The following is a 72,089-nucleotide window of genomic DNA, read 5'->3' on the forward strand; positions in this document are numbered from 1 at the left end:
TGGGCTATGGGTTAGAGGTAGAAGGATCCAGATAAAAACTCCCAGAAGGCTCTAAACAGACTGAAAAAGCAACAGGAAGACATTTCCAAAGCCCCACACTGATAGTATTTACCTTAACACCGAAAACCACTTCCATGAGTCATGTTGTAATTTGAAGGACTCTCAAACTCCCTTTCTGTTTTCAAATGCCCTGCTCAACTCTTTTTACTCTTAACTGCTACCAGTAGGTTAATTTGGGAAGTAGACATGATCAGAACTCTCTTAGCCTAATTAGACACATATGCTAATATAAAGAGTCCTGCTCTGAGCCCACCTAAACAGGATGATTTGTATAACTGGGGGAATAATAGAAAATTAAATTTTAAAACATTGTCAAGGGGCCTAGAGACCCGAGTCAGTAGCTAAGAACACTTGTTGCTCTTACAAAGGACCCAAGTAGGTCCTCAGCACTGACACGGGATCCTTCAACAGTTTGCCATTCCTGTTTCAGGAAATCCAGCTCCCTCTTCTGGCTTCCATAAACATCAGGCACATATATATTGAGCTTATACAAAAGCAGGCATAATATTCACACACGTAAAAATAAACATATCTTTAAAAATAAAAATCTAAAAATTGTTTTTCACATGACCTTTAGTGTTAGTTGTTCCTCCCCATATTCCTCCTTTACCCTACCCTCCCATCCCCTCCCAATTTAATTCTCCAACTCTAGTTTTCCTTTACCTCTCCATAATACTATATTTCTCCTTCCTTAGGAGATCTTCATGTTCTCTCTGGTCCCTTACTAATTATATACCTCATGGTTATTCAGATTATAGCACACAAATCAAAACCAAAGAAGCTAACATCCACAGAAAAGATAAAGCATTTGATTGATATTTGTCTCCTTGGGTCTAGGTTACCTCACTCAAGATGATTGTTTCTAACTCCATCCACATACCTGCAATTTTCATAATTTCATTTTTAAGCACCAGACAATGCTCCATTGCATAAATGTGCCATATTTTCATTATCCACACACCAGCTGATGGACATCTAAGCTATGCCAAATTTCTTGCTATTATGAGTAGAGCAGCAGTGAACATGGGTGAACAAGTATCTCTGTAGGAAGATGTAGAGTGGGCATTTGATCAAGAGTGGTATTGTTGGATCTTGCAGTAGATTTCTTCTCAACTTCCTGAGTTGAGAACACTGATTTTCATAGTGGCTGTACAATTTGTCACTCCTACTAGCAATGAATAATTGTTTCCCTTCCCAACAACCTTGCCAGCATATGTTGTCATTCATTTTGATGATCATAGCCACTCAGACTAGGGTAAAATGAAATCTCAGAGTAGTTTTAATTTTCTTTTCCTAATGGCTAAAGGCCATGAACATTTAAGTGTTACCTAGTTATTTGTGTTCCCTCTTTTGAGAATTTTCTATTTAGATCCATACACCATTCTTACATTGGATTATTTGTTTTCCAGAAGTTTAGAGGTTTTCTTTTTTGCTTCTTTATATATTCTAGACACTAACCCTCTATTAGACATATAAAATTTAGTAAGGATCTCTTCCAAGTCTGTAACCTGATGCATTGTCTGATGATGTTATCTGTTACCATAGAGAAACTTCTCAGCGTTATGGGGTCCCATTAATTAATTGTTGTTTTTAGTGCCTGCTCTATCAGTGTCCTGTTCAAAGTCTTTCCTTATGTCTGAGAGTTCAAGTTTATTCCCCACTGTCTCTTATAGCACATTAAAGTATCTGGCCTAATGTCGAGGTCCTTGATCCATCTGAAGTTGAGTTGTGAACAAAATACTAGCCATCAAACTTTTCAGTGTTTTGTTGGTCATTCCTGAAGCTCAGCCTCAGCAAGGGAGATAAAGGAGAGGTGGGAGAAAAGTTACCTTCTACTATTCAGAACTTACTGGGAATAATGTCACAACTGAAGAGAAATTTACAGAAAAACCAGGGAGGTGAGGTGTGAGCATGGATATTTTTGAGTTTCATACTGTATACAGGTATGAAATTCTCAAGAATAAAAACAATATTAAAGAAAAGACCACCAAAGATAAAGGAAAGAAGCCTAGCTGCCTGAGAGACACACAATAGGATGCAACTGAATGAGGAAAGACTGATTCTAAGCAAGGAGGCCCCAGGCCATGAGACACAAGGCTTACTGAATGCAGAACAAGAACAATATCAGATAAACTCAAACAGCAATCAGCTTGTGGCTATTTCCAACACTCAAGAAAGACACTGACTTTTTGAATTCCAAAGCAAGCAATGTGCAAGCATAGAGGAAAGAACCAAATTAAATACATAGCCCTTCATATTTATGCTAGAAAAGTGTGAAACATTAGTGCATTGATAGCAATATTTTCTGGAAAGAACGAGTATGTTTGACTATGAAATTATTATTTTTTTTAGAGTTTGTGTGTGGCATATTAACTATGTGAAACTTAGAAACATACTAAAAATACAGAATATTTTGAGACTATCTTCTTAACACACTTACCACTTTGATAAGGCAAAACCATGTTTCTTCACACTTAAAATGAGCCAATTTAACCTCAAAAGCCCATTAACCAATATCTGGCTGGCTAATTAGCATTGATATGGAAGAAGATAATAACATAACAATAGGGTTTTTCTTTAAAATACAATAATATTTGCTAAATGTTAGGTAGAAGCTATCACTATAATTTTGCACACACAGCCTACTTAATCATTACCGTTGCTCTTGAAGTGTTGTTTGGTCATTCTCAAGATGAGGAGGTTGGGATCCTGGAAGGTAAGTAGGTAAACAGCTTCTTTCCTCACAGCTAGGACAAGAGGAAATGATGCCATCTTTTGAGGTACACCCAGCCATGTAGAGACTGGAGTATAAGACAGGGAATCTGAGATTGCTTGTTGAGTACAGAAAAATAACTTGTCACAAAATACTAAAAAGATCCAAGAATGCCAGGGAATAGAAAGTTAAGAAAATACCTTCTTTTTTTCTTAGAAAGGGGGATTTTGTGAATTTGTTCTCTGACAGTGGGAATATTCATAAAGGGAGAAAAGGTGTAGAAATGCCAGACCCATAGAAACCTGGGAGAGACAATATGAGAAAGAATGAGTTAAATCAACAATGTCTTTGTGATGCCCTCAGCTACAGCAAGTTATGGGAGATCCTACATTCATTGCAGGAGAGTCTCCAGAATGATCTGTAGCCTGAATAGCCACAATATATGTATTTAAAGGCATGGTGGCCTGAGTATGTAAGAACTCTAACTAAGAGCTCCAGTTTCAGTTAACAGTAGGACCCAACACAGCTGCCCCATGTGGGTGGGGCTACTCCTGGGCAGGTAGTCCTGGGGTTCTCTAAGAAGCCTGCTGAGTAAGCCAGGGGTAGCAAACTGCAGTCTTTCATGGCCTCTGCTTCAGGCCCTGCCCTGACTCCCCTGGATGATATCCCACAAGCTGTAACATTAATAAACCTTCTCTCCCCCCTCAAAAAAAAGCTCCAGTTTCTGTTCTTAAGTTTATCACTTCATCAGATTGACTGTGGCAGGAATACTGAACAGACAAATTCCAGGGACATGGGTCCACTGTGTGGGACAGCTTTGACACAAGGACCATCCAAGTGCTCCAGTGCATGGTGGCTCACAGTCTCTCTTTTTTTTCTTACTCCTTCCTGCACTGCAAATCAGACCTGTATCACTGCGGTGTACCTCATTGCCTTCTCCCTGCTACTTTTCAACTGTTGTCCCTCCTGAAATTCTTGAATTTGCCAGCAGTAGCTCAGAGGACCCACAGCTATTTCACTAACGACCTCCAAATGTGTAAGGATGTTTGCTCACTAAGCACATGCTAACACTATTACTGAACCGATTATCAATCTTCTCATTTGTATTCCTATCTCAAGCTCCTTCACTTCTTTTTAAAGGACCTGGCTCCACATGTCCAGCATTTGTCATCCAGATTATTGATGAAAATAAATAATCCTTCACTCTCCCAATACGTTTCCTTCTTTCTGTCTCATGAATGCTCTACATAGTGGCTGGATTGTGTGTTCTGAGTATGTATCTTTAATCAAACAATACTCCCTAAATCTAGAAATGAGTGGATATGGTAGATTAGATAGGACCATTAGGCAATGTTATCCCATCTCCTCAACCTTGGCACTTTCCTTTCTAAACATTCTCCTTCCTCTGATCCTGATTGAAATCTCAGGCAAGTTCTAGAGTGCTCTGCACACTCTAGAAGATGTTTGTTTGTTGGTTGGTTATGATTCTGTAACTTGGCATGTGAAAACCTTGGTCTTTACAATAGTGCACTGTCCAGTTGTACTGTATCTGGACTACGTTCCTATTATCCTAGCATGGCTACTCCCATCTGGAAGTCCTCAGCAGAGAAGTTACATCCTTCTCTGGGTCTTCACCCCAGGCTTCTCTACTAAACTTCAAGTCTTACTATGGAGTCTTCAACAGGAATGACTCTTTTCTACTTTTGCTCTGACTTTTACTAATGGTAAATCTGTAATTATTTCTGTAAATTCTTGTCATGCTTAATGTTTTCTTCTTCCACTGTATCATAATCTTCATGGGAGCAGAGGCTTGGGTTTCATAATCTCATGCCTGGTTCCCTCATAGTAACTAAATATTCACTTTGATTATTGAATATAAACAATGTATTGATGGATATAAAAATAAAATAGCTATCATGGAAGTTTAAGAGATGTAAGGAGTCAGTAAAACAAAAATTGTTTGGATCACATGTTTGAGTTCTTATGATGCTGAGACGAGGGATGGGTATTCAAATGTTACTTTTCTCCAGAGAGCACAGATTTGGAGCCAGGGTCTGGCAAAGCAGGGATTGATGCTGAATCTGTAATATTTGAGACATGCCCATTTTTCAGTTCTTGATTTTGAAAATAAACCTCCTCTATAGAAAAAAAAAAAACAGAGAAAGGGGTAGTTTTTTTGTACTCTTTCTGGGAAATGGAAAATAAAGACTGGGCCATAGCTCAAATACTAAAGATCTTGCAGCACAAGAATGAGTTTGATATTCAAATACCCATCTGCAGAGCCAGGTATGATGGTGTGTAATCGCAGTCACAGTGTTGGGGAGTCAGAGATAGTCGGATCCCTGGGGCTTGTTGGCAAGCTTCAGGCCAAATGAGAAATCTCAAAACACAAAGTGGACAAATTCTTAGGGCAACACCTAGTAATGACCTGAGGCCTGCACACATACTCACATAGATACACTGCATACACCTGCTTGCCACTACCCCCAAGATACATAAAAAGGGAGATTAGGTTCCAGAATGCAAATCTGGAATGAATATTTCCACTAGGTTAAGTGAAGTTCTTAGTAGGAAGTTCCAGAGAGAACTACTTCCTTTGCCTGGGCTGAGAACATGAGGGTGCTTTAGGGGAAACTGTGGCTCTTCCTTGGATACTTTATTCTGAAATGACAGGTTAACTTTCTTAAATACTGTGTGTGTCTGGATCTGTAGCCACAGTTGACAAATATTAAATTGTTAGACTTTTATACTCAGTTTCCAGCATTGCTTTTATGCTTACTTTGCCCCAGGGTCTGCATAGCTCTGACATCTTGGGTCCTGACACCCGGGCCAAGGGGCACACCTGGAACTTGAACTGAACTAAAATAAGCAAATAAAATCTAAAAAAGCTCCCAAAGCTAGCATTCCAGGCAGCCTTATGATTTTTCTCTCTTGAACAACAGAATGCCCTTTCCTCCAGTCCTAGCAACAGACTTCCAGGCCACACTTTACAAGGAGGTCAGGGTCCATGCCAACAAATGACTACAACCTCACAAATGACCTGGCTTCTTGCCAGATGTATAAATTACAGCCTATCATTTTATGTGGAAGGAGCAAAGAAGATGAGAGCCCAGAGAATGAACAAACACTGGAGCCTTGTGCCATACTTGATGTCAACAGGAAATGCTGAGATCGCATCTCAGATGTCAAAGTTGGCCTCAGCCACCTTCAATAAGAACAAGTGGTTAAAATTGTTCCTGAATTCTACACTTGAACTTTTAAAATCCAGAGAGGAAGTGCAGCAGGGATCAGCAGAAGACTTCAAAGCAGAACTAGGTGCTAATCTATGGCACAACACCGAGGTTTGTGCAAGTGACAACAGATAATGACCATTCTGATTGGTAGGGCAGCTCTGAAGTCTCATGCCAAGCTCAAGGCTCCTTTCCAGGACTTGGCATGAAAAAGACAGAATAGTAATAATGGAAATTGCAGAGGACTATGGCAAGGATCACAATATACCCGACAAGAATGATTGGAGAAGATGATCTACAAAAAATAAGTACTGAACTAGAAGCTGTTGAAATTCTTTTACAAACCCTGCATGCTTGTGTTTAGTTTTATAATAAGTAACAATTGCCTAGCAGGAGACAGGCAAGTCAACATCCATCACTATACATCTGCTTTTGAAACAACTTTGTTAAGGAAAATAAAACCCTTGAGGCTGAATGTGAATAGCTTCTCTGGGCTCAAGCAGTTTTGCATCCAGAAAATAAAAATCATTTTTATTTTATTTATTTTCTTTATATTGTGGTTTAAAATTACAGCATAATTGATATGAACTTATTTTTTTATTATATCAATTTATTGTTTAATTTATGACTGTGCAATTTGTGTCAAATGATTGTCAAATGACAATCAATTCCTAAGATTACTTAAGATATTTTAACATTTTTATTATTTTTTTATTAGTACAAGTTAGGGAACAAGCTTGTTTCACATGTAAGTCCCTTCTCCCTCTCCTTCCCCTCACCCCCATCCCTCCTCCCCTACCCCCAACCTACCCCCCACCAGTTCCACCCACCACTCCCCAGGGAGGGTAGGGTCCTCAACAGGGGCTCTGCAAAGTCCACCAAATATTCCTGTGCTGGGCCTGGGCCCTTCCCGATGTGTCCAGGGCCAGAGTGTATCCCTTCATGTGGGATGGGCTCTCAAAGTCCCTTCTTACACCAGGGAAAAATACTAATCCACTACCAGAGGCTCCCTGCAGTACAGAGGCCTCCTTATTGACATTCATGTTCAGGGGTCTGGATCAGTCTTGTACTGGGCCTCCCAGACAGCATCTGGGGTCACTGGATGAGGGCTCTAGGATGGCATAAAGAGTAGTCATCAATTTCATTTTAGGGGAAGGGCTTTTCAGTTATCCTCTCCGCCATTGCCTGGATTGTCAGATCGTGTCATCCTTGTAGGTCTCTGGAGATCTCCCTAGTTCCAGATCTCTTCTCGGACCTATAGTGGCTCCCTCTAATATGGTATCTCTCATCCTGCTCTCTCTCCTCTATGAACATTATGCCAGTAGCACAGACATTGAGGTCTACAATTAATAAATGGGACCTCCTGAAACTGAGAAGCTTCTGCAAGGCAAGGGACACAGTCAGTAAGACAAAACAACCACCCACAGAATGGGAAAAGATCTTCACCTTTCCAACATCTGACAGAGGAATGATTTCCAAAATATATAAGGAGCTCAAGAAGCTAGCCACCCAAACACCAAACAATGAAATTAAAAAGTGGGGTGCAGAACTAAATAGAGAATTCTCAATCGAGGAATCTGAAATGGCTGAAAGACACTTCAGAAAGTGCTCAAAATCATTGGCCATCAGAGAAATGCAACTCAAAACAACTCTGAGATACCACCTCACACCTGTCAGAATGGCTAAAATCAAAAATACCCATGACAATCTATGCTGGAGAGGATATGGAGAAAAAGGAATACTCTTCCATTGCTGGTGTGAGTGTGAACTTGTAAGACCACTCTGGAAATCAGTATGGTGGTTGCTCAGAAAAATGGGAATCAGTCTACCTCAAGATCCAGCCATTCCTCTCTTGGGTATATACCCAAATAGTGCATGTTCATACAATAAGGACATATGTTCAACCATGTTCATAGCAGCATTGTTTGTAATAGCCAGAACCTGGAAGCAACCTAGATGCCCCTCAACTGAAGAATGGATTGAGAAAATGTGGTACATTTATACAATGGAGTACTACTCAGCAGAAAAAAGCAATGGAATCTTGAAATTCGCAGGCAAATGGATGGAACTAGAAGAAACCATCCTGAGTGAGGTAACCCAGTCACAAAAAGACAAACATGGTATGTACTCACTCATATATGAATTTTAGACATAGAGCAAAGGATTACAGGCCTATAATCATCTTCACCAAAGAAACTAGGAAACATGAAGGACTCTAAGGGATAAATGGACCCCAGGAATGGGAAGTGGCATGAAGTCCTGAGATAATTGGGAGCATAAGGGTAGGGGAGAGGGAGCTGCCACAATAAGAGCACAAGAAGAGGAGTAGAGGAGAGGAAATGGAGGAGCAGAAATATGCCATTATTCTTTTATGGCCAATTTCCCAGTCAAATAGAGTAACTAGAGGATGTCCATTACCATGGCTAATATCATGTCTTATTCCATTTCTTATATTTCATTTAGGCTCAGAGAAGTTAGACAGCTTCATGCAAAGGATAATACAGCTGAATAGAAAGAATTTGGTGTTTGTACCAGCTCCCAATCTACAAGATACTTCCTCATCTGTCACCTTAGGTAAAAACAATGTCACCTCAGTTTTGGGTTAGTTATCTGTTGAGTAATGACATCAGATTAGAGAAAGACCAAGGACTTTTCAAGATCTAAATATCTGAAGTTGATTCCAGACTGACATTTGAAACACAGAGATGCCCTTAGGATACTGTAAGCAGAAGTTAAGACCTCATGTTATGAATTATCAGAATGCCATTGAACTGTGGAGGGTGAAGACTAGACACACAAGGCAAGGAGGGGAATAAGAACTCTATTGGGAATTGGACTAGAGGCCATTTATGTTAGATTTTGACAAGGACTAAATGCATTCTGTTGTATCTAGAAATTTTGAGTTAACCTTAATCTAAGAGTTACATATTAATTTTTTTAAAACTTTGAGTCAATAAAATGCCCCCACAGACTTGCTTGTAAGCCAATGTTGTGCAGGTTTTTTTTTCAGGTTTTCTCTTCCCAGCTGACCCTAGCTTGTGCCAAGTTAACGAAGTCTAGAGAGCAGACAGACAAAGAACAAATTGAATAAGGTGTGGTATAAAAATTCACTAATATTCCAAGAATCCCAGTTAAATATTCAGCTCATTGACCATTACAGACATGGATATTGTAGTATTCAATGAGTAACTTTGTCATATAGCACACATGTCTTCCAGGGTCATAATACTCCCAAGGATTTAGCATCCCTCTGGTCCTTGTAGCTTATTTCATCTGTGATCCCATTGTCATTCCATAGGTGCATCTGCATGCATGTATTTTTGATATATTTTAAAATATACAGAACACACAGAATTTTAGCATCATGCTGTCTACACAATGAAACCTCTTCATAGAGGATGGTCAGGATAACAAAGAAAGGCCACCATCTTACGATAAGTAGTGGGACTCTGAAGGTAATCTTCAAGTACTCGAAGGTCCACTATTGACCATCCCAAGTAAATGCAAATTGGACTTGATATGCAACAGCTAAAGGAATTAAAAGCAACAAAACACCTACATATTATCAAGGTCTAATTGATCATGGGAAAGCCCTGTCATCTGTATCAACTGTTTGGCTTCTTCATCATGGAGGACCTCCATGGGATGGGGCTCCCATACAGTTCCCCAATCCATATGGATTTTTCTAAGCTAGCTCAGGCTATTCCTGCTTGGTTACACCCCACCCAGATTTTGGTAGACTCTGCTTGAATTGCAGCTCTGGTCAGTCATATTATCTCCCTTTTTCTCCCCAACACTCCTCTCCTCTCCTGTACCCCCTTCCTTCCTGGTATCTCTGTCATGTGTTGTTTCAGTGTAAGCCCAAGGCTAGAACAAATTCCACCTTCAGTGTGGCTTTCTTCAAGAAACAAATGCACACTGTTTGCTCTGGATGAGTCATTGCCCATCAATAGTTGAAACTTAAGAGATTTTAACCTGAACTATTTTATTTCCATGTCCACCCACTACTTCCCATTGCCCCTGGTGCTTTTGAGACTTGTCATAAAAGAACTTGGCTCAGAATCTGCTAAAGCCTAAGGAATCTGTACCTTAGTAGCAGACTGGTGAGTTCATAGCTTGGTAGGAGGCCTCCAGTCCATGAATTGCCTCACTTGCAGGCAACTTTGATCATCCTGTCAGAGAATTAGCTTGGGTGGTTTCCTCCATAACAGTAGTTTTTGTGAAGACCACTTGTTCCTTTCATAATTTCTGTTCCTTCTTTTAATCCTTGGTGAAACAACTGGTTAGGCTTCAAAATCCTTCTCGTAACTCATAAAAAATGTTGTGTTCTGTTTTGATTTTACCAGTTTTTTTCTAGGAGCTCAAAGAGCTCAAGTCTTGCCACAAGTCTTGTTTTTTAGTAAAGGTATAGAATTCAGGAGTTGTTTTTCTTCTCCTAAACTTAGTACCTTAAAATTTTAATTTATATTCTGGTCTCTGTCATTTATATCCTCAAAAGCCTCTTTGGAAGTATGGGAAGTATTTACATGGCAGGGGTGGAGGGTTGTGTGTTCTCTACATTATGAGTAGCCAGGTTGATAAGCCCCTAGGGTTTAAAAACATCCTTGCTTGGCCATACCTTGGAAAACTTTCTGAATTTTGTGAGTGAATCTGCTCTGTGGGAACCCTCTTTGCTTCAGCAAACAGCTAGAACATTGCAGCATGGTTGCTTTGTTCTTCCCTCCCTACTCTCTACAGAGTATAACTGCTTCCTCCTATCCCTCACAGCTGGCTATTCCAGAGCTCAGTGCTCTCATCTTCTTTGGCTTTTTCTCCAGCCCCAGGACACTGACTTTCAAAAGATGAAGAATACAACCTGTTCCCTTCTCATCATCATCTCCCTTCTTCAACTGATGGCCCCAGTGAATATGGAGGAGACCTTAGACTCTGTCATGAAGAAGCTCAAGGAAGCTCTTAGTCGTCTAGGTAACTGATGGGGTGGGGGAACACTATGCTTAATCAATGTTTAATCTCCTATTCCTAAATTATAATTACATCTCGACTCCATTCAAAGACGCAGACTTTATTTAATCAACCACTCTTCAGGACTTCCTTTATCCTTTTTTGAACTCTTAGTTAAATACTCCATTTTCTTTGATAGTCAATAGGCCTAAGAGGGTGGCACCTGTAATTTATGAACACATTTTGAAAAGGAGTAATATAAAACTTTAAGTTAGTCCATTTTAATTTTCATTGCCATTGTATGTGGTAAGTGCAAGTATTATTTTGACTTCACATATGAAGACATTAAGTCTTAAAAACTTAAGTCATTAGCCTCCTCATAGAAACAGCGATATCTCCAAGATATAGGATGACTAAGAAAGGGAGTGTGAGAAAAAGAGATTATGGAAATACCCCTATTCTCTTACCTGCAGAGCATCCTCCCTCCCCTGTGACTAAGAGTCTCTCCTGCACTAGTATTAAAGCCTCGGGTACACTGGCTTCCTGTCCACCTGGTGAGTAACTCATAAGGGGAATTTGTGAGTAAGAAGCACTGTGATTCTGCGCCCGACCCCCAATGCTCTAATACCTCTATCTTCCAATACACCAGACTTTGACTGCCATAGATCACAACCATAGACCCAGGTACATAGATATCCCTTCCTGATTTTCAGTTACCTTAAGGATGCTACTGAAGGACTCTGGGTTTCTGTTTGTTGTCACTTCTTCCTTCATTCCCACATATGACAGTCTACTTGGACTTCAATTGTGTGGTCATGAATATGGGCTTCTTATCTTTTCATTCCTGCCCCCTTGTATTTGGAGAAGAAGAACCAGCACAAAAGCGTATTTACCACCAATTGAAAGACAGTGAATTTCCGAGTGTTTTCATTTAAATGATGTTTTTCATGAAGATAGCTCCTTAAATTGATTAAGTTCTATGCTCCCACAAAACCTAGATATATGCATGAGCTTCCTAGTGAGAAGAGTTAGGGATGCTCTATCTTTTATGGTCCTAGGTCTCTGATATCTTTATCTCACACAACCATGCAGGGATGATTGCTACTGGTTGTTCTTGTGGCTTTGCTTGTGGATCTTGGAATGTCCAGAATGAAAACATTTGCTACTGCCTGTGCCCAATCATAGACTGGACTGTTGCCCGCTGCTGCCAGCTGAGGAAATGAGGAAGCTGAGAATCAAGTTTTGGAATGATTATTCTAACGAAGCTGTGATCCCACCCAGGATATCTGACACACTGTCCTTGTGATGAATTCATATTACACAGTAATTCTGCTTTTTTAAGCAATAAAGACAGATTTGCACTCATCTATGTTTATATCTTCAATGTAATTAGCCCTAGCTTGTGGTGCCTGTTGCAAGAAAACATTTTTAGTATCTCAATGGTTACATCTCACTGTATTTGAGATAGGTGATCAAGAAAAATATAAAAGAATGGGAACATCCACTTCTTCTATTACCCCATTTAATAAAAAGTATAAGTTTATCGGATGGCATGAAATACAGAGTAGTGGAATAGCATGCTTTCATGGTATTATACACTTGGAGCAGTGAGATCTGGAAGACTGCAAAGTGTGGGGAGACGGGGGAAATTTAAAAGAACGATGCTCTAACTTTTCAGCCTGTGTGTGTCCTCCTTCAAATTCAACTTCCTGTGATGGCTTTAAGGTGACTTCTTTCCTAATCATATATCTCACATATGTCAAAAGAACACCACAGTCCTCACCTGTCACCGAGAATTACAAAACTGCATCTTACTGGGACATTAGAAATTTACGGAATTCCAAAGCAAAAAAAAAAAAAAATTAAAATAGTGATAACAACACTGAGAAAGTAGGCAAGTGATTTGTGTATTAAGTGTTCTGTAAAGTTGGAGGGTTCCAATTTTGAGCGTATACAGGAAGATATAATTCATTTGTCAACTTCAGACTACCAAAATAACTTGAAGTAATAAATAGTAGTGTAATTATTGATAACTTAAAAAGAATTAAAATAAATTAACTACAACAATAAAAATGTCTCTTTTCATTGTCTTAATTATAGAAGTAGGTTTCCCAAAGCTAAAAATCATGAAGAACTTACTTGTCATATCTAAAACTCATATAAAACAGCCAGAAATGCCACTGTATCCTAGTAACTAAAGTGTTAATGAAGCAGAGATGGGCATATTCCTTGGATTTATTGCCTAGCTAGAGTAACTGAATTGGCAAGTTTCAAGCAAAGGGAGAGAACAAGGTGGATAGAATCTGAGGACAATTTTAAGAATTGACTTCCAGTCTGTCAACATTTGTACAGGTATACCCACAGACAGACAGACAGACAGACAGACAGACAGACAGACAGGCAGGCAGGCAGACAGGCAGGCAGGCAGGCAGGCAGGCACGCACGCACGCACGCACACACACACACACACACACACACACACACACACACACAGAAGAACAGGGAGGGAGAGAGCAAGGAAGGGATGGAGAAAGAGAGAGAGAGAGACAGAGACAGAGACAGAGACAGAGACAGAGAGAGATGAAGATTATCGGCCAGAATGCCAGAATGCAAATGTAAAATGAGCATTTTTCTTCAGGTAAGTTAAGTTCTTGGAGAGGAGCTCCAGATGGAACAGTTTCCCTTGAATGAACTAATAACACAGGGGCGTGATTTATGGATATTTATGTTTTATATTGTGATATTAATACTAATATGATATCTCAGGGATAAATAATGAAGGAACAGATAGAGGTGAATAATGATGTGTTTGTATATCAAGTTGACATGGGACAATTGTCCTGGTTGGGGTTTTGTCAACTGATACAAGCTAGAGATATACTTTGGAGGAGCTGTGCCTCTCCCTTTGAATGGGGATACCTTACCACTTAAATTTACCTTACTTAAGCTCTGTGAAGGCCAAACTCTCAGGCCACATTTGCATTGACATTAGAACTGTTTTTTCTACCCCAGGATCTGCTCAGTTCCTAATTTCTTGTATTGAACTCCTGGTCAAGTGGCAGGTTTAGAACTTGACATGAAATTAAAAAAATAAACAAAAATCTTTCCAAAAGCTGGCGTTGTCCTCACCCAGCGGTTTTTCTATATTTTGAACAACTTGCTCCAGCCCTCACATCATAGCACGAGGCTTCCAGACCATACTTCACAAAGTGTCAGGCTCCATGTCAGCCAACAGTGCCATCCCCATAAACGATCTGGTCCTTTCTAGGTTTGCTTAGATATAACCTATCCATTATTGATGAAATAGTGGGGTGAATGAGAACTGAGAAAGTGAACAAAAATTGTAGCTGCTGGGAATAGGGAATGGAAACATAAGGAGCCTTGTGCCAAACTTGATTTCAACAGGGCATGCTGGGACCACATCCCAGAAGTCTCAGTTCACATCAGGCAGCTTCAGTGTGAAATGGTTGTTCGAGGTGTCCTTTATTTTATACCTGAAATCCAAACCTCAGAGCGAAAGAAAAAGAAAAGAAAAGCAGAAGTCTTGAGAGTAGTACAAGCTCCTAGACACCAATTGTCTGGGCACAATACCCAAGCTGGTGCAAGTCAAAGTGGACAATGGCCATTCTGTTAAATAACACTGCCTTCAAGCTTCATGCTCAGCTCTTTACTAGGGTTTCGACATGGGAAAGACAGAATAATAATGATGGAGTCCAGCTGTAGAGGAATATGTCAGTGTGTGTAGCACCCAGGATGAGTATGTTTTGAGATGTACACTAAAAACAAAAGCATTGTCAAAATTCATTTTCTTAAGTCTGTAGGTTCCTGTGTAGATATAATAATACCAATTACTTAGCAGAAAAGGATGTCACCATCCATCACCACACACCTGCTGTAGAAACAACCCTGTTTAGGAGAAAACAACCTAAGAAGCTGAGTGTGAACAGCCTTTATGGTCTTGTGCAGTCTTGAATCTGAAAATGACACCACTTTGTTGTTTTATTTTTACAAAACAAAAAATTTGCATAAATTTTGTTTCTTGAAAATCATCCATTTTCATGCATCAGAGAAAAACAAACTCAGGAAAGGTATTATGAAGTAAATCTATCAAAACACCACATTGATTCCTTCAGTGTGGCTCCACATACTAATTAAGTGGCCAGCCAAGCACACGACTATTCAACAGTATACAGCAAATTCTTTTACTGGGTCCATTTGTGCTGATGTTCTAATCATTTGTTCTCCATTATTTTCTCAAATTTGTTCTTCTAGAAAGACATTTCTATCATTCAGAAGTAATTATGTATTTGAAATATACGTATCCTATTTGTATTTTCTTATAATTCCAGAGAGCAAATTTTTTGTTTCATACTCTATATGACTTTCCCCTTTTATGGTCAATGCTCAAAGGAAATGAGAAACGTTCTAACTGAAATGGATAAAGCACATTTTGAAAGCCACTTTCTTGTATTTCATTCAGGCCCAGAGAAGTTAGACAGCTTCATATAAAGGAGAATGCAGGGGAATGGAAAGACCTTGATTCTAGTACCAGTTCCCGATCTACAAGATGCTCATCTGTCACTTTAGGTAAGCACAATGTTCACCTCAGTCTTGTGTTATCTTTTGAGTGATGTCATCAAATTAGATCAGGTCTAAGGAAATTTCAAGCTCTAATGCTCTGTTATTGATGCCAGGCTGACTTTTGAAACACAAAGATGCCTTAGGATACTGCAAACAGAAGTTAATGCCCATTCTTGTGGGAGTTTGGAATGTCATGATGGCAGTAGAAGCATGAAAGCTGAAGGCTGGACTCCTGAGTAAGGAGGGGAGAACAGGCTTTACTTGGAATTGGATTAGAGGTTATTTATATTATATTATATTATATTATATTATATTATATTATATATATGAGTTCTCGGTTCATTCCTCCTATGTCCAGGAAATTGAGTGACCATTAATTCAATGTGTATGCATTAAGTTGTTTGAAACTTCCAATCTGTCATAATGTTGAGGCTATGGCAAGGTTATTACTTGCTGTTCTTTGTCATATTTATAGTGATAGTATGAAGAACATATTAAATGTGTTTTATAATTTCTCTTTCTTTTATGTGTGTTACATTTCATATATTTAATTGAGAGTTGGTACCCCAAATTGTCTGAGACCTTAGCAAACCTGCAGCTATAATTTCCAACAGGCTGCACAGTCAGGATCCAGGCCACCCTGAGTCAGTAGTATCCCCACCTTGGCCCTAGTTACAAGAAAAACCTCAAACATCCCCTCGTGGGAAAAGGGCCAGTTAGAGACAAGACTTACAAATTGTAGATGCCCTTCTACTGAGATAAGATAAAAACTAAGTAGCTGTGTAATGCCACCAGAATGTTGTAACTTCCTTCAACCCCCAAATAGCCAATTAACTCAGATCAGATACCTCTAACCTGAGTTTAGCTAATCCCAAGCCTGAAACCATGCAGCTCTGAATTTTCCTGACCCCTTTGCCTTCCTCTGTAAAAGCTTCTACCTGATGTCCCTCAGGGTCTTTCCTGCTCTTCTGCAGCATCAGACTGACTGAGAGGCCTTAGTTAACTCTTAAGACTCTTTGCTTTTGCCCTGGATCTGGTCTTTCGCAGTCTCTTAAGGGTCAGGGCTTTGGGTGCAACATAATACCTATGCTCTTATACATATCCAAGTTGTATTTGCTCATGCATTATGGACAATCTGTATGGTTAAGTATTGGGCCACTAAGTCACAGCAACAATCGCTTTTTCTCAGGGGCTTCACAAGGAAGCATGAGTTTCTGTGATACAACATTCATTAAAAAAGGAATCTTTTTCTCTAAGCACCAGTATTTAAAAGACAGTTTGAGAGATGTACGACATCCTTTGGACAAAAGAATAGCAACAGCTTCCTTATTAGGGCCTATGATCTTCCCAACTGCAGGTTTTTGTCCTGACTTACAGGGAAAGATATAGAAGATATGAACTCTCCCCTATGGTATTGACTGAACCCACCATAGTGAGCCACTATTGCTCAAGCAACAACCTGACTCACATTTAGCACTGTAGCAAGTAGGATTCATAACCAGATGGGACTATTCATGACAACTTTTCCCCAGTGCCTAGTAGTAGGGGGAGATCTTCCATCTCAACCTAAACTTTATTTCTTTATGCCCTGTAACCAGAACTTGTGGAGTCTTCAGCAAAGGCTAGTATCATCTTGTTCTTCCTTGAAAAAAACAGCAATGGCGATACTCTTTGTGGTGATGGGAGCTCAGAGGCCTCAATGGCCAATAACTTATAGGCATGTTTCTCGTAGTTGGAATATTTAATAACATATGGAAATGTCCTTTTGACCCAATATATGACACCTTTCATCTATTGCTTTAATAAGCTATATATGTTTTTAAAATTAACCCATGCCCAACAGGGTTGTAAGGCAGGTGGAAGTGCTGTTTTCTTGGTTTTCTCAGTCAATTTCTGTATACCATTGTTTATGAAATGATGACAACAGCCAATGTTTTGTGGTTGTTTATACGTGTAAATGAGCTAAATAAGAACTTTGATTATGGATTCATGTGTAACTCACTTGAATGGAAATATTTATATTATGGCTGTAGCAGTGCCGACATAGGCGATGGTATATTTGATTTCCTTGCTAGAAGACATAGGCCTTACAGAATGTATCTGCCACTTCCTCATGAGACAAATCAGCTTATGTGTGTGTCCCATACACTACTGCCACTCCCACTGGGGTAATAAGATACACAGCTGTTTGTCATGCCTTATGAGGTTGTTAGTTTATTCAAAAGCTACTTGATTCTTTTCAGACCAATCCAAAATAACACCCATCTGTATTCCAAATTAGACAAAGGATGGGATACTTGGGAAAAATGGAAATCTTCCAATATTCCAGGTGCTCCTATGGCTCCTTTAAATTTACAGGCACAGGATACTGCAGGAATTTAAAAAAATAACTTGTTCAGGTATCATGCATGTCTAACAGAACCATAATATTCCCAAGAATTTTATAGCTGTGTCTGGCCCTTGTACCTTGTATGGATTCATCTTTTACTCTTGTTTTCATATAGGTACATGAAACATCTTAGATATTATTTAATCTGAAAAACTCTCAGAGATTAGCAACTACTTTTTTAAATAGAGAGTTGTTACCAGGACACAGCAAGGACCCAGGAAAACATCCCATGGCAAAGATTTTAACTGTTAAGGTAACCTTGGGGACTATAACTGTCTGCTGTTGACCTTTCCAGGTAAATGTAAGTTGTTTATGATGTCCAGGAATTGCTAAAAAAAATTCATTAGCAAGATGTAATACAGCCTGCAAAGAACCCAGTACTCAATAGAATTGACTTCCTTCCACTGAGGAAACTCAAAGAGACCTCCAGGCATTTCCCCATCTCCAAAGGCTTGATGGGGACATTTCAAATTAGTTGAGCCCATGGACAAGTGGGAACAGAACTCCACATGCTTGGCTGTAACACACCCAGGGTCTGGTAGACTACTGACCTGACCTATATCTCTGGCAATTTCCATCATCTGTCCTTTGGACATTCCTGGTATAGGTGAGAGTCCCTAATTAGCTGGATAGTTCTATTACCAGCACACCTCATTGTACAAAATTCTCTAGGGGAATTATTGCCCACCCCTAGGACAAGCTTGTTGGTTCTTTTTACTTGTTCTATCCTCAGATTAATCCACCTATTTCCCCAAGTGCTTTGGGGGAATGCTCATGAATGAATGTAATTTTGGTTTAAAACCCACCCAAATCTAAGTAACTGTGCTTAATAACAGACTCACAAATCTATAATTTGGCAGGAGGCCTCCAGTTGCCATCTACAATCATCAATCATGGGCATCCTTGGCCACCCACTCAGAGAAGCAGATACAGTGGTTTCCATACAATGGCATACACCTTCCCCTGCAGGGTTGTGTTGGGGAGGACTTGTACTCCTCCTTCCCAGTTTTCACTACTTTTAACCTTTGCTTGGGCTTTAAAGTCTTTCAAAAAGCCACAAGCACAACATTTGGCCTATTATCAGTTTTCCCCTAGGGATTTATGATTTTTGGGGGGTGACCTGAACAGACTCATCATTTGCTTTTTACTTTCATCTCCTCCTGAACGGTTTAAACCATGTTTATAAACCCAGTTTGTTTGTAGGTCTTGAATCATGTAGGTCTGATAGAGCCTTTCCAAATTCTCATGGATCCCATCCCCACAAGGGATATATACAATGTAATTAATGCCCTGTAATTGTCTTCTGGTTCTTTACAAAGCAAATTTCTTTTGAGTTTAGTGGTTTTTAATTCTCCAGTGAACATAGTCCTATTTTTCCTGGTGAACTAAGAATGACCATCACTTATATAGCCCTTAATGTGTTTATTTATTTAACTAATTTTTCTTTACTACCTTTTACTACTTTTCCTATAGATTCAAGAATTTGAATACCATTATCGTTACCACAAACCTAACTTATACTTTCTCTCTCTTCCATTTCTGCCAGCTGTAAGAACTGGGCAAGGTCATCCAGCAGCTGGTGGAAGTAGAAGCAGACACCCACATCTAAATTTTGAACTGAACTGGAATCCAGTTGCAGAGAAGGAGGAGTGATGAGCAAAGGGGTCCAGACCTGGCTGGTGAAACCCACAGAAACTGCTGACATGGACAAAGGAGAGCTCTTGGTCCCCAGACTGATAGCTGGGAAACCAACATGGGACTGATCCACACCCCATGAATGTGAGTGTCAGTGTGGAGACCTTGGAAATTTATGGGACCTCTTGTAGTGGATCAGTACTTATCCCTAGCATAAGAATGGACTTTGGGAGCCCATCCCACATGGAGGGATACTCCCTGAGCCTCCCTGAGACACAAGGGGTTGGCCTTGGCCCTAACCCTACAGAGTAAGTCAGACTTTGAAGACACCCCCCTATGGAAGGCCTCACCCTCCCTTGGGAGTAGAAAGGGTATGGAATAGGTAGGGTGTTAGCTGGGGGGCAGGGGAGGAGGGGAGGGAAAGGGACCTGGGATTGACATGTAAAATAATTTTCTTTCTTATTAAAATAAAAATGAACCAATGAAAAAAAAAAGAACTGGGTAAGCCGATTTCTCCATGTCATTCTCTTGTACCCCCAAATTTACACCCAAACCAGAGGCTAATACAGAACATAATAGCCATATATTACTTTCCCTGTGTAATTTTTCGTTTACACAAGAAAATTCCCACTGACTAGCCATCTTGATAGTAGATTACACAAAGCAGTGGTTAGGCCACCTCACTACAGCTTGTCAATACTCTTTGCTTACTTGTTACTCTCAAGGACCATAAAATTTACTACAAATCTTTAGCCTACCTCATAGCACCTCTGAATTCACACAGTAGACCCCACTTATTGAACAGGCATATTACTCTATAATACTTAGAGGAAAACAGTTCCACTTGGATTTCTCCTATAGACACCTTACCCAGACTTTCCCTCTGGGAAGAAAACTCAGCCGTGATTGCATGTTTTATCACCCACAGCAAAGCCCCTTCCAACTGCTGATGAAGCAAGAGGTATGCTTACACCATGTGGGAAAAGATCTCAGCACTCACTGTAGAGACACACCGCCACTCTCTCCTGACAGCTTTGGTTCTCTCTTGTCCCTGTTGTGGTGCCAAGTGTGTTGTGTGAGACTACTTTTTAGGATACAGAGCATACTCAGTCTCTCTCTGTGTCTCTGTCTCTGTCTCTGTCTCTCTCGAGTGCCTGCATGCGTATATTAATTTCAGTGGCTGGGACAACTTGAATGCAGCTCAATCACTGAAAAGCTCATACCAGAATGTGTTGCAATTCTCTGATTTGCATCTATAGAGTTTTCTCCAAGGTTGTCCAGGAACCTCCAGGACCAAGAGTCACCAGTTGGCAGTTCAATTGATCATTAAACATTTGATTGCTTCTCCCATAACTTTGGATGGGGGGATGAATCTTGTAAGTTTTAGATTTTCCAGACAAGTGAAGAAGGTTTACTTGCCCAGTATCACAAAATTCACCTCTTATACTTTAGCAAAGTGTTTTAACTCATATAAAATTGTGATACATGACACCCAGGTTGTCAATCATACTGAATGCTTTTACATCACTGGGGTGAGCTTGTATATATTAAGGGTGGCCAGTCAGCAATCCACAGTGTGCTAAAGCATCTCAGCTGGTCAGGACCTGGAACATTTCCTGAGCGTCTGGTGAGTCAGGCAGTTCTGGAGGAACCCTCTCTGCTTCTCTAAATGGCCAGTACAGTTACAGGCTTGGTATTTCTGCTGCTCCCTCCTTATTATTTCCAGAATATTTCTTTCCCTCACAGCCATGCCAGAGCTCAGTGATCTCATCTTTTTGCCTTTTTTCTTCCAGTTCTAGGATACTGACTTTTGACAGGATGAAGACAACAATTTGCTCTCTTCTCATCATCATCTCCCTTCTTCAACTGATGGTCCCAGTGAATACTGAGGAAACCCTAGACTCTGTAATGAAGAGCCTCAAGGAACTTGTCAGCTATCACGGTATGAGTTGAAGAAGCCTTAACCTAATCCTTGCTCATGCTGACTGTTCATAAAACCGGTATTGAACTCGATAATCCCTGCCTCTGTTTAGTCCACTTCATCCCTGCCTTCCTGACTAGGGCTTTCTTCAGTACTCTACCCTATTGGAACTCTTAGACAAGAGCTCAGAAAAGGAGGCTAGGTCCTGTGATTGTGAACACATTATGAAACAGGTGTAATATTAGTTAGTTCACTGAATTTTCACAACCACTTTATGAGGGAAGTTTTTTTTTACTTTTTACTACTTACTCTTCACAAATGAAGAAACTAAAACAAAGAAGTTAGTGAGCAGACTACTTATGGAAACAGAGAAGCACCCAAGTTAGAAGAGGACTTAAAAGGGAATTGTGAGAAAGAACATGGGCAATATCACTTTTTTTTCCTTTTACTCAGATGGCCGTCGTTCAACTATGACTACAACTCTTTCCTGCACTAGTGTCAAGGCTATGGGCACCCTAGCCTCCTGTCCTTCTGGTGAGTAACTCTTCAAGGATAATTTGTGAATAATTGTTCTTGTGTCCACACTGTCAATTTCCTAATATCAGTTTCTCCTAACTCAGGTTTGTATTGCCATAGAACTGTGTCATAGTCCCAGGTGCCTAGACATACCTTCCTGGTCTTCAGTTATCTTTAGGATGCCTCTGAAGGACTCTGGGTTTGTACTTCCAGTCACTTCTTGCTTCACACCCACATATGATGGTCTACCTGAACTTCAATTGTGTGGTCATGAATATGGCCTTCTTTTCTTTCCCATTCTCTTCTCTTGTAGTGATAAAAGAAGAGTCAACACAGAGGTGAATTTGCCATAAATGAAAGACACTGAAACTCCAAGTCTTTTATATGATTTTTTTCCTGATAACTCTCAAAATCGATTTAGTTTCATGTCCCACAAAATGTAGATATAAGCATGAGCTTCCTAGGAAGAACAGTTATGGATTATCCATCTCTTATGGTAGAAGGTGTCTGATGTCTTTATCTCACACAACCATGCAGGGATGACTGTTACTGGTTGTTCTTGCGGCTTTGCTTGTGGATCTTGGAATGTCCAGAATGAAAACGTTTGCCACTGCCTGTGCCCAATCATAGACTGGACTATTGCCCGCTGCTGCAAACTGGCCTGAGAATGAGGACCTGAAAATCCAGTTTTGAAATGATGAGTATAAAGAAATTGTCATCCCACCCAGGAAATCTGATTCATTGTCCTTGTGATGAATTCATATTATACAGTAATTCTGTCTTTTAAGCAATAAAGACAGATTTACACTCATCTATGTTTATGTCTTCAATGTTATTAACCCTTGTAGTGCCTGTTGCAAGAAAACATTTTTAGTATCTGAATGACTACATCTCACTGTATTTGAGATGGGTGATCAAGAAAGATAGCGAAAGAAGGGGAACAATGGATCTCCCCAACCAATTCTCCTAGTCCCCCATTTTATTAAAAAGTATAAGTATATTGGATGGCAATAAATACAAAGAAGTGGAATAGCACTTTTGTGGGCACTGACCCCTGCAGCAGTGAGATGTGGAGGACTGCCATGTGTGGGCAGACAGGGGAGATTGAAGATGACCACATGCTAACTTTTCAGCATGTGTGTGTGTGTGCACCCCTTCCAATTCAACTTCCTATGACGGCTTTAAGGTGAATTCTTTCCCAATCACCTGCCTCACACATGTCAAAATAACACCATGTTCCTCACCTGTCACTGAGAATGATAATACTGCATCTTACTGGGGCATTAGAAATTTACAGAATTCCAAAACACAAAGTAATTTAAAATACTGATGACAAGGTTCAGAAAGTAAGCAAGTGATTTGTGTATTAAGTGTTCTGTAAATTTGGAGGCTTCCAATTTTGAGCCTTCACAGGAAGATATAATTCTTGTGTCAACTTTAGACTGCCAACCTAATTTTAAGTAATAAATAGCAATGTGGTTGTTGATAATTTAAAAGAAATTAACTACCCAGAACAACTACAATAAAAATAATCTCTTTCCACCTTCTTATTTATGGCAGTAGGTTTATCAAAGCTAAAAACCACCAAGAACACACCTTTATATTTAACCCCCCATAAAACATGCAGACATACTAGTTATGCTCGTAATCCAAGTATTGAGGGTCATAGATTGGCAGATTCCTTGAACTTACTTTCTAGCCATAATAACTGAATTGGCAAGCTTAAGTCATATGGGAGAACAAGTTGGACAGAACCTGAGGACAACTCAAGTGTACTTCTGCCCTGCTCACATATGTAGAGGTATACACACACACACACACACACACACACACACACACACACACACACACAGAGGGGAGGAAAATAGGGGATTAAGGTCCAAAATGCAAATGTGGAATGAACATTTTCCTCCAAGGTAAGTTAAGTTCTTGGGGAGGAACTCCATATGGAACAGCTTCCCTTGCAGGAGCGAAGGACACATGAGATGCTTTAAGGTAATTTATGTTTCATATCATAATATTAATATTAATATGAGATCCTTAAGGATAAATAATAAAGGAACAGTTAGAGGTGAATAATGATGTGTTCACATGTCAAGTTGACATGGGGCAATGGTCCTGGTTGGGCTTTGTCAATAGACACAAGCTACAGATATTTTAGGTGGAACTGTGGCTTTCCCTTTGAATGGTGATTCCTTACTGCTTAAATGATAAGGTATTCAACTTACTTAAACCCTGTGCAGTCCAAGCTCTTTGGCCACATTTGAATTGCCATTAGATGTTTTTTTCCCCCCCTCAGGGTCTGCTCAATTATTAATTTCTTGTATTGAACTCCTGGTCTAGTAGCAGGCTTAGAACTTGACAATGAAATTTAAAAATAAATAAATAAATAAATAAATAAATAAATAGCAATCTTTCCAAAAACAAGCATTATAATCGCCCACCAGTTTTTCTGTATTTTGAACAACTTGTTGCTCAGTCCTCAAATCCTAGTACTAGGATCCAGGCCATGTTTCACCAAGAAGTCAGGCTCCATGCCAAAAAGCAGTGATATCCCACCCCCACCCCCAATGATCTGGGTCCTTTCTAGGTTTGCTTAAATATAACCTATAAACTACTGATGAAATAGTGGAGTGAACGAGAACTGAGAAAGTGACCAAAAATTGTAGCTGCCAGGAATAGGGAACTGAGACATTATGAAGCCTTGTGCCAAACTTGATGTCAACAGTGAATGCTGGGATGATATCCCATGTGTCTCAGTTCACATCAGCCAGCTTCCTTAAGAAATGGTTGTTTGAGTGGGCACCTTTCAGGCCCATCTTCCAGTGCCCTGCTTGAAGCCTCCTGAGGCCTAGGGTCTTCATATAGGGAACTTATCCTGGTAGACCAGGCTATCCAGAGTCTGTGGAAGTCACGGTGCTAATCCTGCCTCCATGGGAAGAAGAGAGCCATAGAGTATTGGACCTGCTTGCACCCACTGGAAGAGAATCTTGGACCCGTACCCACCAGGAGAGGGAGAGACCCCACTGGCACCCATTGGAAGGAGGGGTGGGAAGACGACAGTATAAGACCACAGTCAACAGCAGAAAGGTCAACATGACCCCACCAGAGTCTAGGGACTGCACACCAGCAAGACCTGGACATCCCAACACAGATGAAGCAGAATAAAATGACCCTAAATCAACTTTATGAAGATGATAGAGACCCTCAAAGAGGAAATGAGAAAACCCCTTAAAGAAATGGAAGAAAAAAACAAAAACAAAATTCAAGAAATGGAGGAAAAGACAAAACAAAAATTGCAAGAAATAAACAAACCTCTTAAGAAAACCTGGAAAGTCAAGAAAAAAGCAACCAAACAAGTGAAGGAAACCATTCAAACAGTGCAAGGCTTGAAATCTGAAATAAAGACAATAAAACAAAACAGTCTGAGGAAATGCTGGAAATAGAAAAGCTGGGTAAATGATCAAGAACTACAGATGTAAGCATAAACGACAGAATAAAAGAGATGAAGAGAGAATCTCAGGTGTTGAAGATACACTAGAGAAATAGATTCATCGGCCAAAGAAAATCTTAAGTCCAACAAATCCCTAACACAAAATATCCAGGAAATATGGGACACCGTGAAAAGGTCAAACTTAGGAATAATAGGTGTAGAAGAAGTTGAAGAAACCCACCTAAAGGGTGCAGAAAACATATTCAATAAAATCATAGAAGAAAACTTTCCCAACCTAAAGAAAGACATGCCAATAATAGTACAAGCTTACAGAACACCAAATAGAGTGGACCACCAAAAATGTCCCCTCACCACATAATAATCAAAACACCAAACATACAGAATAAAGAAAGAATATTAAGAGCAGCAAAGGAAAAAGTTCAAGTAACATATAAAGGCAAATCTGTCAGAATTACACCAGACTTCTCAATGGAAACTCTGAAAGCCAGAAGGTCTTGGATAGATGTCCTACAAATACTAAGAGACCACCGATGCCAGCCCAGAATCCAATATCCAGCAAAGCTTTCAATCACTATAGATGGAGAAAACAAGATATTCCATGACAAAACCAGATTTAAGCAATGCTTATCCACTAATACAGCACTACTGAAAGTTCTGGAAGGAAAACCCAACCCAAGGAAGTTAACTACACTCACAAAAACATAGGCAATATATAACCCACTTTACCAACAGCCAAAAGGAAAAAAGGGGTGTGAATCCACACATAATACCACCACCAACAGCAAATCCAAACAAACAAAAATAACCAACCAATGGTCATTAACATCCCTCAATAATAATTTTCTTAGCTTGCCTATAAAAAGACACAGGCTAACAGAATCTATACGAAGACAGAATCCATCCTTCTGCTGCATACATGAAACACACTTCAACTTCAAAGACAGAGGTTACCATAGAGTTGAGGGTTGGGAAGGATTTTCCAATCAAACAGACCCAAGAAACAAGCTGGTGTAGCAATCCTAATGTCTAACAAATTAGACTTTATAGTGGGAAATTACCAATACGGAGTCAGGTAGAAATATAATGGTGTTTAATAGGGAAAAGCCTTAATTACAGAGTGACCTAGCCAGCCGTTGTGGCAGCAGTCTGTCTATCAAGTACAAAAGTGAAACCAAAAGAGAAAACGAAGTATCGCTCCATGTCACCCTGACCATGCCCTCAAAAGCATGTCAGGCACACCTGTAGCCAGCCCCTAAGTAGGCATGGCTACAGCTTCCCCTACAATTTCCCTTTTAGTCTAAAAGAGGATTAAAACTTAACAGTGTAAAGTATCCAAAATTAACAATCATAATGGTAAAATATAAGAAGATACAACAGTCTGCTTATGTCACATCCTAACTATCTATTTTAACTAAACCCTAAAGTCATCTGAAAGAGGTGTCCAAGCCTGAACACCTCCTTCCAATCCCAACCATAAACAATAGGAAGCTATCCCTAACTAGCTACATACCCGACCTTTCTCGATATGGGGGCCTTCTTGAGCCCCCCCCCCCTTGGGGTTTCTCCCAACCTTAATGGGTTTCCTTGTATGTCCCTGGTCGATCTATATTCATTGGTCCAGTGTCTGTCCTTAGCACATCTTTTACATAATCCAGAAGGCAATGGCCTTCCTATGAGGCATTGTTAGAATTTGTTTGTCTACAATTTTTCTTAGTATGTCCCATTTTACCATAGTTGAAACATCTAGGTTCCTGGAGCCTTCGTGGTCTCCAGGGGAAGGCTCTTTCTACCCAAGGTTCTGGTTCATAGTAGTAGTAATCTCTAGCCTCTTGGTACCTATGTTGACCTCTGTAAGGTGCTTCTCCTTGCCAAGCCCTTACATCCTCACCTCTAGAACTTTTAATTTCCTGTTGCCATTTTAATCCTTTGGAGATGGCTTCTCCTACCCAAGCTCCAGTATCTTGTACATTATAGTCAATGTTGGCTGCATACAAAACCCATTCTTCTAGCGGAGCAGATCTGATCTTTAAAGGCAAAAGTATTCTTTTGCATATTGGGTTTGTATTCTCATAAGCTATAGTATATATAATTGATTGTCTTGTTTCTGGATCTGTTACCCGTAATTCTACTGCCCTAGTTAACCTTTGTAAGAAGTCCTGGAACTGTTCTGTAGGTCCCTGTTGTATTCTGGTATAAGCTTCTAGGTGTTCTCCTGGGTCACGAACCTTATCCCAGGCATTTAATGCTGCTTTCCTGCATAGAGACAGTATATCGTCATCATATTCAGCCTGAACCTGTGGGTCAGCATAAATACCCTGACTAAGAATCTTCTCTAGGGGGGCTTCAAAACCTTCCTTTATGCCCTGACACTCAAGGACCTTTGCCTCTTTCCTTACTAATGCCATTCACTGGATTTGGCATGAATTCTCAAGTACAGCTGCTACCAATCATTCCCAATCTGTGGGTGTCATCCTGTTAAAGGTTGCCCATGAATGTAATAGCTGTTTTACGTATGGGCTATGGAGACCATATGAGACAACTGATTCTTTAATATTCTTAAGATCCTTCAGCTGTATAGGTTGCCATTCATAAGCCATCCATCCATGAGGGTGTTTCTTAGAAGCTGGCTTTTCTACCATGGTAGCTAGGTACACTAAAGGTGTGCGAGTAACAACTTTAGAAGAATAGTCACGATACCTGGGTGGAGTAGGTGCCTAGGATTGGAGTGATTCTGCTTCTGAGGCATCCCAATGATCTTTAAGCCTAGCAATGATATCCTTTTGAAAAGTTTCAATCTCCTTAATCATAAAAGATTCCAAGCACGTTACTGAATCTGTAAATTGCTCTAACTGCTCATCTACATGTTTTTCTAGGTCTTTAATATGATCATCCTTAGGCAGCATCTGGATGGCATGGAAACTGCCTTCTAGGTATTGGAGTCTAGATTCGAGGTCATGATTTGCTAATTTTGAGTCCTCAGCAATCGACCTTATGGACCTATGTAATCTGTCAGCTCTGTACTGTAAATTATCTTCCAAATATTCAAATCTAGACTCAAATTTGTGATCTGCTACCTTGGATGCTTAAATAATTGATTGAATGGCATTGTCCAATTCTTCAACCCTATCCTGGGTATCTTGCACCTTTGCATCTAATTTCTGGGTAACATTGCCTATCTGAGTTTCTAGCTGGCTACAGATATTTTTTAGCTCATCATGGTCTTCTGACAGCCTAGCCTCTAAGGTCTCAGACATGGCATAAATATGCTGCATCTCATCTTGGGTAACAGACAGCTCTGTCTTTAGCGTATTGGACATAGAGCCAAGCTTATCATCTAATTTCTGTTCCACTTTCTGCACAATTGTGGTCTGACCTAATCTGTTCTCCAAAACCTCATTGCATAAAGCTGTTATTTCCTGCAAGCAGGTGGTGAGGTTATCTCTGTCCCTGTTCCTGAGTCCTCTGGTTAGTAATACTATTTGTACCAGCAAGCTAACTGCCATTACGGCATATAGGCCAGTAATTGGCAAATTAGCATCCTCCTCAAACAGTGAATTCACATAATAAGCAAAAATATTACCAATTTTAGCAAATGATAAATATTCCGCCATAATTTTACCTGATTTCTACTCCAGATGCAGTAACTATCTTTGACCAGTGGGTGGCACAGGTGTTCAGTTAGTCCATGGCGTTTGACAGTGGTGAGTGGCAGGATGGTGGCAGCAGTGGAGAGAGGTCACAAAAGTGGCTGCGCTTATCTTGGAGAGTATACGGATGGGACTAGAAGAAACCATCCTGAGTGAGGCAATCCAGTTACAAAAAAGACAAACACGCTATGCACTCATTCATATATGGATTTTAGACATAGAGCAAAGGATTACCAGCCTACAATCCATACTGTGAGAGGAGCTAGGAAACAAGGAGTCCCTAAGAGGTCCCCTGGAAAAGGAGAAAGGAGCAAGATCTCCTGAGCAACTTGGGAGCAAGGGGAGTGGAGGGGGGAGAGGGAGTTAGGAGAAAGAGAAGGGGAGAAGAGGAGGGGAAGCAAGACATGAGGCACCAGGAAGACTGAGTCAGGGGAAGAATAGAGGAGAGAAAGAAAAGAGACACCTTAATAGAGGGAGCCATTATAGGTTTAAAGAGAAATCTGGCACCAGGGAAATGTCCAGAGATCTACAAGGACAACCCCAATTAAGAATCTAAGCAATAGAGGAGAGGCTATCTTAAATGCCTTTCTCCTATAATGAGATTGATGGCTACTTTATATGCATCCTACAGCCTTCATCCAGTAGCTTATGGAAACAGAAGCAGAGGCCCACAGCTAAGCACTGAGTTGAATTCCTGGAAACCAGCTGTAGAGAGGGAGGAGTGATGAGCAAAGGGGTCAGCTGAGGCAATGAGGAAGATGAGAATACAAGAGATGGAAGAGAGAATCTCAGGTATTGAAGACTCATTAGAGGATATACAGTCATTGGCCAAAGAAAATCTCTAGTCCAACAAGTCCCTAACACAAAATATCAAGGAAATATGAGACATCGTGAAAAGACCAAACCTAAGAATAATAGCTATAAAAGAAGGTGAAGAAATTCAGCTCAAGGTACAGAAAATATATTCAACAAAATCATAGAAGAAAACTTCCCCAACTTAAAGAAGGATATGCCTATGAAAGTACAAGAAGCTTACAGAACACCAAATAGATTGCACTACAAAAAGAAGTCCCCTTGCCACATAATAATCAAAACACCAAACTTACAGAATAAAGAAAAAATATTAAGAACTGTAAAAGAAAAAGGCCATGTAACATACAAAGGCAGACCTCTCCGAATTACACCCGACTTCTCAATGGAAACTTTGAAAGCCAGAAGATAATGGATAGATGTTCTACAAACTCTAAAGGAACATAGATGTCAGCACAGACTACTGTATCTAGCAAAGCTTTCAATCACTATAGATGGAGAAAACAAGATATTCCATGACAAAACCAGATTTAAGCAATACATATCCATAAATCCAGTTCTACAGAAATTACTGGCAGGAAAACTCCAATGCAATGATGATAACTACACTCAAAAAACCATAGGCAATAAATAATCCCACTTTACCAAACATCAAAAAAGGGGAAATCCACACACAATAATACCACCACCAACAAATCCCAAACTAACAAGAATCAACAATCAATGGTCATTAATATCCCTCAATGTCAATGGTCTTAACTTGCCTATAAAAAGATACAGGCTAATAGAATGGATACAAAGACAGAATCAAACAGTCTGCTGCATACAAGAAATTCATCTCAACTTCAAAGACAGACTTTCCATCAGAGTAAAGGGTTGGGAAAAGACTTTCCAATCAAATGGACCCAAGAAACAAGCTGGTATAGGAATCTTAATATCTATCAAATTAGACTTCAAACTAAAATCAATCAAAAGAGATGAAGAAGGGCATTTCATACTAATCACAGGAAAAGTCCATTAAGATGAGTCTCAATCCTAAACATCTATGCCCCAAATACAAAGGCACCCACATTCACAAAAGAAACATTACTAAAGATTAAATCACACATAAAACCTCACACACTTATAATACTAGACTTTAACACCCCACTCTTCCCACTAAATAGGACCACCAGAAAGAAACTTAACAAAGAAACAAAAGAACTAACAGATGTTTTGACCCAATTGTCTTTAACATATATATATATATATATATATATATATATATATATATAACATTCCATCCAAACACAAAAGAATATACTTTTTTCTCAGTGCCACAGGGAACCTTCTCTAAAATTGACCACATATTCGGCAACATAGCAAACCTACACAGATACAAAAAATTGGAATGCCCCCCTGTATCTTATCAGACCACTATGCTTTAAAGTTAGAATTAAACAACAACACAAATTGCAGAAACCCTAAAAACTCATGGAAATCGAATAATGCACAATTGCACCATTCTTGGGTCAAGGAAGAAATAAAAAAAGAAATTAAAGACTTCCTAGAATTTAATGAGAATGAAGACACAACATACCTAAACCTATGGGACATTTTGAAAGCAGTGATAAGAGGAAAGTTCATAGCACTAAGTGCCCACATGAAGAAACTGGAGAATAGTCACACTAGAGAATTAACAGCACACATGATAGCTCTAGAACAAAAGGAAGCAAATTCTCCCCAGAGGAATAGACGCCAGGAAATAATCAAGTGAGGGCTGAAATCAATAAAGTAGAAACTAGGAAAATACAACAAAAACTCAATAAAACAAAGAGTTAGTTCTTTGAGAAAGTCAACAAGATAGACAAACCTTTATCCAAACTAACCAAAATACAGAGAGAGAGAGAGAGCATGCAAATTAACAAAATCAGAAATGACAGGGGGACATAACAACGGACACTGAGGAAATCCAGAGAATCATCAGGTCATACTTTGAAAGCCTATACTCCACAAAATTTGAAAATCTAAATGAAATAGACAATTTTCTGGATAGATATCACTTACCAAAATTGAATCAAGAACATATAAGTAATATAAAGAGACTTATAACCCCTAATGAATTAGAAGCAGTCATTAAAAGTCTCCCAACCAAGAAAAGCTCAGGGCCAGATGGCTTCACTGTAGAATTCTACCAGAAATTCAAACAAGAGCTAATACCAGTACTCCTCAAATTGTTCCACACAATAGAAGCAGAAGGGACATTGCCAAACTCTTTTTATGAGGCTACAATCACTTTGATACCCAAGACACACAAGGATACAACTAAAAAAGAGAACTAAAAAACAGACCAATATCCCTCACGAACATCGATGCAAAAATACTCAACAAAATACTGGCAAATCAAATCCAAAAACACATCAGAGAAATCATCTGCCATGATCAAGTTGGCTTTATCGCAAGAATGCAGGAATAGTTCAACATACGAAAATCCATCAATGTAATCAATCATATAAACAACTGCAAAAGAAAAACCACATGATCGTCTCACTAGATGCTAAAAAAGCCTTTGAGAAAATCCAACACCCTTCATGATAAAGGTCTTGGAGAGATCAGGAATAACATACCTAAACATGATAAAACAATGTATGGTAAACCACAGCCAACATCAAACTAAATGGAGAGAAACTCAGAGACTCCTCTAAAATAGGGAACAAGACTAGGCTGTCCACTCTGTCCATATCTCTTCAATATGGTTCTTGAAGTTCTAGCTATGGCAATAAGACAACAAAAGGAGATCAAGGAGATCAAGGGCATACAAATTGGAAAGGAAGAAGTCAAACTTTCATTATTTGCAGATGATATGATAGTTTACATGAGTGACCCAAAAAAACTCTACCAGGGAACTCCTACACCTGATAAACACCTTCAGCAAAGTGGCAGGATACAAGATTAACTAAAAAAAATCAATAGTCCTACTATACACAGATGATAAACAGCTGAGAAAGAAGTCAGAGAAACAGCACCCTTTAAAATAGCAACTAACAACATAAAATATCTTGGGGTAACACTAACCAAAAATGAGGAAGACCTGTGTAGTAAGAACTCTGCATCTTTAAAGAAAGAATGTACCAGAAAATGGAAAAATCTCCCGTGATCTTGGATAGGTAGGGTAATCATAGTAAAAATGGCAATCTTGCCAAAAGCAATTTACGGATTCAATGCAATTCCCATCAAAATCCCAACACAATTCTTCACATACGTTGAAAGAACAGTACTCAACATCATATGGAAAAACAAAAAACCTAGGATAGCCAAAACAACCCTGTGCAATAAAGGAACTTCTGGAGGCATCACCATCCCTGACTCCAAGCTCTATTAAGGAGCCATAGTCCTGAAAACAGCTTGGTATTAGCACGAAAATAGGCAGGTTGACCAATGGAAATGAATTGAATATCTTGATATTAACCCACACACCTATGAACACCAGAATTTGACAAAGAAGCTAAAGTTATACAATGGAGAAAGGAAAACATCTTCAACAAATGGTGTTGGCATAACTGGATGCTAGAATGTAGAAGATTGTAGTTAGATCCATATCTACCACCATGCACAAAACTTAAATCCCAATGGATCAAAGACCTCAACATAAACTCAGTCACACTGAATCTCCTAGAAGAGAAGGTATGTGGACCCTTGAAAAAATTGGTAAAGGAGACCACTTTCTGAACATAACACCAGTAGCATAAACATTGAGGTTGACAATTAATAAATGGGACCTCTGGAAATTGAGAAGCTTCTGTAAGGCAAAGGACACAATCAGCAAGACAAAAAGCCAGCCCACAAAATGGGAAAAGATATTCATCAATCTCACATCTGACAGAGGGCTGATCACCAAAATATACAATCAACTCAAGAAGCTAGCCACCAAAACACCAAACAATGCAATTAAAAAGTGGAGTGCAGAACTAAATAGAGAAGTTTCAACAGAGGAATCTAAAATGACTGAAAGACACTTGAGAAAGTGCTCAACATCCTTTGCCATCAGGGAAATGAAGCTCAAAACCACGCTGAGATACTATTTTATTCCTGTCAGAATGGCTAAAATGAATAACACCAATGACAATCTATGCTGGAGAGGATGTGGAGAAAGAGGAACACTCCTCTATTGCTGATGGGAGTGCAAACTTGTACAACCACTTGGAAATCAGTATGGCAGTTCTCAGGGAAATGGGAATCATTCTACCTCAAGATTCAGCAATTCCTCTCCTGGGTATATACCCAAAGAATGCACATTCATACCATAAGGACATATGTTCAACTATGTTCATAGAAGTATTATTTGTAATAGCCAGAACCTGGAAACAACCTAGATGCCCCTCAACTGAAGAATGGATGGAGAAAATGTGTAAATTTACACAATGGAGTACTACTCAGCAGAAAAAAACTATGTAGTCTTGAAATTTGCAGGCCAATGGATTGAAGTAGAAGAAACCATCCTGAGTGAGGTAACCCAGTCACAAAAAGACAAATATGGTATGTACTCACTCATAAATGATTTTTAGACTTAGAGCAAAGGATTACCAGGCTACAATCCACACTGTAATAGGAGCTAGGAAGGACCTATAGGAGGACCTCAAGAGAAGATTGCATAGTCCCTCCAAGAAGGGGAGGGGGACAAGAATCCCTGAAGAGAGTGGGAGCACAGGGTGTGGGTGGAGAAGAAGGAGGTGGGACAGGAAGAAGAGGGGAGGAGAACAAGAGGACTGAGACAGGGGAGGAATAAAGGAGGGCAAGATAGGAGATGCCTTGATAGAGGGAGACAGTCGAGGTTTGCAGAGAAGTCTGGCACAGGGGAAATGTTAGGGAATCCACAGGGATGACCCAAACTAAGAATCCAGGCAGTGGTGGAGAAAATGACACTGATGCCCTTCCCCTATAATGAGATTGGTGTCTACCTTGGTTACCATTCCTAGAGCCTTCATCCAGCAGCTGTTTGAAGCAGAAACAGGCACCCACAGCTAAGCACTGAACCATACTACTGGAATTCAGTTTTGGACAGGGAGGAAGAATGGGCAAAGGAGCCAAGAAGGGGCTGGAGAGACCCACAGAAACAGTGGACCTGACCTACTGATAGCATGGAGACCCTAGTCATAAAACTGGGGAAACAGCATTGGACGGAACCAAGCCCTCTGAATGTGGGTGCTGGCTAGGAGGCCAGGACAGTCTATGGGACCTCTAACAGTGGAACCAGTCTTTATCCCTAGAGCACAAATGGACTTTGGGGGCCCATTCCCTATGGAGGGATACTATTGCAGCCCAGATACAGCAAGGAGGGCCTCGGCACTTCCCCAAACGATATGACAGACTTTGAAGGCCCCTGGTGGAGGGCCTCACTGTCCCTGGGGAGGAGTTGGGGATGTCTTGGTGGGTTGGTAGAGAGCCTGGGAGGATGGGAGGGTGAGGGAATGGGGGGGATGGATATGTAAATGTGAGTGGTAATTAAAGAATTTAAATTAAAAATAAAAAATAAATAAAAGTCTTTCCAAAAGCTGGCATTGTCCTCACCCAGCAGTTTTTCTGTATTTTGAACAACTTGCTGCCCAGCCCTCACATCATAGCACGAGGCTTCCAGGCCATACTTCACAAAGAGTCAGGCTCCATGTCAGCCAACAGTGCCATCCCCATAAACGATCTGGTCCTCTCTAGGTTTGCTTAGATATAACCTATCCATTATTGATGAAATAGTGGGGTGAATGAGAACTGAGAAAGTGAACAAAAATTGTAGCTGCTGGGAATAGGGAATGGAAACATAAGGAGCCTTGTGCCAAACTTGATTTCAACAGGGCATGCTGGGACCACATCCCAGAAGTCTCAGTTCACATCAGCCAGCTTCAGTGTGAAATGGTTGTTCGAGGTGTCCTTTATTTTATACCTGAAATCCAAACCTCAGAGCGAAAGAAAAAGAAAAGAAAAGCAGAAATCTTGAGAGTAGTACAAGCTCCTAGACACCAATTGTCTGGGCACAATACCCAAGCTGGTGCAAGTGAAAGTGGACAATGGCCGTTCTGTTAAATAACACTGCCTTCAAGCTTCATGCTCAGCTCTTTACTAGGGTTTCTACACATGGGAAAGACAGAATAATAATGATGGAGTCCAACTGTAGAGGAAAATGTCAGTGTGTGTAGCACCCAGGATGAGTATGTTTTGAGATGTACTATAAAAACAAAAGCATTGTCAGAATTCATTTTCTTAAGTCCACAGGTTCCTTTGTAGTTATAATAATACCAATTACCTAGCATAAAAAGATGTCACCATCCATCACCATACACCTGCTTTAGAAACAACCCTGTTTAGAAGCTGCGTGTGAGTAGCTTTACTTTATGATCTTTATGTCATTTTTAGATAAAAATGACACCACTTTGTTGTTTTATTTTTATAAAACAAAAATTTTGCATAAAATTTTTTGTTTCATACTCTATATGACTTTCCTCTTTTATGGTCAATGCCCAAATGAAACGATAAATGTATTAACTGAAATGGATAAATCACATTTTGAAAGCCACTTTCTTGTATTTCATTCAGGCCCAGAGAAGTTAGATAACTTCATATAAAGGAGAATTTAGTGGAATAGAAAGACCTTGATTCTAGTACCAGTTCCCGATCTATGAGATGCTCATCTGTCACCTTAGGTAAGCACAATGTTCACCTCAGTCTTAGGTTAGCTATCATTTGAGTGATGTCATCAAATTAGATCAGGTCCAAGGACTTTTCAAGCTCTAATGCTCTGATATTGATACCAGGCTGACATTTGAAATGCAGAGATGGCCTTAGAATACTGCAAGCAGAAGTTAATGCCCATTATTGTGGGAGTTTGGAATGCCATGATGGCAGTAGAAGTATGAAAGCTGAAGGCTGAACTCTTGAGTTAAGGAGGGGAGAACAGGCTTTATATAGAATTGGACTAGAGCTCATTTTTGTTACATTGTGATGAGGACTAGGTACACTCTTTCCATGTCCAGAAAATTGAGTGACCGTTAATTCAATGTGTATGCATTAAGTTGTTTGAAACTTCCAATCTGTCATAATATTGAGGCTATGTCAAGGTTATTACTTTCTCTTCATTGCCATATTCAGAGTGATAGGATGAAGAACATATTAAATGTGTTTTATAATTTCTCTTTCTTTCATGTATGTTACATTTTACATATTGAATAACTATCTCCTTATATTTAACCTTCCAAGTTGCATTTGCTCATATATTATGGCCAGTGTCTATGGTTAAGTACTGGGCCACTGAACCACAGCAGCAATCACTTGTTCTCAGGAGCTTCACAAGGAAACAGGAGTCTCTGTGATACAGAATTCATTAAGAAAGGAATTTTATTCTCTATGCACATGTATTTAAAAGACAGTTTGAGAGATGTATGATATAAAAGAATAACAACAGCTTCCTTTCAGGTCCTATGATCTTCCTAAGCTACAGGTTTTCACCCTGGCTTACAGGGAAAGATATAAAATACATGAACTTCCCCCTGTGGTATTGGTTGAAGCCACCATAGATGTGCAACTTACTGTTGCTTAAGCAACAATCTGCCTGGCACACAGTACTCTAGCAAGTACTTCCTTGGGGGTAACTGGACTATTCATGACAACTTTTCCCCAGCAGCCTGTGTAACCTATTCCCACACTAGCAATGAGGAGAGAGCCACCATCTCAATCTAAGCTTTATATTTCTTTATGCTTTGAACCAAAGCTGGTGGAGTCTTCAGCAAAGGTTGGCACAACCTTGTTCTTTGTAACAATAGCAATGGCAACTCTAGAGAGTTACTTCCTCAGTCTCATAAACCTCACCTCTTCTACTTAAGCCAAGTGTCTTAATTCACAGGAAATTGCTATAAAAGACATCCGGGCTGTCAAAATGTACTGGAAGTGTTTACTCTATTGGGGGTGTGCTTGTGTATATTAAGGGTGGCCAGTCCGCAATCCTACAGTGTCTTAAAGCATTTCAGCTGGTCAGGCCCTGGAATCACTCCCGAGCTTCTGGTGAGTCAGTCAGCTCTGGAGGAACCTTATCTGCTTCTCCCAATGGCCAACACAGTTACAGGCTGGGTACTTCTGTTGCTCCCTCCCTACTCTCTCCAGAATATTTCTTTCCCTCACAGCCATGCCAGAGCTCAGTGATCTCATCTTCTTTTCCATTTTCTTCCAGCACCAGGACATTGACTTTCAACAGGATGAAGACTACAACTTGTTGCCTTCTCATCTCTATCTGCCTTCTCCAGCTGATGGTCCCAATGAATACTGAGAACACTTTAGACTCTTTGCTGGAGGAAAAAATCAAGAAACTTATCGGCTGTGGAGGTATGAGATGAGTATGAGAAAGCAGCCCTGTCCTTGCTCATGCTGGCTGTCCATAGCCTAATCTAAGATCTCTGCCTCTGTTTAGTCCACTTCATCCCTGCCTTCCTGACCAAGGCTTTCTTCAGTACTCTACTCCTTAGGACTCTAAGACAAGAACTCAGTGTTTTTGATGAGGATGAAGAAAAGGAGGCTAGGTCCTATGATTATGAATACATTATGAAACAGGTGTAATATTAAGCTTTTAGTTAGTTCATTTAATTTTCACAGCTACTTTATGAGGTTTAAGTATTCTTTACTTTTACTACTTACTCTTCACAAATGAAGAAAGTAAATCTTGAAAGTTAGTGACTCCCCAAAATAGGAGACTACTTAAATGGGAATTGTGAGAAAGAACATGGGCAATATCATTTTCCTCCTCTTATTCAGATGACTGTACCTCCACTGTGACTAAAACTCTCTCCTGCACTAGTATCCAGGCCTCAGGCAGACGAGCCTCCTGTCCACCCGGTGAGTAACTCCTCAAGGAGAATTTGTGAATAATTGTCCCTGTGTCTACCCCCATCATTTCCCTAATACCACCTTCTCCTATCTCAGGTTTGTATTGCCATGGAGCTGAGCCATAGTCACAGATACCTAGAAATCCCATCCTAGTTTTCAGTTACCTTAAGGATGCTACTAGGGGACTTAGGGGTTCTGCTCTTCCTGTCACTTCTTCCTTCATGTCCCTCGTGCCAGGCCTTCTTCTTCCTTAATTGTGTGGTCATGAACAATTTATTTCATAATCTTCTTTCATTTCATAATGTATTCCTTATATTGGTGGGCAGAGGGCCAGAACATGGGTGAAATTGCCGTTTACGGAAAGACATTGAAACCCCACCTTCCAAGTCCTTCAGTACTTTTGCGTTTCATTCGATTGAAGAAAATTCTAAAATTAGAATAGATTTATGCCATGCAAAGCCTATAACTACCCCTGCCCCTCCTATGAAGAAAGGACAGTTAGGGGCCTTCCATCTCTTGCAGTCTAAAGGCTCTGATGTATGTTTCTCACATGACTTTGCAGGGACGGTTGTCACCGGTTGTGCTTGTGGCTATGGTTGTGGATCATGGGATATCCAGAATGGAAATACTTGCCACTGTCAGTGCTCAGTCATGGACTGGGCCACTGCCCGCTGCTGCCAATTGGCCTGAGAATGAGGAGGCTGAGGACCCAGTTTGGAAATGATGACTATAATGAAACCGCAATCTGAACTTGGCAACCTGGCTCATGTTCCCTTGATGAACTCATATTACCCAGTAACCCTGCTTCTTGAAAAATAAAGAAAAAATTCACCTGTCTATATTATGTCTTTAATGTTATTACTCCTAACTTGGGAAACCTCTTGGCAGAAAACATTTTCAGTACCTCAGATTACATCTCAGTATGGTGTGTGAGTTGCTTGGAAAGATAAGGGAAGAATGGGAAACAGACTGATTCTCCACTTCTCCTGTTTCCCCATTATTTAACACAAAGTATTGAGTACACTGTTTGGCATGAAATATAGCAAAACGAGTACCATGCTCTTAATGGAGCTCACCAACTAGAACACAAACTCCAACCCATGTGCAGGAAAACTTTGCAAGGTGTAGGCAGGCAAGAGGAAACTGAAAATTAATTTTGAACCTTTTAGCACACACATGTACTCTTTCTTACTCTAGTACTGCAGAGGATATTCATCTAGGTGACTTCCTTCCCTGTTGCCCTTCTTTTGGATAACGTAATAAAGCCACATCTCTCCCATGTTGTCACCGAGTCTTACTATACTTCAGTTTCCTGGGTGTAAAAGCTTACAGAATTCTGGGTAAAAAAAAAATAGAATTCCAAACAGAAAATAAATATAAGTAAGTAACCCATGGGTGTGGAAGTAATGGTGGTTTAAGTTGATGGACTTGAATTTTTGGCCTTCATGGTCCTGAATAAGACTATAATTCAGTTACAATGCTAGATTACCAAAAATGATTTTTCTTTTTTATTCTTCTCTCATATATCACATCCTGACCACAGTCTCCCCTACCTCCTCCTCTCCTCTCAGCAACCCCTCCCTCACCTCTCTCCCAGATCTACTCCTTGTTCGTTTCCCTTCAGAAAAGGGCAGGCTTCCTAGGGATATCAACCCAACATAGTACACCAAGTTACAATGAGACCAGGCACATGCCCTCATATTGATGAGGCAACCCAGTAGGAGGAAAAGGGTCCCAAGAGCAGGCAAAAGAGCAGGAGAGAGCCCTCACTTTCACAAGAACACCAAGCTGCACAACCTTAACGTATATGCAGAGGACCCAGGTCACAGCCATGCAGGTACAGTCTTGTAATCCCCTATATGCCCTTCTTAGTTGATACTGTGGGTATTCTTGTGGTGTCCTTGACCTCTAGAGATCCTTTCTCCCCTTCTTCTTCAGGGTTAACTGAGCTCCAGCTTTAGGTATGGGCCTCTGCATCTGCTCCCATCTGGTGATGGATGAAGCCTCTCTGATGACAATTATGTTAGGCTCTGGTCTATGAGTAGAGCAGAGTATCATTAGCAATCTTTCCTTAACTTTTTTTTCTGGTCCTATACTATAGGACCAGATCTCTATACTAGATCTCTGGGCTATCCACTCCGGATCCTGGCCCTTCAGGCACGGGCTCCCTCTCACGCCATGGATCTCAAGCTGGACCCATCATTCATTGGTCATTCCCACAATTTCTGTGCCACTTCTACGGCAGCACTTCTTGCAGGCAGGACTAATTGCAGGTCAGAGGTTATGCCTGTCTTGCTGTCCCAATCCCTTCACTGGAAGCCTTGCCTGGTTACAGAAGGTGACCTGTCGAGGCTCCGTATCCACCATTACTAAGTAGATTCCGGGATTTTCATTGTACTAGGTTTCTACCTCGTCCCCCAATCCCAGTTGTTTCTCCCAGTACTCTCTCACCACATGGCCCCATCAGAACACATCTGTCCCCATACCCCCCCACTCCCCAGTCCACCAGTAAAATCTATTCTTTGAACACTACTTGTTAGCCTCTTTTGGTCTGTGGATTGTACCAAAATGATTCTTTATTTTACAACTAATACCCACTTGTAAATGAGCACATACAGCCCAACTTCTGCCTGACCACTCTGAGAGCTCCTGTTCTGGGGGTCTTCAGGCAGGTTGACTGGGCCCCTGAGGATCAAGCACATCTGGCATCTCTGTGCTATTCTTGTTCCCACCCACCTGGAGAGCCAGTGCCTCAGACCTGCCTGCACCCACCTTGAGACCCATCAGAGTATAGGTCCCTCTTGCACCCACCAGAAGTGAACCTTGGACCCATACACACCAGGAAAGGAAGAGACACCTGAACTCTGAAAGCCAGAATGACCTGGAGGAAGATATGGGAAGATGACAATGTACGACAATATAAGAACACATCCAACAACAGAAAAACCAATATGACACCACCACAGTCTAGAGACTCTATGCCAGCAAGACTTGAATATTCCAACATAGATGAAGCAGAAGAGAGCAAACTTAAGAACAACTTCATGCAGATGATAGAGACCCTAAGAGAGGAAATAAGAAAATCCTTCAGAGAAATGGAAGAAAAGACAAACCAAAAGATGCAAGAAATCAACAAATCTTTTAAGGAAAGCCAAGAGAATAAATCAAAAGCTGAAGAAAACAATTCACACAGTTCAAGACCTGAAAACTGAAATAGAAACAATAAAGAAAACACAAACTAAGGGAATGCTGGAAATAGAAAGGCTGAGTAAACAATCAGGAATTGCAAGCATAACCAACAGAATACAAGAGATGGAAGACAGAATCACAGATGCTGAAGATAAACTAGAGGAAATAGATTCATCAAGCAAAGAAAATATTAAATCTAACAAATCCTTAACACAAAATATCCAGGAAATATGGGACACCATGAAAAGACCAAACCTAAGGATTATAGCTATAGAAGAAGGTGAATAAACCCATCTCAAAGGTGCAGAAAATATATTCAACAAAATCATAGAAGAAAACTTTCCCAGCCTAAAGAAAGACATGGCAATGAAAGTATAAGAAGCCTACAGAACACCAAATAGAGTGGGCCACAAAACAAAATCCCTTTGTCACATAATAATTAAAACACCAAACATACAGAATAAAAAAAGGATATTAAGAGCATCAAAGGAAATAAGCCAAGTAATGTATAAAGGCAAACGTATCAGAATTACACTAGACTTCTCCATGGAAACTCTGAAAGCCAAAATGACCTGGATTCTACCAACTCTAAGAGAACACGGATGCCATCCCAGCACAGCTTTCAATCTCTATAAATGGAGAAACAAGATATTCCATGATGAATCCAGATTTAAGCAATATGTAACCACTAATCCAGCCCTACAGAAAGTACTGTAAGGAAAATTCCAACCTAAGGAAGTTAACTACACTCACAAAAACATAGACAATAGATAATTGTACTTTACCAAAAGCTAAAAGGAAAAGCAGGGTAAATCCACATACAATGCCACTACCAACAACAAATCAAAAACAAACAAGAATAAGCACTCAATTGTACTTAATATCCCTCAATATTAATGGTCTTAACTCACCTATAAAAAGACATGGACTAACAGATTGGATAGGAAGACAGAATCCATCCTTCTGCTGCATACAAGAAGCACACCTCAAATTCAAAGATAGACATTACTTCAGAGTAAAGGGTTAGAATAAGATATTCCAATCAAATGAACTCAAGAAACAAGCTGGGGTAGCTATCCTAGTATCTAACAAATTAGACTTCAAACTAAAATCAATCAAAAGAGATGAAGAAGGTCATTTTATATTCATCATAGGAAAAATCCATCAGGAAGAAATCTCAATTCTAAACATCTATGCCCCAAATACAAAGGCACCAACATTCGTAAAAAAAAAAAATTTTAAAACTTAAATCACAAATAAGACCTCACACATTAATAGTGGGAGACTTAACACCCCACTCTCACCAATAGACAGAACCACCAGACAGAAACTTACAAAAGAGACAAAGGAACTAACAGAAGTTATGACCCAACTGGAATTAACAAACATCTATAGAACATTCCATCAAAACACAAAAGAATATACGTTCTTTTCAGCACCACATGGAACCTTCTCTAAAATCAACCACATAGTCAGCAACATAGCAAACCTCAGCAGGTACAAAAAAATTGGAATAACCCCCTGTATCTTATCAGACCACCCCATGCTTTAAAGTTCTAATTCAAAAACAACATGAATTGCAGAAAACCTACCAAATCATGGAAATTGAACAACTCGAAATTGCACCATACCTGAGTCAACAAAAAAAAAAAAGGAAGAAATTAAAGACTTCCGAGAATTCAATGAAAATGAAGACATAACATACCCCAATTTATAGGACACTTTGAGAGCAGTATTAAGAGGAAAGTTCATAGCACTAAGTTATCACATGAAGAACCTAGAGAATAAGCACTCCAGAGAGTTGACATCACAATTGAAAGCTCTAGAACAAAAATGGAGGCAAAAATCACCCTGGGAAGAGTAGATGCCAGGAAATAATCAATCAACAAGATAGACAAACCTTTATCCAAACTAACCAAAAGGCAGAGAGAGAGCATGCAAATTAACAAAATCAGAAATGACAGAGTGACATAACAACAGACCTTGAGGAAATCCATAGAAACTTAAGGTCATACTTTGAAAACCTGTATTCTACAAAATTGGAAAATTTAAAGGGAATGGACAATTTTCTGGACAGATATCACTTACCAAAATTGAATGAAGATCAGATAAGCAACTTAAACAGACCTATAAACCCTAAGGAAATAGAAGCAGCCATCAAAGGTCTCCCAACCAAAAAAAGCCCAGGGCCAGATGGCTTCAGTGCAGAATTCTACCAAAAATTCAAAGAAGAGCTAATACCAATACTCCTCAAATCATTCCACACAATAGAAACAGAAGGTTCATTGCCAAACCCTTTTTACGAAACTACCATTACCTTGGTACCCAAGCCACACAAAGACACAACTAAGAGAGAGAGTACTACAGACCAATATCCCTCATGAATATTGATGCAAAGATACTCAACAAAATACTGGCAAACAGAATCCAAGAACATATCAGAAAAATCATCCACCGTGATCAAGTAGGCTTCATCCCCGGGATGTAGGGTTAGTTCAGCATACAAAAATCCATCAATGTAATCCACCATATAAACAAACTGAAAAAGAAAAACCACATGGAATGTGATCATCTTGCTAGATGCTGAAACAGCCTTTGACAAAATCCAACCACATGATCATCTTGCTAGATGCTGAAACAGCCTTTGACAAAATCCAACACCCCATCATGATAAAGGTCCTAGAGAGATCAGGAATAACGGGAACATACCTGAACATAATAAAAACAATATACAGGAACCCAATTGCCAACATCAAATGAAATGGAGGGAAACTCAAGGGAGAAGGAATCAACTTATGAAACAAACTTGGTCCTAATTTGAACTAATAAAAACAAATAATAATAAAAAAGAAAAAAAACACACTCTCTTCAACAGATAGTCCATTAATAGTGGACATGTTTACAATGAAGTGACTTAATTCCTCCCTAAAACCATAGCACTGTCATAAGCTGACTATCATTCCCCATCAATAGCAGTAACAGTAGCATCAGGTGCAAAGTCAGAAGAAGTCAGGTGGGGACTGGAATGGGTTCAGGATAGTTAAAGACTGGGTTATCTAAGAAAAGGTACAGAGAAGCCCAATAATTCTAATCGTTGTCCTTCTCTTCCTCCTCTTGACTAAAGGGACCATGCAGCAGAGTCCCACAGACAGAGGCATAGAGAGCATTGCCTTCATATACCAATGTGGTTTAAGCCCTCCCACAACCACTTCCCAGTAGTGTGGCCAAGAGTAAGCTGGGCTCAGCTCATTTATACCCGAACGGAAATTAATCCAGGTGGCTGGAGGCACACATATTAGGCTTAATTCTGCCCTTTACTGATAACAGGAACATACCTCAACATAATAAAAGCAATATACAGCAAGCTGACAGCTAACATCAAATTAAATGGAGAGAAACTCAATGCAATTCCTCTAAAATCAGGAACAAGACAAGGCTGTACACTCTCTCCATATCTCTTCAATACTGTCCTTGAAGTTCTAGCTAAAGCATTAAGACAACAAAAGGAGATCAAGGGAATACAAATCAGAAAGGAAGAAGTCAAATTCTCACTATTTGCAGATGATATGATAGTATATATAAGTGACCCGAAAAACTCAACCAGGGAACTCCTACAGCTGATAAACACCTTCAGCTACGTGGCAGAATACAAGATTAACTCAAAAAAATCTGTAGCCCTACTATATACGGATGACACATTGGTAGAGAAAGAAATCAGAGAAGCATCACCCTTTACATTTGCCACAAACAACATAAAATACCTTGGAGTAACACTAACCAAAAAAGTGAAAGACCTGTACTGTAAGAATTTTGGGTCTCTAAAGAAAGAAATTAAAGAAGATACCAGAAAATGGAAAGAGCTCCCATGCTCTTGGATAGGTAGGATCAACATAGTAAATATGGCAATCTTGCCAAAAGCAATCTACAGATTCAATGCAATCCCCATCAAAATCCCAACAAAATTCTTCACAGACCTTGAAAGAACAATTCTCAACTTTACATGGAGAAACAAAAGACCCAGGATAGCCAAAACAACCCTGTACAATAGAGGAACTTCTGGAGGCATCACCATCCCTAACTTTAAGCTCTATTACAGAGCTATAGTCCTGAAAACAGCTTGTTATTGGCACAAAAATAGACAGGTAGACCAATGGAATGGAGTTGAAAACCCTGATATTACCCCACACACCTATGAACACCTGAGTTTTGACAAACAATCCAAATATATACGCTGGAACAAAGAGAACATGTTTAACAAATGGTGCTGGCATAACTGAATGCAAACTTGTAGAAGACTACAGATAGACCCAAGCCTTTTGCCCTGCACAAAACTTAAGTCAAAATGGATCAAAGAGCTCAACATAAACACAGCCACAGTGAACCTACTAGAAAATAAAGTGGGAAATACCCTTGAATTAATCAGTACAGGAGACTGCTTACTGAACATAATACCAGTAGCACAGATACTGAGATTGACAATTAATAAATGGGACCTCTTGAAACTGAGAAGCTTCTGTAAGGCAAAGGACATAGTCAGCAAGACAAAACGACAGCCCATAGACTGGGAAAAGATATTCACCAACCCCACATCTGACAGAGGGCTGATCTGAAAAATATACAAAGAACTCAAGAAGCTAGTCTCCAAAACACCAAACAATCCAATTAAAAAATGGGGTACAGAACTAAATAGACAATTCTCAATAGAGGAATCTAAAATGGCTGAAAGACACATAAGAAAGTGTCCAACATCCTTAGCCATCAGGGAAATGCAACACAAAACCACTCTGAGATACCATCTTATTCCTGTCCAGAATGGCTAAAATCTAAAACACCAATGACAGTTTATGCTGGAGAGGATGCAGAGAAAGAGGAACACTCCTCCACTGCTGGTGGGAGTGCCAACTTGTACAGCCACTTTGGAAATCAGTATGGCGACTCCTCAAGAAAATGGGAATGAGTCTACCACAAGATCCAGCAATTCCACTCTTAGGCATATACCCAAAAGAAACACATTCATACAACAAGGACATCTGTTCAACAATGTTCATAGCAACACTATTTGTAATAGCCAGAAATTGGAAGCAGCCTTGATGCCCCTCAACAGAAGAATGGATAGAGAAAATGTGGTACATTTACACAATGGAGTACTACTCAGCAGAAAAAAAAAAAAAAAAAACAATGGAATCTTGAAATTTGCAGGAAAATGGATGGAGCTAGAAGAAACCATTTTGAACGAGGTAACCCAATCACAAAAAGACAAACATGATATGTATTCATTCATATGTGGATTTTAGACATAGAGTAAGGGATTACCATCCTACAGTCCACACTTCCAGAGAAACTAGTAAACAAGGAAGACCCTAAAAGAGACAAACTTTGTCTCCTGGAGAAGGGGAAAGAGTCACCATCCCCTGAGCAAATTGAGAAGGGCGAGGAAGCTATAAGAGTGTGAAGGTAAGAAAAGGAAAGATGCAGAGGTCATGAGGAAGCAGAAATTTTGAGTCAGGTGTAGATTAGAAGAAAGAACATATGATAGGTAGGATTTTAGATGGAGGGTGTGGTAGAGGAGGAAGGGAGGGAGAAAGGAACTGGGATTGTCATGTAATTCAATCTTGTTTGTAATTCAAATAAATAAAAATATAAAAAAGAACTACTGAGAAATTTAAAAAGAAAAGAAAAAAGAAAGAAGGCTGAGCAAGCTATGAGGAGCAAGCCAATAAGCAGCACTTCTCCAGGGCCTCAGCATCAGCTCCTGCCTCCAGGTTCCTGCCCTATTTGAGTCCCTGTCCTGACCTCTTTTGATGATGAAAAGTGTTGTGGAAGTAGATACCAGGGTAACATATGTTAATAAAAACATTTAAGAAGATGGGGTATGGCTGGGACAAATTTTCCCAAAGACTCACTAGTCTCCATTGCCACCCTGGCTTTGGAAGGTTTTCTGAGAGGCAAAACATGTACTGTGAGTGGGAAGGGAGATAGTCTCTCCAGTTGCTCCTGCCTCACTCATCCCCTGGATGTGGGCACCTCCACTTAACCCATAGTGAGCCTTGTTTGTCATGATGGTGGATGGGAATTTTCATGAAGCATCAATTATAATATGGGGAATAAGAACAGGGGATGTGTGACAGAAATGTTGAAACTTACAATAAAAAGGGGGTTTCTAGACTAAGGAATAAAAGTTCCATTCCATGACCAAAGAGCCTTACATGGTGTTACATTTCAGTAAGATCTGGCCAAGAAAACAACAATTCTGTTACTTTGGACAGCAAACAGTCTTATAAGCTTCAAAAACAAAGAAAAGAAAATGCACAGACATCCTACTGTCTTGGTATGCTAACCCTGTCCCTGTAGTTTTGGGTATAAAAGGTACCAGTTCTCCTGGTAGACATAACAAGTGATTACTTATTTTGTTTTCTGTATTTTAAAATTAAAATATAATTACAATATTTAGCCCTTCCCCCTTTTTCCAATCTCTTCTATGTGCCCCCCTCAAATTCATTGCTTCTTTTTGTTTGTTATTGTTTTTATGTGTGTATGCATATACCTATCCATAAGCATATAAATACAATCTACTAATTCTGTTCATAACTAAGTATATATGATTTGGGGGCTTACCACTTGTTATTGGATTATCAGTTAAGGGGCTCATCCCTGAGGAAGACTACTCCTGCTTTCAGCATCCATTAGTTTCCTTGTAGTTCTTTGTCTAAGGGTAGGGCCCTTTGAGATTTGCCCTTTCTGTATTTGCATGTCTATTGATGTCCTTGTTTATGTCTTGTTTAGACACTTTATATCTACTTTGTATTGCTCCCCATCAACTAATGCCTCTTACCCTGTTTTCCCCATCTTCCCCTCCATAAACAACTTGTCCTCTTCATAGCATGTATGGAGCTGTCCATACAGGCTGCACTCTCTGGTGTGCTGTGTGCTGGGTGTGGGGATCAGAGACAGGAAATAGTTCTTTATGCTCTTGGAGTGGCGACTCCTTTTATTCAGAAATAAGAAGAAGATACCAGCATGGAAGCACTTCGTTTCAGAGGGCTGCCCTCCACATTTTAGAACTTCAAAATTGCTTAATAGTTTCCAATAAAAACGGTTATACTTAACTTTATTCCCCATAGAATTTTGAGTAAATGTCAAATATGAGTAAATGAATCCTTTGAATTGGGTGCCAATGTGCAGTTTTCACAGAATTCAGGGCTATTGTGGAAGGAGAAGGAAACCCTGATGCAGTCAACCTCTTCCCATTTGCCATTTTATCTGTAGAAAAGGTGTATTTAAAGGATGGTGTTATAACTAACATAAGGGTGTTGAACATACAAGAGCTTACTCCATTTTCCTCCCTCTCAGTGGAACAATTCCAAATGCAGTGGAGCATGAAGATCTGGGTTGTCTTCCAGAAGCCAGGTCTTTCCATCCTCAAGCTCCTTTTGAGGCCATACTATATTGGAATACTGAGGGTGAAATGATTAGGTAGGGAGGGTCATGTGGGAATGAGGGCGGAGAATGCAGTTTGTGGATGCACGGATAAGGATTCTCGGGACTAGGTTCAAAGATTAAATATAATTTATTTCGGGGAGAAGTCACTTACACAAGAAGTTGATGGCCGCCACAGGTTCTTACTCTAAGAATTCACAGAGGCTGCTCCCTGTGACCCGACCAGACCCAAGAGAAAGCCACCAACTTGGGGCCCAGACCTAAACTCACTCCAGGTCAGGTCCTCCCCTGTGACCACACCCATTTGGGTGTTACAGGTATGGACAGGGTGGATATCTCACTACAGCATGAGTAGGTTAACCAAAACATGAATCAATGAAAAAGTCTATGGAAGCCCAGTAGATAGTCAGCTGATTTCAAAACACTATTTAAAACAGAGGTCAAACAGGATTACAGACATGGGTGGACAATTTTGCTCCCAGAAGACATGGGCTAGTAAATGATATTGCAGTACAAGGAATGGAACTCTCAAAGAGTTACTGCTTAGGTAGGCCGCAGAGATCTCCAGACTAATGCATATTTGCTGAATAATGTTAAAACAACAAAAATAAACAACAGGACACAAAGTCAGCACTAGCAAGAATCATTAATGATTGGAGGAACATGCAGACATTGAAGGTAGCCACTGTGGGTGTGGGCAGGAAGCAATGGACAGGCCTACTCTGGAGCTCAAACACCAAAGCAGAAACAACCCATCTAGCAGGCAGAAAAGTGATTTATATTCTTATTTTAAAACACAAGTTGACTTCCTGGGAAATGTAAACAACACTAAATTGTGGTGCTGGTACAGAAAAAGCCCCAAACAGTAATTACTGAACCAATCACTCTTGAAGTAACATTAAAAAATCAGTCAGGTATAAACTGTTCCAATCCTAGAGCCTACATATTCTGGTTTTGACAGCAAATAAAAGCAATTTAACATTATTAATATTTTAGTCAGTTACTTAATGGACATCAAAAGTAGAATATACTAATTGTATAATTCCATTTTTAAAGATCCCTTGTTACTACGAGACCACAATGTGAGATCTACATTTTAAGCAAAATTTCAGGAACACAATATAATATTGTTAACTATAGATAGCAGCTTGGCCAGCAGATCTCTAGAATCTGATCACATAGGTGCCTGAAGTTTTAAAACAGGTGGAAAACTGTTTCTTTCTCCCTGAATCGCTACCAAAAACTACTGTCTGTTCTGTGAGTTTTACCATCTCAGAGCCTCATGTAAGTTGGCTTGTACAGTATTTGTTCTCCCAAGTCTGACATTTATTTAGCATAATGTCCTCCATGTTCAGGCATGTTTTCACATAGGACACAATTTTCTTCTAAAGACTAATTAAGATTCCACTGTATATTTTGCATGATTTTCTTATATTCTCCTTCATCTACATTCATGTAAGTCATTTCCATATCTTGGCTCCTATGAATAATGCTGCAGTGAGCTCAAGTGCTATAGTTTCTTTGCTATTCTAATTCTTTGGATCTGTGTCTATGAGGATTGTCAGATAATGAGACAATAGCATATTTTTCTTCCTTTTTTTTTGTTTCTCAATACAAGGGTTCTCTGTGTAATCACCATGTCTGTCCTGGAACTCACTTTATAGATCAGGCTGGCCTCAAACTCCTGGAGATCCACCTACCTCTGCCTCCCAAGTGCTGGGATCAAAGGTGTGTGCCACCAACAACAGGTGAGGTGACAACATTTCTAATGTTCCACAGTGGTCACCCTGTCTCCTATTTCTCTCCACCAGTACAAGAGCTCTGTTCTTTCATGTGTTCATTGACACTTTTTAATCTTCTTATATTGGGATCATAGCCACTGCTTGGGGTGATACCTTATTGTGGTTCTGACTAGCATTTCTCTGGTGCTATTGACACTGTACACACTTTTCCATATATCAATTAGCTATTTGCTTGTCTTCTTTGAACGTATGTCTATTCAAATCCTCTCTGTGTTCTCTTTGTTTTTAATGAAAAGCAAACTTCCTTACTGTTCACAGTGCAGAATGAATGCACACAGAGTGGCATGGGGGGATAAGTGTTTCAAGTTAATTGGAAAGTTAAGGCCTTTATGCCCAGGCAGACTTCCCACATTCTGGAAAAGAAACAAACCAATGAAGCAACAACCTAAACCCTGGGGAGGGAGGGGAAGAAACCAAAACAAAAAACAAAAACAAAAACCACCACCACCACCTGGGGGCAGTGTATGTTCTATGAGAATGCAGCAGAGATGCCACTGTCCTATGTCCTGTGACAGTACAGGCCACAGAGCCACCACAGGGGAGGGAAGCTCAGACTGCACAAGATTCTTTTCGTACTTGAGAGAACAGCATGCATTTGTAAGAAAAACCACAGACCAGGATGTGTAAGGAAAGGAGAAATGAATCTTCGCAGCACTTATAAATGCATCTCTAGCGTGCTGCGGTAAATATGTACCTGTGCATAGTGTACGTGCAGATGAGAAAGCAAGCTACAGCCTTGCTTTAGAAAGAGTCCTTTGATTAGAGTACAGTGTTAATAAGGCCCAAGCGTTGAGGTTGAGGCCACTGTGGGGTGATGAACTTCCAATTCCACAGCTATAAAATGCACTCCTTACCCTTGGGAACCTCTTCAAAAATATGCTTTTGGTTATGAGGGACTGTGGCTGCTCCATTCACAGGACAGCAAAGCACATCTTACATCTTGGACAGCATAGCCCTGTGTCCTGCTGTGGGGTGCACATGTCAAGTGGAAAAGACATGTAGTATGTACATGTCCTTCATATGGGGCACAGCATTTTTTTTTTTTTTTTTGGCTTTTTGAGACAGGGTTTCTCTGTGTAGCTTTGGAGCCTATCCTGGCACTCGCTCTGGAGACCAGGCTGGCCTCGAACTCCCAGAGATCAGCCTGCCTCTGTCTCCCAAGTGCTGGGATTGAAGGCGTGCACCACCAACACCCAGCCTCAGCATACTTCTTAATGTACAGACTAGCAACAAGAACAGAGAATCCTGTCACCAGAGCAGGATGAAGCAAGGAACCACCACTTCCTGGTGCCTCCCTCCCCTCACACAGCTTCAGGTTAGTTGTTTAAAACCTTCAGAATATGATACAGAAACCAAGATAAAGCAATTTTATACAGTGGTAGGAAGCCATAAGGCTGGCACTGTTTTACCCGTCAGCGTCAGACGTAAATTTCAGAGCTAGGGAACAGTTTTTTCTGGGTTTAAAGTCCAAAATTAAAAGAAAAAAGTAAACAAATTCTGTAAATGGAAACTGTCCTTAGACCTGCCTGCGGTTCCTACCATGTGCTGATGTGGGATGGCCGTATTAATGGACATGTAGTATATACACATGCTTCCAAGACAGGGCATGTCAGCAAACAAAGCATAGAGTACCTAAGCTACGTCAGGTTTTTCTCACATTTAAAAAATGTACAACTCTGGTGCAAATGTGCTAGCAGACTGTCTAGTGCAGAAAGCATCGCGCATACAACAAAGCAAGTTTTAACATGTGAAGGGGAAACCTCAGCAAAGTCCCTCAGCATTGTCTTCATAGATGGGCATGACCCTGTCAAAGGCCACACACTGTGCACACTAACTAAAAAGTTGTTTTGTTTTATTTTTCCCTTGAGAGAGGGTTTCTCTGTGTAGCCCTGGCTGGCCTGGAACTCACTCTGTAGACCAAGCTCAAACTCAGCCTCTGCCTCCTGAGTGCTGGGATTAAAGGGGACCACTGTCTGGTGTCATTTTGATTTTTTTCTTTAAGAACACAAACCACAAAATCAGTTTATAGGAACTGCTTTTCTAAAACAACTACCAAAACAATACAATTCCCCGAAATCAAAGCAAACCTAAAATGCTAATTGTCCTCTTCTGAAATGGAAGGCATCCGTGTTTAGCCATGTGACTGGGAGGAGATGGGCCTCATTCTACTTGGCGACCACATGGCTGGAAGTTGGGAAGACAGTTGGCAACAGCTGTCCTGGCTTCCCTGTTCCAGAACACAGTAGAGTTTCCATCTGAGCTAGAGGAGCTCTCTGAATTTCAAACTTCTATGATCAGAGCCTCCTCAGATCAGCCTGCTGACTTCTCTATGGGTGGCTGACTCCTTTCCCACAGATTTTCCAGATCACATCCCTTCTCTGAGAAGGAAGGTAGTATGGTTGGTGTAGATTGTCCCACACCCAGTCTGGGTTTGCAGGCACAAATGAGAACAAGGTATGGCTTAGCACATGTCACCCTTGGCGGTAAGGGAGCTTTCTTTCATCTCTTTCCAGGATCTCATCAGAATCAGAGTTGAGGCACAGTCTCTTTGTGGTTTTACTGACTCTCTCTGTTCCTGCATCCCAGCCAAAGGTCTTAAGGGTGTCCATCCAGAGATGGCTTGAGTTCTCTAAATGATGCTCAAAGGGCAACCTTCCAAAAGAGCTGAGAGCATCATCTAAACCACTGAACTTGTTTTCCTGAGTGGAAACTGTTAGTGCTTGGGTTTGGTGGCTCAGCTACTCAGAATGTAATAAAAACCAAACAATATCATCTAAAAGTAATAAGCCAAAATGGTACAAGCACAAGCTGGGGGTGAAAGAAAGAGGTAAGGACTTTAGGGAAGGCATCAGTACAAAAGCAACCACTAAGTAAAAAGCTTCCTAAACCTAGAAGTCATTTATAAAAGAACAAAGAATGATCACATATGGAAAGCACAAAGCAAATACACTGTATGCAATAAACAATTAAAAAACACAGAATGAGTGCACATGAGCCACACAAATTATATCAACAAAAAATGTTTCAACTTTTTATTCAAAAAGAAAAGTGATTTTATTGGCTACTAGCAGGACCCCATGCCCTGTTTAGGAGACATTTCTTAAGCAAAGTGAGCAGGAAATGCTGGAAATAGAGGAGGATGCAAAGTTACACACAGAAAAGAAAAAGGAAGTGAAGTTTGAAGTGTCGTACCAGAAAAAGTATTGTTCATATCCTCAACTTGAAAGGAGATGGAAAAACAAAGCAAGACTGAAGAGGGAAGAAAAGAACAGACTCACAGCACAGTTCTAGCTAAATGTACAGGCACAGGAACGTACTGCAGCAAGTACATTCAGTAGACTAGAGTGCACCATTGTAAAGCTATGGCAGACCGCAGGGCAAATACATAAGCAATGACAGGGGAGGGCGGTAAATAAGCCAGCGCATATGTGCATATGTATTCATTCATGCAGACTTACATTTCAACTGCACAGATTGCACAGTCTTCTTGAGCACATACCAATGTTCATGAAAATTGATCAGACGGCAAATAACAGGAGATTTCAAGGAGGAAGACAAAACCAATTAGCACTCTCTGATTACAGTGCAACTAAATTAGAAAACTAGGCTGGGTGTGGTGGCATTTACTTCTGTAATCCCACCACTTACAATTTAGAGGCAGGAGGAGCAGAAGTTCAAGGTCATTTTCAGATACATAGTAAATTTGAGGCCAGCCTGGACTACATAAGACCCTGTCTCATAAAGACTAAAAACAACAACAAAAAACTCTATGGAAATTAAAAAAAAGCATTCTCTTCGAACTAGGAATTTTGAAACTTTCCATTTTAAGGAAGGTTACAAAGCAATAGTGTAGAAATTTCTAAAAGGAAAAAATGAAACCCTAAGTATGACACTCAATAGAAAGACATGTCAGCTAGAAATCAAAGAATAATGTCTCATTTTAAGGATACATTCTTACAAATGTATACAGAGAAATTGTACCTGCTTATTCATTTAGCATAATGATTTCTGGTGTCATCCATTTGTCATAATGTTATTTATTTATTTTTTGTGGTCACATAAAACTCCAGTGGACAGATGCACCATACCCTCCCCATCGACTAGTCTGTTAGGTTCTGTTTCTTGTATATCATCAACAATGCAATTATAAACAGGCATTCAAGTATCACTTTGGTATGTGGATTTCTTTGGGTATATAACCAAGAGGTGTAGCGGGCTCATAAGGTGGTTTGACTGGATATTTAGGAGCCTCTATAGTGATTTTGATAGTGGCTGCCCAAGTTTCCATTCCTACCACCAATAATTTCTAGGAAATTACAACTTTCCAGTATTAACTCACTAAAAAAAAGTTTAAGCAGAACAATTTTCTTAAATAGAAAAGAGAAGTTATCAATGAATTAACCCTTAATTGCTGATCAGAACCAAGTAGTTTCTCAAGGGGCATGTACCACATGTTCCTGATAGCAAGTAATTCCAATGATTTTAAAATTATTCCCCCAAGCAGAAAAAGAAATAAAACAAAAAAGCAACTTTCCATAATCTGATCATGAACCAAGTATAATTCCAATATCTAGGTTTTATAATTGAGAGTATAAAGTATAAATTTCATAAAGCTAACATACAAAAATGAAAAGTACATGCCAATACATTTGAATGTTGAAGCAAATTTTGTAGAAATATTAGCAAGCTTCATTCATTAGCATAGTGATAAATGTAATATTATGGCCAAGTAGGAATTATTACAAAAATATAAATATTAGTTAATGTCAGAGAATTGTTAATCTATCATATTAATAGGTTTGGTGGAGAAATTTTTGCATATCTCCACTCATGCACAAATTTCTTGGAAAAAGTTGAACATCTATTCCTGGAAAAAATACAAATAGACATTACTTATACATGTTTAAGCACTTAGCATAATTACTTAGTGGATAAACTGGAAGATTGTCCCAAAAAGCAAGGATCGGCACTATTTTCATTGCTACCTAATGGCATATGAAAGGCTTCTAAACAGCAACATTATGCTTCTTTATGTGGGTATTTATATAGAAAATGATTTTATAATTATCCACTAAATTGTATGTGTGCTTTGTGCACACTTTTGAATAAGTTTCATAATGTAATGGTAAAACCAGCTCTGTAGTACAAAGATACATACATTTAAAAGATTCATTTGATGTCATTTATGTTCAGTTGTACATTTCAGATTTGTGGCTGATGGATACAAAACCAGTCACAGCAAGCAAAAGAAGTATCACAGATTTGAAACAGACAGCGTGATATATAAAATGGTCTGTGGCCTTTTTATTGGTAGTTATAAAATTTTACACCAGCGGCAGTTGATATATTGCCAAGAAGAAAGGTGCAAACATTCTTAAGACTTAAACATGAAACTTTGATGTGCAGGTCACGAACAATGAAAGTTAAATGACGGTTTTAGCGCTGGCATTTAAGCAGCCTGGAGCTCATTGCTCTTATCCTTAAAAAATGTGCAAATTGAAAAGCAACATGTTTTCTTTAACCCACCACAGAACTGAGAGTTTATAGGGCAAGGAAAGCATTATCATGAATGGGGGAAGCCACCAAGTGAGATTGCTCACCTGACACTGGAGCCACTGAAAATATAAACCAATGGGAATACTTAAGCCATGATTTTGATGGATTGTGAAGTCTGAATCTGGACTAGCAAGAAAGTTACTCATGGGGTCCATAATTTTAAAAGATACTTTGTACGTGTATTAGCTTTACCTCTAGGAAACACAATAAGCTCTGAAGATCTGAGAGGTTTTCCTTTAGGATTCTGGTGAGGAGAATGAAAAATAAATTGTGCCTGGAGCCTTGTCAACAAGGAAGCTCAGTTCTCATGGGAGCAGGTATTTTTTTTTTCTGATCCTCATTCTACACCTGTGGTAGAAAGGTGTCTCTATGTGTCCTCCTTGACTTTCTGCCTCACCAAGGTGGGAGATACCACACAACAAGAAACACTTGAACTACTTGAAAAAATGTCTCAGAGACACAAGCCCCCTAAAAGATGGATACTTAAAATTCTCCACTATTTGTACTGTTCTAGCACACCAAGCAGATTCCAGTAAGCTATCAGTTGATAACATCTGGAGGTCTTGCGAGACACATACTTGACAAACAGTGCCAAGGAACTTGAAGTATAATGGAAGACGAAAATGATACTACAAGAACTGGATGACTTTGTTCCTCATAAATACACCAAACATTAAAGTGAACTCAACTTTAGCCATAACATAATTCTTATTCTAGAGATCCATTGTATTACATTTCAGCAGCACATCTGGTTTTCAACAATGTCTAACCAAAGGCAAGAAGAATGTTTGAAGAGAGAAATCATCAAACTCAGATACAGATGTGGCATAAATACAGAGTTACCAAACAGAAAGTTTAAAATAATTAGGGCTAACACAGTAAGATTTCATGGAGAAAGGAGGTAATATACAGAAACACATAAACAAAGGAAACAGATGGATGTCCTAAGGAGAAGTCCATAGAAAATTCTAGAAAGATTTTTGCATGATTAAAGAAAGGGTCAGTGTGTTCAATGATAGATCAATACAAAATTTCCAGAGTGAAATATAGAGGTACAAAAAATATATATGTATACAAAGGGGATAGAACATCTAAGAACCATAAAGACAGTTTCAGAAGTAGAGGGAAAGGAATAGAAGAAACAAACATTCAAGCAATACCACAGAGAATATTGACAAGCAGCTTTCTGGTGTTCTTTTGCTCTACTCAGATAGGAACTGTACATAGGCCAGGAGCAGCTCAGGGCCCAGTGGCTGAACTGCCACATGTTGGGGTTTAGAGCTCCAAGCCCTGAGAGACTCAAGTCTATTTCTTTGGACTTTAACCACCAGTTGCAGCTATTGTAATCTTCAGTAGCAGCAGTGGCCAGTACCTGGTAGGATTACAGCTCCTGAACCTGCCATGGGTGTTGGGAACTCCAACTCTTTCCAGCCCCTGGTACTATAGCTATTGGGCCTAGTGTAGAAAGTCTTAGGCCTACACAATGTTTCCTGTCACATCTCTTAGAATAAACTCTTGGCCCTCAGGAGTTGGCAGCTCCCGGGAGCTCTTTCAGTGGCTAAGACTTTCTGGTGTCTTGATCTGTTGTCTCTTTGAAGCCTTCTGTCTTATTCAGACACCTCTTTCCACTCTCTCATTTTCTTTTTTCTTTGACTCTTTCTCAGTGTCTCCATGGGGCCCTTAACTACCCTCTTACCACCATCCCTTCTCCTATGCCTCATTACTTTCACTGATGCTACACCTCCAATTCTGTGGCCACCTCTGCTACTGCCACCACACTGCTGTTGCTTCTGCTACCTCCTCTTGGTATTACCAATTTGACCCACTCTACAAATGATAAAGATCAGGTACAGGGAAATCAAAAGCAAAACAAATAAACATCCTATCTAAAAGAAATGAACAAAACAAAACAAACAAAACTTATTGGGAGCAATGTTGCAACACTAGGAGGCAGCTGACTCAGAAAATTATCTGAATAACTTGCTTCTATAGCCAGAAATGGGTATAGCAAGGGTCTATGCACTAGTCAATCAGTTCTTCCTGCAAATCAAAGGCTGCCCTTCCACTAAGTCCTATAGAGACCAGAGACTCTCAACCTTCCTAATGCTGTGACCCTTAATACAGATCCTCATGTGGTGACCCCCAACCATAAAATTATCTTCATTGCTACTTCATAACTGTAATTGTGCTACTGTTAAGAATCATAATGTAAATATCTGATATTTGGGATTTCTGTGGGTCATGACCCACAGGTTAAGAATCACTGATGTAGACCTTTTGTTGGACCATGTGAGGGACTGCTTACCAGTATATCTGGTAAGCAGTCTAGCTGGATCAAAATGATACAGTGTTAAAGTTCACAGAGGCTGGAGGTGACAAACCACCCTGGTGCCAGCTGCTTTAAACAATGTAGCCACAGCTGTTCCTTCTGGAGCTGGAGCTGGAGCTGTGCTCCTGCAGTAAGTAGCTGTGGTTGCCAAGTAGCTTCCTCAAGCAGTTTTGAAGTTACCAAACCAGCTGTGCTGAGGCAAGAGCAATCCAAACAGCACTTGATTAAGAGTCCCATGCTCAAGGCAACCATGGTTTCAGGAAACAGTCTAACTACATTTAATTTGGAAGTCAAACCACCCTGGACACCAGCTTCCTTTGTGGAAAAATATTAGGTTGGTGGGAAAAACATTGCACTTTCAGACCATGAAGACCATGAGGCTCAAGTAGATCTTTATTAACCAAAATGGGAACCATTGCAATCAACACATTTTGCCAATGAGAAATAAGTTCATTTATTCTTGTACTTAAAAATCCATGGTTGAGAATTCAACAAATTCTGCATCCTGCTGACTGTAGAAGCATTTTCTCTGTATTATTGAAAAGTGTCAAAATGCATAAGCTGTAGTTTTTGCTCTTACAATTTGGTTCAAAAACCTTTCCATGAAATTTCTATGATTTTATCCTTTCCTGTAAATTCAGATTTTTAGAAGTCTCAATAGAGTGAATCAGTTAGACCTTTGCCATGTGGGGTTTCATCGAGTAGCAAATTTTTGTAATTTACTTATTAACAGCCTTGACTTCTTATCCACTGTGTAATTACTCACTGGGCATTGGGATAATAATTTTATTTTTACAAATTACAGAGCTGAGGCTAAAGAGATTGCACAGTAGTAAAGAGCACTAGCTGCTCTGCCAGAGGACCTAGGTTTGATTCTCAGCACCTTTATGTTGGCTCACAACTGTTTGCAATGGCAGATTTAAGCCCTTTTCTGGCTTCTGTAGGCACCGGGTAACAAAACACTCATGCACTTAAGGTAAATGAATAAATGAGATTTTAAGAGACTTACAAAACTTATCTACATTTTTTTTGCCTGATAAAACCAGCTTCTCATGTTTCTTTGGTCATAATTAAGCAAATTATGTGTTTCAATACACTGCAGTTCCTAAATAAACTGTCACATATTAATAGTTAGACTTAGTCACAGATCTCATGGTGATTTATTGGCCTTTTCTCTTGCCTGGATGGTTTTCAATGTTTCAATCTGGCAGGTTTGGGGGGTGTGTGTGTCAGATAGTATCTGGATTCTCGAGCAAAGTCTTTTTGCTGTGATTTTGTTTGCTTGGTTCCTTTTTTTTTCCCCGTAACCGAGCTCTCTGTGCACAGAGAGCTAACAATTTGTTTTGCTATTTCTTCACTGATAGAAGCAAACACAAACTTTACTGATAGAGGCAAGTAGGAGCAAGCTGTATCAATGCTTGTTAGGTCCGGTTAGTAAGGCAAGACTCTCAAATATGGAAAGCAAAATAGGTAAGATCTTTTGTGCAGGACACTCAAGTTGAAAGGGTTGGTTTCAGTGTGCACAGTCATTCAGTAAGAACTAAGCAGGCAGCAGCAGGTGCATAGCACATATGTTCCTCCCCTCCCCACTCTCCCCCTGCTAAATGTGGGTGCTTACAATTTTTCACTTAAAAAAAAAAAAAACCTCTGCAAACTGCAGAGCATCCTTGGAAACAGTAGCAGTTAGCACTCAGTGGTGGGAAGAGGGTAAGTTTTTGAGGTACATGGTGGTTTCCCACAGGAAATCCATCAAGTAGTTAAACTGACTTCAAGAGCAAGTTAATGAGGTGACAGTTTGCTTAACATCCTGAAACCCCCCTCCCCACTTCATTTCCAAACAAGATGGTAATTACCAAGCAGTTTCATCACCATAGCACCATCTACCTTGCAACTCAGCCACTGTGTATGCAAAGAAAAATGTTTCAAGATAAATGGGCTCAATGCGTTCAACAGCATAGTCACCTGATTCTGGCAAAAACCATCGAAGAACTTTTGCTACATTTGATGGAGATGAAATCATCAGGGAAATTCTATCCTGAAAATTGTTCTTTCGTTTCATTTCAACAGTATTTCAGAAAATATCACATGAAAGTCTCTGAGTTAGACAGGTATGCAATGGAGGCAAATAAGCTCAGACCCAGCAAGATAAAGCACTAGAGCTAAGAGAATTTGTCCATATGCAAGGTAAGAATCATTACGTATTTGCTCTTTCTCTACTTTAGTTATTTGTTTATTTAAGACAAGTTCTTGCTGAGTATCCCAGGCTGGCCTGAAATGACCCTGCCAGATTGGTTTCCCTAGTGTTCAGATTACATGTGTGTGGCATCACACCCAGCTCTTCACAACTTTGTAATGAGCCCTTATCTTCTAGCACCCAGTTTTCTCTTTTTTATTCCATAACATCGCAGTGATTGCCTTGTTCAAAGTTTTCCATCACATAATTGCATTTCAGCCCAGTATCACCACGCTCCAAAAAGTCCCTGCATTGTCAACCTTTCCTCCTCTCATAGATGGCCACACTCACAGTCACTAATCAGGCATCCTCTACTTTATCTCTCCTTGTAGAATATTTCAGTTAAGACTATCTAAGCATGCAATGCTGATCTACAGTGTCTGCTGGAGCTGAGAAGATGTTGATGAGAGTTTTAGACCTACAATTAAAAGCAAAAGTCTTGGTGTTTCATGGAGGCAGCAATTCTGGGAGACTATAGTGGTGGACTAGGGGAAATCTCAGGATAACAGCCTTTTAACTTCTGAGATCTCTTATATGGTGATAGTATCTGTCACATTTCTGACAAATAGATGGTCCTACCAAAACATGTCCTAGTCCATGTTTTCTAGAGGGTGAAGTCCCTGTGTGAATGAACACATGAATACATGAATAAATGAAAACCAATAGCAATGTGACTTCCTCTGGAGCAGAGTTACACTCATAGACTTGTTCCCTTCCATGTACTGTGGACTGTTTTAAAGAGAGAACACTGTATTTTCTGGAGAAATTTAACACTGTAGAAGAAACAATCTTGAAATTTGCAAGAAAATGGATGGAACTCGAAGAAACCATTCTGAGCAAGGCAACCCAATCACAAAAAGACAAACATGATATGTACTCACTCATATGTGGACCTGCTTTATGATACATAGTAGTGACCATGCTTTATCAGAGCTGTTTTTAATGATGTTGCTCAGAATGGTTTCCTCCTAGATGATGACTGAGAAGATAATTTAAAAAAAAAAATGGTGCCAAGTACCACAAGAGTAACAGAACTGCGCTGTTTTCCGGGATTTAGTTTTTTACTTTTTTGTTGTTGTTGTTTGTTTTTTTTGTTTTAGTTTTTTTTAATGGAGTGTGCTGGATGTCTCTACAATTTTGTTCAAATGACTGCAGAACCTGGAAAAGCTGTTGCTGCTATTGATGCATAACATATTGCCATTATTGATATATATATATATATATATATGCTAATTGAAACTCAAACATGTAATGAATCCAAGGTGTTTCAGTGAGTGCTCACCTGTGCATGCAAATTTGATTTCATCTTTAGTAAGTAGTAAAGTTATATGCTTTCCAAAAAAAATAATAAGTCCCACACTGGATGACAAATGTCACACAATTTAAATTTTATGTGTAACCTAGAAATGATGAACTTATGGGAACAGAGAGCAGAATTGTGGCTATTAGGCTTCTTTGTGGGTCTTTTAACAATGGGGAAACGATTGGTTTAAGGATATAAAACTGCAGTTGGACAAGAGGCATGGACTCTGTGAAGTCTTGAGGTCTACTGAGAGCATGATAAGTATGGTTGATAACAATATGCTATACTTTAAAAGTTGTGAGATAGTATACTTTAAGTGTTCTCAAAAAAAATGATGAATGTGTGATATAATATGTTAATTGGTTTAATTTAACCATGCCATTGTGAACATACTGTATTGTGTTTCATTGTGCATGACTTTATTTATGAGCTAAATAAATGAATGAAAAAATAATAATAATTGAATACTCTTTAGCCATATCCCAGGCACAAAGGCTGCCAAAGATGATATATAAATTGGTAAGTGTGACTATGTTTCAATAAAGCTGAATTGCAAAAACAAATGGTGAGGTAGATTTGGTCTGTGGGCTCTAGTTTGGTAACTCTTGTTCTTGGGGGGGTATAGAGTAAAAGAAAAGGGGGAAGTATTTAGATTGAAAAGTTGTATACAATTCAGACCATATGGATCCTTAATGGAAGTAAGAATTTGGTCTTTTGTTTATAACTTAACCATGTGAATCTAATGGGAAATATCTATTAAGAAAATATGTGTCAGTATAATTTTGTTTTGAAAGCATGTTGGAGACTGTGTAGGGAAAGCACATCCCACCAGTAGAGAGGCTATTTGAAGTAAGCTGGTCTGGAGTAGGCAGCAGAGATATGATGGTAGGGAACTGGTAACTCAAATCTTGTAGGTTAAGATATAAATATGAAAGATTTGCCAGAGAAGCAAGATAGGTTTTAGATTTCATTTGAGCTACAGGCAAGAGCACAGTTATCAAGACACGGAAGATGGAGAAGTAACCAAAAGTTCACTTTCTGAAAGATTTTATGTTTTTCAAGGCTGTAAGATGTCCTGTGAGAATACCCGCCGAATAAATAAGCACAGGTAAAAATGGGACACATTTAAAAAGAAGCAGAGGAAAGATTGTAGTGAGATGTGATTAATTCATGGTGAATAAAGTTGGAGAGAATGCTCTTGAAAGATTGTGGTCTACAGATGCCATGTGTAACAGGCAACTGCGGACTTGCTTAAATTAACCATAAACATCACTTTCTCCCTCTTCTGTGTAGGAAGCCACATCTCTGTGTCATAGGTCTCTGCGTTAGTATGCGGACTTCCAAGCGATCATGACAGTGCAGGGGGAGAGATTTCATGCAGATAAAAATAGCTATTGGAGAGAGACAGGATGCCAGTTGTGACCAGCAGACAATGCTGTAAACATATGCAATGCAAGTTTCTCTTGTTGGGCTTTGACCACATCCTAAAACACAGAACACATGTCAGTATTTCCAGAGCTCATTTCCTTGCTGGAGAATCTCTCTTTGGCATGAGAAAATGGAAACCATTGCTCTTTCTATTTGATTCACGTGAAAGTGGATGTTCCTAGAACACTGCTTCCAAAAGCAATCACAGCAGTAGGAAGTGAATTAACGAACTACAGAGTAGGACACAAGCGTCGCAGTGCTTCACAGGACATTCCACGTTAGTGGGAAAAGGTTTAAGAAGTACATTTTTGGTAAAATTATTTAATAAGAAGTTGCTTTTCTGAAGTGGGAATTTTGATTAACTAGATTTATTTATGGCAGAACATCTCAAGGCTAACTAGTAACACCAACGGTGTCAAGATACAATATGAAATTCCAAGACAGTAGAGTTTGGGTATTTTCCAATTAATTGAAAACAAACGACAATTTGACAAACATACACATATGTGTACAGCACACAACATATACCCATTACAACAAAATCTCCAATCTCCCACTGGGTAACTCTGAGATCCATGTGGATTATGTTTTGTTGTAAGCAACAGAATGTAGAAGCTTAGCTACTTAAACAGTTGGGGATTATTTCATTTATAAAGCAAGAAACATAAAGGTAGATTTGTGGCTTTGGTCAATTGCTCAACAATAGTAGAAAAAGAATCAGAATAGCTGTTGACTTTTTCCTCTTAGTTGCTCACAGTCTGCTGTAGCTGTAAGTACCATACCTGTGTATGAGGAAGGAATAGAAATGTCAGGACAGGTAAGGAGGTTGTTATCTTTATCTGTTCCTGACAGGAAGAAAAGCAAAGTGTTTTCCAGAATCCTTATAGCAAATATTGTCTTGGACATTTTTATCTGGAATCAGACTATATGATTCTCATTCAACTACTATGCAGGGTGGTAGACCAGAGGGAGGCTTTGGGGAATCTGCAAATAATATTCCCATATGCAGTTAGATGTTTGCATTTTTTTTCACATGGGTTGGCTATATTGTTGCCTCAACCAAACCAGATCACCAGAGACATTGAATCTCAACTCTGCAGCAGATGGAGTCTGCTCAAAATGCCAGTGCAATAGAAGGCTCATATGCCTCAATTGTTATTCTAAATTATAATTGAGACTGTAATATAGCCCCATATCCCCTTTAAGGAATGAAGGCCTGATGGCCCAGTTGTTGAGAAGGTTGATTGAAGTCAGGCCTTGAATTTCCAGCTCTCTGTGGGGAACAGTCTACTAGAGAGAATCATCTTGTGGACCATTCCCCAGGGCCATCTATGTCAACATGGGATTGAAAAGACCTGATACCCCTTTTCTCTTCACCATGATGTCCACTCTCACCATTCCCTTCCTTTTTAACCTTTCTCACTGACATTCAAAATATGGTGGCAGTAGTTTGAGGAGCCATGCCTCAACAGTCCTGGTGGGCAGCGGGAGCTTCTGTTGAGATGGCACTGTAGCTTGGCTTCTCCCTCTTCCCAGCTTGTCCTTCTTTGCCTTCCACAGATGCTGAATCCTTGTCTTTATTGAACCTCTTAGGCTCCTGCATCCACGTATCCGTCCCTTGTTTTTTGGAAAACCCAACTGCTATGAAGATAGACTATGAAGTAAAATGTGCTCAAAGCATATTCCTCTTTTATTTTAGTTCTAAAATTTGTTTGGGATTTCACAATCATTTTTAAAATAAGAATTATTAGCTGGATGTGGTGGCACACACACACACCTTTAGTGTTAGTTGGCATTCAGAGACAGGCATATCTCTGTGAGTATGAGGCCAGTCTGGTCTACAAGGAAGTTCTAAGAACGCCAGGGCTACATAGTTAGACCTTGCTAAAAAACAATTATTGCAGTTAAATATGAGGCATATAAGAATGATGATTCTTAAAATAGGAGTACTGGATCAGATGGTAGACTAATGGCTGCCTTGATGTAAGCCTGTCAAGTTGTAAATCAGAATAAGACTTAGAACAAGGAGAAGGGTGAAGAATGTGTCTCAAAAAGAGGAAGGGCTTCAGATATCCATGAAGGAAGTGAAAGGGTCTCAGAAAGGGCCAGATGTACACTGTAGGGTAGAAAGCAGAAAACAGCCTCACCAGTTCCCTGGCAGGAAAGGGGAAACCAAATCCACCACCAAGGGTAATCCAGATGAAACTGGCTTTAGGACAAGCCACAGCCCTCACATCAGGGAACATCAACAAGTAAAACCACCTCCCTTTGCCCCACCTCAGTTTGTGCTTAGGTGAGGAAAGGCTCAGAGAGACAGTGGTGAAGAGTAGGAAGGTTAGACACTAACCAGCCGCATAGGCAGGAGCAGGAGGCTGGCTCAGGCTATAATGTGCACAAAAGAGATAGCCCTGAGCTCAGTGACTGGGGACATGCCCCATCAAGAAGGAATTATTCTGGACTTTGATGGTTCTGAACCTGAGGCCAGTGGACAGACACAATTCTGGGACCACCAATTTCATTCATTGATGACTATAGAACCTGAGAACTCAGATACCACCAGACAGAGGCATCACTCTGGGGGTGGGGGGTGATTTGTACTTGGTTATCTTGAAAGTATGTAAACAGGTCCTCCTGGATTATCAGTGTGGTAGTTTGTTCCCATAGTCCTATTAGACCTGGGAGACACCCCTCTGCTAAGGAATTAAACAACTCATGGGGCACAATATGGAGAGTCTTTAGAGGTTGAAAGAATATGGATAGATCACAGAATACAAAGCTATGTGTGACCAGCAAAGATCAGATGACAGAGAAAAACAGGTTCTGTGAAGACATCAGACACTGTTCCAAAGAGATTCAGCAGCAACACAAACTACAGGAAGCAAAGAGTCTGTAAGTTCAACTGTGCCTCCTCCCTCCATGCACCCAAGCAGCAGGCTCCAATTCCTGGACTCAGAAAGCTCTTTAACTACTGTGATAATAACTTTCTTGTAGACATTCAGCAAGTCTTTTACTAGATTATACTTTTAAAACTGTTTTATTTGTTATTTTTTTATAAATTCATAAAAATTTGTTTATGCATTTTTTTTCTAGTTTGGGACAATATTTATTTGTGTAGGTTTTAGTTTCTTTTCCTTTTTTGCTGCACACATTTCTTCCCCCTCCCTCTACATTTGCTAGTATTTTGACTTCACTTGTATTTTTAAAATAGTGCAATGTTTTTATTTTATTCCTTATCACATTTATCTAATTGTGTATTAGAGGGTTTTTTCATTAGTAGGAAACCCTTTATGATTTTTAAGTATTTAAAATTTTCTGCTGCTTTCTTCTTTTTATTTAACTGTATATTTCCCTTTATCCGTTTCCTTCCTTTACCTTATTTTTACTATTTCCACACTTATCCCAAATAAATTTTCACCTCATAAGACATTCTTCAGTAGCAAAAACTAACGCAGTTGATTATCAACAAGCTAGTACTACTGAAAATACTTAAAGGAATATACGGAGGAGGAAGGGTGATGGCCCCAATCCTGAGATTACAGGATTGGGTTTTATAAAAGAGTGAGTTTTATAATGATAGCTGAACAAAGGAGTGAGGAAGGAATCATAGTAAAGCAGGAAACGCCTGATGTTAAAGGGGAGAAAGCAAAGAGCACACAATTAACCAAATATCAAAAAAAATCAAGTAAATGGTAAGAATTAGAAATATCTGTCAATATTAACTTTAAATGAAAATAGCTAAGGATGTTGAGCACTTTCTCAAGTGTCTTTCAGCCATTTTGGATTCCTCTTTTGAGAATTGTCTATTTAGTTCTGCACTCCATCTTTTAATTGCATTGTTTGGTGTTTTGGTGGCTAGCTTCTTGAGTTCATTGTATATTTTGGTTATCAGCCCTCTGTCAGATGTGGAGTTGGTGAATAAGAGAAGATTGCATAGTCCCTTGAAGAAGGGGATGGAGACAAGAACCCCTGACCAAATTGGAGCCCAGGGGCAGGGAGAGGAAGGAGATTCTTCATCCAGTTGCTGTTTGAAGCAGAAACAGATACCCACAGCTAAGCACTGAACCATACGACTGGAAATCAGTTGTGGACAGGGAGGAGGGTTGAGCAAAGGAGCCAAGACGGGGATGGAGAAACCTGCAGAAACAGTGGACCTGACCTACTGATAGAATGGAGACACTTGTCATAAACCTGGGGAAACAGCATTGGACCAAACCAAACCCTCTGAATATGGGTACCAGCTAGGAGTCCAAGACAGTCTATGGGTCCTCTAACAGTGGAGCCAATCTTTATCCCTAGAGCACAAATGGAGCAAGGGAGCCCATCCCCTATGGAGGGATACTATTGCAGCCCAGATACAGCAAGGAGGGCCTAGGCCCTCCCCCAAATGATATGATGGACTTTGAAGGTCCTTGGTAGAGGGCCTCACTATCCCTGGGGAGGAGTGTGGGGGGATGGGTTGGGTGGGGAACATGGGTGGATGGGAGGGTGAGGGAATGGGGGGGATGGATACGTAAATAGGAGTAATTAAAAATAAGGAAAAATGCAAATAGCTTCAATTCACCAATAAAGAGATGCAGAGTGGCTGATGGATTTTAAAAAGTTAAAAACAAAACAGAGGCAACAATCTTTTGTCTGTAAGAAATGCACCTTACTAGAAAAGTACCAATAGACTTGTTAAGAAAGAAATCAGGGTAAAATCCAATTTCAGTAGCTTCCAAATGAAACACAGTAAAATAAAATAAGATAATAAATGAAATGCCTAGAACTTAACAAAAAGGAGAATTTTTTTTACAATGATAACTGTAAGACTCTGAAGAAAGAAACCAAAGAAAACACCAGAGGATGGAATGATATCCCATGCTCATGGAGGAGCAGAATTATCTCATGAAAATGGTTATTGTTAGTATTCAGGCATCTGTACCAGCCTGTCCTTGAAGTTCTGACAAAATATGCTCTCAGCTTCAGCCACTAAGAGCACCACGTGTGCACATTCACTATGTTCCATTTTAAAAGGTCCCTGCCCACCTCCCATCCTTCTCTCTCTCTCTACACCTCTGGTCTGTCTGTTCATCTTTCTCCTTCTCCCTCTCTCCCTCTCTTTCTCCTTCTCTCTCCTTTCCCCCTTTTGGTTCTCTTTTCTCTCCTGCTGCTCCTGTCTCCAGAGGCTGGTCTCCCCGGTCTCTTTCCCCTTTCTATGATCCTGTTCCTTAATAAAAAGAACCCCTCAGCTTGAACCCTGTTGCATGGCATTTTTCTCTCACATGCCATTTTTCTTAAATTACAACAATTATGTTTACTGGTTACTTTTTATCTATATTTGAATATCCCTATGTTTCTCATTTATTTCAATAAAATCCGATCAAAATTCTAATGAAATTCTTCACAGAACTAGAAGAAACAATCCCATAATTTATGTGGAACCATGAAAAAAAACAAATAGCGACAGAAATAGTAAGTAGAAAGAGAAATGCTGAAACATTCACAATTTTTTAATCTCAAATGATATGCTAGAGCAATAGTAACAAAACCAGTATGGTACTGGCACAAAAGTAGAAATGTAGACCAATATAATAAGATAGAAAAACCAGGGGCAAATCCACAAAGCTATAACTACTTACATCTTGACAAATTGTCAAAAAAAATGCATAGGAGGAATAGAACAGTTTCTTTCTTTTTTTTTTTTTGTATGCTGTTTTATTGTATGCTACAGCCAGTGTATAAAAAATAGTTCAACCTTGTGAGACAGAAATCCATGAAGATTCAGAGAGGTAGATGTTAAGAACTGACAAGTAAAAGATTGTGTGTTATGGCACGTGTTACAGGCTTTTGTACAGACTTCAGATGTAATTCTCTTTAACAGTCGCTGGTTCATGAAAAGTGGTTTGAGAAACCTTAAGATACATGATTACAAAAAGGAGCAGACTTTCTGGGGTCTGAAGGGATTTGTACTTGAAGACACTCTGGTCAGCAGAGGGTCATGTTGGGCATTCTGCAGACAGAACTGTTTCAAGTCTGCAGCTGCCTGGGAAACCTTCACGCGGTTGAGCCCGGCCTCCAGGCGGAGCTGCTGAACCACCTTCTTCATGGCGGCAACGCTCGAGGAACCCGACATGGCGCTCGGGACAGCCGTGCCGACTCATCAGTCCGTCCGAGCGAGGGGCGTTTAACACATGGTGCTTAGAAAACTGGATTTCACCATGTAATGACATGAAACTGGATTCACTTCTCTAATCCTGCTCCGAAACCAATTAAAAGTGGATCAAAACTTCAAAACTTGATGGTACTAGAGGAAAATAGTAAGAATACTTAATATCAGCATAGGTAAGGATTTTCTGGAAAGCTCAATAGCTCAGAAAATAAGTCCACAAATTGAGAAACGAACCTAGATGAAATTAAAGTCTGCACAGCAAAAGAAATAACCATCTGAATGAAGAGACAGCCTACAGGTGGGGTCATCGCTGTCAACTCTCCATCAAACAAAGGCTTAACATCAAAGATATATAAAGGGTTATAAAAATCAAATCCCAAACCCAATTCATACAACCCATAAAAGGGCTAATGAAGTAAGCAGACAGTTATTGACAGAAGAAATATTGGGAAAATGTTTAACATTGTTAGAGATCAGGAAAGTGCAAATGTAAACTACCTTGTTCTAGTTCTAGTCTGAGTGGCTATTACCAAGAGAAGAAATATAGCTTCAGTGTTCACAACAGCAGGAAATGGAACCTGCCTAGGTGTCCATCAATGGTGAATAAAGAAAATGTGGTACATAAACACATTTTCACATAATTTTGTGTATGCATCAGGAAAAATGAACTTACAACATCTTCACTATGTTCTCTGCCCGCCTCCCATACCCCCTCTCTTTCTTTCTCCCCTTCTCTCTGTTCCTCTCTCTCTCCCTCCCCCCCCCTCTCTCTCTGCCTGTCTTTCCTTTCTCCTGCTTCCCCTGTCCCTGGAGGCCAGTCTCTCCCCTCCCCTTTCTCCTTTTGATGATCCATTTCCCTTAATAAAAAATCCTGCTTGAGCTCTGTTCCATGGTGTCTTTCTTGAGCTGCTTTTATTTTTCTAAATTACAACACAGGTAATATAAAAATCTCAGTCTTCCTTATTTACAATTGCTAACTTAATTTCCAAGGTTTTTATAGATCTAGTAAAATTTCCTCTTCTGGGAGTGGGGAGAAGAACAAGAGGACCGAGACAGGGGAAGAATAGAGGAGGGCAAGAAAGGAGATGCCTTGATAGAGGGAGACAGTACAGGTCAGTACAGTCAGAGAGGTCTGACACAGGGGAAATGTTAGGGAATTCACAGGGATGACCCCAACTAAGAAGCCAGGAAGTGGTGGAGAGGATGCCATTGATGACCTTCCCCTACAATGAGATTGATGCCTACCTTAGTTACCATTCCTAGAGCCTTCATCCAGTAGCTGTTTGAAGCAGAAACAGACACCCACAGCTAAGCACTGAACCATACTACTGGAATTCAGTTGTGGACAGGGAGGAAGAATGGGCAAAGGAGCCAAGAAGGGGCTGGAGAAACCCACAGAAACAGTGGACCTGACCTACTGATAGCATGCAGACCCTAGTCATAAAACTGGGGAAACAGCATTGGACCAAACCAAGGCCTCTGAATGTGGGTGCCAGCTGGGAGGCCAGGACAGTCTGTGGGACATCTAACAGTGGAACCAGTCTTTATCCCTAGAGCACAAATGGACTTTGGGAGCCCATTCCCTATGGAGGGATACTATGGCAGCCCAGATACAGCAAGGAGGGCCTAGGCCCTCCCCCCAAATGATATGATGGACTTTGAAGGTCCCTGGAGGAGGGCCTCACTATCCCTGGGGAGGAGTTGGGGCAAGTTTGGGGGGTGGTTGGTGGGGAACATGAGAGGATGGGAGGGCAAGGGAATGGGGGGATAGATATGTAAATATGAGTAGTAATTAAAGGAAAAAAAGTTTAAAAATTTTCCTCTTCTAATTCAGATATGGTAATTTGCATCAGGGGTGGAGAAGAGAACTGGGATTGACATGTTAAACAATCCTGTTTCTAATTCAAATAAAAAGTTGGGAAAAAA

General features: G+C 39.9%; 4 protein-coding genes across 4 annotated transcripts; 3 read left to right on the forward strand and 1 right to left on the reverse strand.

Moving 5' to 3' along the window:
- The first annotated feature begins 10,844 nt into the window (after nucleotides 1-10,844).
- LOC113835398 (resistin-like alpha) lies at nucleotides 10,845-12,167 on the forward strand. The gene is made up of 3 exons (XM_027413359.2): nucleotides 10,845-10,968; nucleotides 11,418-11,498; nucleotides 12,037-12,167. The coding sequence occupies exons 1-3, from the start codon at nucleotides 10,845-10,847 to the stop codon at nucleotides 12,165-12,167; spliced, it is 336 nt and encodes a 111-aa protein (XP_027269160.1).
- Nucleotides 12,168-21,355: 9,188 nt separating this feature from the next.
- Nucleotides 21,356-22,696, forward strand: LOC100759219 (resistin-like gamma). Its single transcript, XM_035443352.1, has 3 exons — nucleotides 21,356-21,491; nucleotides 21,924-22,004; nucleotides 22,524-22,696. Exons 1-3 carry the CDS (start codon nucleotides 21,368-21,370, stop codon nucleotides 22,649-22,651), a joined length of 333 nt encoding a protein of 110 aa, XP_035299243.1. The 5' UTR covers nucleotides 21,356-21,367; the 3' UTR covers nucleotides 22,652-22,696.
- Nucleotides 22,697-23,870: 1,174 nt separating this feature from the next.
- Nucleotides 23,871-39,567, forward strand: LOC100756917 (resistin-like gamma). The gene is made up of 4 exons (XM_035444112.1): nucleotides 23,871-23,902; nucleotides 38,089-38,240; nucleotides 38,667-38,747; nucleotides 39,301-39,567. The coding sequence occupies exons 1-4, from the start codon at nucleotides 23,871-23,873 to the stop codon at nucleotides 39,426-39,428; spliced, it is 393 nt and encodes a 130-aa protein (XP_035300003.1). The 3' UTR covers nucleotides 39,429-39,567.
- A 30,111-nt stretch (nucleotides 39,568-69,678) lies between these two features.
- Gng5 (G protein subunit gamma 5) lies at nucleotides 69,679-70,171 on the reverse strand. The gene has a single exon (XM_027413363.2). It carries the CDS (start codon nucleotides 70,125-70,127, stop codon nucleotides 69,921-69,923), a length of 207 nt encoding a protein of 68 aa, XP_027269164.1. The 5' UTR covers nucleotides 70,128-70,171; the 3' UTR covers nucleotides 69,679-69,920.
- Between the last annotated feature and the right edge of the window lie 1,918 nt (nucleotides 70,172-72,089).

The sequence above is a fragment of the Cricetulus griseus genome, chromosome 4 (genome assembly GCF_003668045.3).
Source record: "Cricetulus griseus strain 17A/GY chromosome 4, alternate assembly CriGri-PICRH-1.0, whole genome shotgun sequence".
In the NCBI taxonomy this organism is placed as follows: Eukaryota; Metazoa; Chordata; class Mammalia; order Rodentia; family Cricetidae; genus Cricetulus; species Cricetulus griseus.

Bases quoted from the DNA above. Each gene is read 5' to 3' on its own strand.
- LOC113835398 (XM_027413359.2), top strand. From the start codon at position 10,845: ATGAAGAATACAACCTGTTCCCTTCTCATCATCATCTCCCTTCTTCAA. The intron at 10,969-11,417 runs GTAACTGATGGG...TCTTACCTGCAG, and splicing joins GGAAGCTCTTAGTCGTCTAG to AGCATCCTCCCTCCCCTGTG. The intron at 11,499-12,036 runs GTGAGTAACTCA...ACAACCATGCAG, and splicing joins ACTGGCTTCCTGTCCACCTG to GGATGATTGCTACTGGTTGT.
- LOC100759219 (XM_035443352.1), top strand. From the start codon at position 21,368: ATGAAGACAACAATTTGCTCTCTTCTCATCATCATCTCCCTTCTTCAA. The intron at 21,492-21,923 runs GTATGAGTTGAA...CCTTTTACTCAG, and splicing joins GGAACTTGTCAGCTATCACG to ATGGCCGTCGTTCAACTATG. The intron at 22,005-22,523 runs GTGAGTAACTCT...ACAACCATGCAG, and splicing joins CCTAGCCTCCTGTCCTTCTG to GGATGACTGTTACTGGTTGT.
- LOC100756917 (XM_035444112.1), top strand. From the start codon at position 23,871: ATGCAAATGTGGAATGAACATTTTCCTCCAAG. The intron at 38,241-38,666 runs GTATGAGATGAG...CCTCTTATTCAG, and splicing joins GAAACTTATCGGCTGTGGAG to ATGACTGTACCTCCACTGTG. The intron at 38,748-39,300 runs GTGAGTAACTCC...ATGACTTTGCAG, and splicing joins ACGAGCCTCCTGTCCACCCG to GGACGGTTGTCACCGGTTGT.
- Gng5 (XM_027413363.2), bottom strand. From the start codon at position 70,127: ATGTCGGGTTCCTCGAGCGTTGCCGCCATGAAGAAGGTGGTTCAGCAG.